The following is a 72,089-nucleotide window of genomic DNA, read 5'->3' on the forward strand; positions in this document are numbered from 1 at the left end:
AATAGAAAGTAGTGCTAATATCACCATTGAAACTTGATGCCATATAATTACCTGACTACCTACTTGCACTTGATTAGCACCTGCAAGTTTACAGTGCATTTTCATATAAAATACTTTATTTAAAATGACACTTAGTTTTTAATTATACAAACATTGTAGGAATATGTGGGTTTTGAGAAAATCTGAAGTATAGAATCAAATAAATTAAAAAGGAAGAGTTCCAATTGACCTGAGATAATAAAATTTCATTTCTTCAATGCCCACCCCCCCCAACACACACCATGGTGTTATGTCATGGTGTTAACACCAATTGTTGTTAGAACTGCAGAAGAGCAGCAGCCTGGGCTGGAAATAGAGAAGTTATTTTAAAGGAAGGCAGACTGGGGCGCCTGGGTGGCTCAGTCGGTTAAGCGTCCGACTTCAGCTCAGGTCATGATCTCGCGGTCCGTGAGTTCGAGCCCCGCGTCAGGCTCTGGGTTGATGGCTCAGAGCCTGGAGCCTGCTTCCGATTCTGTGTCTCCCTCTCTCTCTGGCCCTCCCCCGTTCATGCTCTGTCTCTCTCTGTCTCAAAAATAAATAAACGTTAAAAAAAAATTAAAAAAAAAAAAAAGGAAGGCAGACTGTCAACAGTTGTCACAATGAGACTTGGGAGTTTAAGCACCCCGAAAGAATAATAAATCAGTGATCAACTTTATCAATGTAACTGATTATATTGCATCACTAAGGCTAATGTACGAGAAAATTATCTTGGGGAATTAATGAGTCTGCTTTTATGGCCCCTTAAGGAAGCAATAATACTACTGTCAAAGCAACAAGAAGGCTGCCAGCTGTAGGCACTTTGATGTGAAACGTCCTTATCCGATGTCCTCCTAGAGTCCAATTCACTGCTAGTGTTCTTAGCTTGAATATGCCATGGACACTATTGGGTTTTGCCATCATATCTTAATTAGGGGAAAATGCTAAGACGTCCTTTAATGAGACATCAAAAATGAGTGTGATTGATGACATCATGAGTGACTTTTCAAAAAAATAAAAAAAAAACCTCCTTTAAATTTGGAAACAACTGGACATCTACAGAGAATTTACAGAACATTTCTGTTCTGGGTTATGTTTGGCACAGCACACAGCATCCTCCTGGGAAGTTCCAATGTGAGAGTTACTAACATTCTGACGTGAGCAAAATAGGTTTTTCTTTCAAACACCTTTCGAGCTCACCTCTTCTTTACCATCACCATCTTCATTTTGCCCAGATCTTCATCATAACTTCTATGGATTTCTTTCTCTATGCCAAGGACTGAACTCATCTCTCCATCCCCTGACTCTGTAGTTTTTTTTTCAAATCCTCAAGTGCCCCATTTATTGCAATCATTTCCTTATTGCTTCTCTCAAACCTCTCTCCTCACTGCAGACAGAACGATTAAAAAGCAAACAAATAAGCAAACATGATTCTAACCCTTTCTTATTTAAAATATTTCAATTATGTCCTCTTCATTCATCCAATAAACATTTGCTTCCTTACTAGGCTCCATGAACCCGCAAGGGAGAATCTAAACTTCTTGGCATGACATGAAAGGTGTGTCCAGCTTCTGTCTAATGCACTGAGTATCATCTTCTGCTATGCTGCTGACACTGTCCTTTCAGAAATAACACATCCCCCGTGAACAATATGCTTTATCACACTCCCGTGTCTTTTTTGCATGTAACCTGCTCATTCTGAAATGTCTTTTGTCCCTAGCTCATCTGGCAACTTCCTGCTCAGCCTTCAAAGCATGCTGTAATACTATCCTGTGAAGCCTGCCCTGCTATCTTCAAGAAGGTAAATATACTACTTCTGTATCTTAGCAATTCTTGCTTGATTGCTTATATCCCAAGTTACATATTCATTTGTCATGTATATATTTCACCTGCCAAAACATGAGACTCTCAAAGGCATGAGCTTTGTTACATTTATCTTCCTATTTCTAGAATCCAGGATAAAACCTGTGTCATAGTAAACACTCAATAAGTATTTGTAGATTGAACCAATGTACTTAAGAGAAAAAGTTAACGCAAATACAGGCCATGTTTTTATTTGATTATTGATATTTTTAACAACAGCAAAAAAAAAAAAAACTCACAAAAATATTCAACTGTGCCATAACTACAGGCTGCTATAATACCCTTTAATTATATGCTGTAGAATCTCCCAATTCACTTTTCTAAACACCTCTGAGAGCAGTATCTGCCTAATTCTGTTTATTTAAATAGCACACTTTTACTAAAAATAGTAGTTATGTAAACATTAACTAAAAAGATGACCTATTGAACAGGCACTTTGCAAATAAATTATTTTCTTCTTAATATAAAAAGTAAATCAATAGGAACTTAGCATTACAGATAGAAACGTGGACAGGTCCACATCATCATAGCCAGGACTCCAATTGGAAAACTGGCTTCAGTATATTATACAAACACTTCATAAACAACTTCTATTCTTCTAATATTAGTATCTCTTTGAACAATTTCCACAATTCTCCTCTATGCAAAACCCCCTACCACTTCCTCTCATACCACCTACTCAGGGCAGGACAGCCCTATTCCACTCTCTCTCTGTGTGCCCACCTTCTGGGCCAACTGAGTTGCTTCATGTAGAATCAAGCCCTCCAGAGATCCTAACTCCTGAGTAACCATGCTCAATCTGCTCACGATGAAGTAAGAGTTGATTTTCCTCTAACACCTTGTGCCTTGAGGATCAATTAACGAAATGAAAGATGGTTTTCCATCATCTGTACATCTCTACCCACCATCTGCTCATTCAAAAAGCATTTGAGGTGCTACTTTCAAACTACTATCCCATTATGATTTGTCAATAGGGTTGATACCGTCTTATATCAGCCTTGCTCCATTTTTTCCTGTCACTAGAAACTCCCTCAACCTTTAATGACCTTAGGATATATCACTTTTCCTTTCTTTCCCATTCTTTCTAATGGCCTTGGTTGGTTCACAGTGATGACTCATTTAACATGGAGATTCTGTGTGTCTTGACATCCTGCATTATTGCTATTCTTTAGTTACCTACCAGCCTGTACTTTAAACTTCACAGATTCTCTTTAATCACAAACTCTTAATTTCCCCGTTTCTCCTCTTTGCCTTTCACGCAATTTCTCTCTTTTTTCATGTTTATTTATTTTGAGAGAGAGAGAGAAAAGAGAGAGAGAGAGCAAGTGGGCGAGAGACACAGCAGAGAGAGAGGGAGGGAGACAGAGTCTCGAACAGGCTCCACGCTGTCAGCACAGAGACCGATGTGGGGCTCAGACTCACGAACTATGAGATCATGACCTGAGCTCAAATCAAGAGTCAGATGCTTAACTGACTGAGCTACTCAGGCGCTCCCCATGCAATTTCTCTTAATGAAACTAACTTATCTATTTAATAAATATCTACCTCAGGGCTCACAATGGGCCAGGCACCATGCTAAGTTCAAGACATACAAAGTACAATAAGATAAAAATCCTGTTCCGATGGCCATAATAAGAGCTAGAAGCTAATGAAGGAAGCAGATAAGAAAATTCACATTACATGAAGGTCAGATAAGTGCCACGAGAAGGGTATCTAGAAGGGATGATGGAATTCCAGAGCAAAGAACCATCAATTTGATATTTTGGGAAGACCCTTCAAGAACTTCCAATTCAAGAGCTTCCATGAAAGCACTCACTAAAAACTGTCTCATCTTTCTGGATGCCCCCAGTTTACAGTCTTTATTGCCTATGGGACACATGTTCTTATAGTATAGTTATTACAAGTTTATATCTATTTCTAAATATTAAATTCCTCTAGCAGGTTGATTTTAACGTTATTTGGGTCATGGACTTACACAGTTACTTGATAAATGTTTAGCCATTTTTAAGGACTTTTGCACAGGCTCCCTCACAAAAACCTTCTAAAGTTGGGAGCTTTTATAGTATTTATTATACCTATTTTATACATGAGAAAACTAAAAATTAATAGCTCTGCAATTGGTCTGTGTTTACCTAAAAGTTAGTTATTATGTGGTTGGCCCATGTTTACTAACTTGTACATAGCAGACCTAGATAAAAATTGAGGTATGAGGGAGACTGCTAGCTATTCCTGATTATGACTTTTTTTCTCTTCCTGGACATATAGCTGAGCTACATTCAATGCAGTTGGCTTAGGCCATGAAACAGTTCTAGCCAGTGCAATGTGAATGAACATGATGAGTGATGCTTCTTGGGTGCTGTAACAATTAACCATTTCTTCTCCTCTGTGCTCATTCCCTTCTCCAGATGACTGAGATGTCAGCTTCAGAACAAATTTGAAGGTCAAGGTTGAATGAACATGGCAAAGCCACACCATGAACTTGGATCCCCGGATTACCATGTGCTCAGAAGTTACTCTGCTAACTGAACACCTACTTAGATAATTAGGTGAGAGAGACATAAACCTCTTTGTGTAAAGTTACTAGCAAGGTAGGCTTAGTTTACTACTACAGATTAACCTACCTTAATGAAGGCTGGTTAGCATTTCTCAAACATTTTAGTTTCGTGAGCCCTTGACACTCTTAAAAATTACTAAGGACTCCAAAGAGTTTCTGTTTCTGTGGATTTTATCTGTCGATATGTAGCAGATTAGAATTTAAAATGAGAAAAATTTTAAAACATATTTATTAATTTCAAAATAACCATTTTTATATGCTCATTTCCAAAACAAACAAAAATTAGTGAAAAGAATGACACTGCTTTACATTTTGCAACTATCTTTAACGTCTGTCTGGTTTAATAAAAGATAACTGAATTCTCACATCTACTTCTGCATTTAATCTGTTACGATATCATACATCACGGAGTTTCTGAAACACCCTACTGTGCATTCATTAGTGAATGGAAATGAAAAGGGAAAATATCATCTTAGTGTTACTATGAAAATATATTTCATTTCTTGAACTGCCTGAAAGTGTCTAAGCCCCTAACCCTTCACTGATCATAATTTAAGACCCACTATACTAGATTTCTGAAAAAAGAGCATCTAGTTTTATTTATTAGGTAGTACTCAAAATTCTTATGAGAGCTACGAATCCTTTTCTCCAAAACTGAACACAAGAAAACATTTTATACATAATTTTAATGGCTCCATGAATCCCATGTGCTATAGACTCAATGTGTCCCCCTCAAATTTGTACGCAGAAACCTATTTCCCCCCGAAAATATCGGTGATATTTGGAGATAGGGCTTTTGCAGGGGGTAATTAGGTTATGAGAGTAAAGTTCTTATGAGTGGAATTAGTGCCCTCAGAAAAGAGAGCCCTCCAGAGGAATCCCTTACCTCTTGGCCATGTCAGGTCATAGCAAGAAGACAGTTGTCTATGAACCAGGAAGCAGACTCTCACCAGACAGAGACACTGCTGGCACTTCGATCTTGGATTACTAGCCTCCAGAACTTTGGGAAATAAATTTGTTTTTTAAAAGTCAACCAGTCTATGGTATTGTTATAGCAGCTCAGATGGACTGAGACCACAAGTGTGATTCAGTGGAAGGCAAAAACTCTTCCTAGGGAAGATGCCATGTATTGTTGACTTTCTATCTCCTATATTACTGAGAACCACACAACTTATATTTGATCTGATTTCAGTAAGTGTACACTAGAAACAAAAGACTAGAACTGGAAGGATCTTTAGAGACCATATTGTTTAAATTTCTCATTTTTACATTCAGATTGCACAAACTCGGGGAAGGTAAGGGACTTCTACAAGGCCACCATGAATGTGATAAGTAAACAATGTAGAAATGTAAATGGAGTCTGCAAAGTTATCACACATCATTCATTAATGTGACACTTAGTTTAAAACTTCAAGGGATATAAATCTATACCCTCAAGGATATAAAAAATTGATTTTTAGAAGTTTAAAATGTAAGGAGACATGAGTTCATCTACCTAATTATCTTATTCGTAGGAAAAGCTACAGGGTCTCAGAGAGATAAAATCACTTGTCTAAATTCACAAAACAGTAAAGACCTGATTTACCAATGCTGAATCAAGCGTGATTCCCACTATATCGTATTGCCTTGGAAATAACTCAAATTTTTGTAGCAAATTGATAATTCCCATTTTGAAGCAAATTAGTAAGAATAGAAACTGCTGGGTGCTATATCCAAAAATAAAGGCAAAGCTTCAGGACAGTCCATAATAATCGAAGTTACAAATCTTACTCACTTTCATTCAGCTTCTTGAAACCTACAACCTAAGAGATCTGAAGCTGGGAAAATCAGTAATCTGAAATTTCATCTTCTTTTGTCACAACAATATAACACGTATATAAAGTTATTTTAAAATAAGTTGTTCTGGCAAATTGGCTCCTTGACCCAACAAGCAGGTCATGAAACCCAGTGCCTTTCCATACTTCATAGAAACTTATTCAAATCACTGTAATAGAGTTTCTGCTCTTGGGAAATGAACACATAAATGGCAGCATCCTTTCTAATGGCAATTTTCGACATACTTATTAAAGTTCTGTGTTAAGTGCCCAGATACATTAATCAATCCATTGTTTTCCATCCACACAGACAGCCCAGAGTCCTGGAGAGGAAAGGAGGCTGCAAGGAAATCAGTCATCAGAATTTGCTTCTTTTAACACATTATGCTGTTGGTTAATTCGGTTTTAAAATAATCTGATGTAAATTTGGGTTTGAATTCAAAGTCCTTGACAGAACTCTTGCCAAGAAATGAGAAAGTAATATTTTTTTCTAAAACTATTACTTGAAAATCTTCAAAGAAATGACTTATCCATAAAGATTTAATATTTTCTTCTTATTTAAAATGCTGCAAGTACCCAGGCAGCACCAGAAAATGAAACCTTTATGTTCTACGTTGTACTTAGACACCTGATGTTGGGTCCACAATTTTTCCTGCTGAGCAGCAGACAATGAGATGTAATATTGACATTCTCTTTGAAACGCTCCAGGGTCTACTAAAGCCCTCCCTCTGTAGAGGTAGAAAGTTCACCAAAGAACCTTGAAAAGGCATATAACCTCAGTCAAGGCTTTAGATCATATTTTACTTTTTCTTCTAGCAGAAGTTGGACAGCAAAGAGAACAAAAAATTGATTTTTTCATCATGGGCGAGTAAGAATTTAATGGAAACCATTGCACATGGGTTCAAGGCAAAAGATACAAATTACTTAATACAAAGCCACAGAACCCAGAAATTTGACAAAACTGTGAATCATGCCACTGACTCGTATTATTTTACAACAAGCACAATGGTGTCTGTCTTTATATAGGATATACAGTGACTGACAACTTTCGAAGCATTTAAATAGTAGTTGTTGCTATTGTTGTTCTGTTGTTACTGTGAGAGGCAGTGAAGAGGGGTATTATAACTAGTATATACTGATCAACTACTAAATGTCAAATACTTGGAACCTTCTACCAGTTTTGATTCTCAAGGATTCTCCAGGTGGGGCATCATTATCTTCATTTTACTTTTTAAAAAAATTTTTTAATGTTCATTTATTTTTGAGAGAGCGAGAGAGACAGAGCACAAGGAAGGAAGGGACAGAAAGAGAGAGGGAGACATAGAATCCCAAGAAGGTTCCACGCTCCGAGCTGTCAGCACAGAGCCCGATGCGGGGCTCGAACTCACGAATGCAAGATCATGACCTGAGCCGAAGCTGAACGCTCAACCGACTCGGCCACCCAGACGCTCCATTATCTTCATTTTAAAGATAAGCAAACAGGTAAAAGAGTAAGTACTTTGGGGAAGGTCACCCAGCTAGTAGTTTCTGGGACTGGGGCTCCAACAGCATAATTAATTGCTCCCGTGGATTTATGACACGCCAAGGGCCGAGCCAAGCAACTTCCATGGACCGTCTCATTAAATCTGCTCCATAATGACACAAAATAGGTCCGGACATTTTACTCACTTAAAAGATGAGAAAACAAAAATTTAGATTTATTTAAAAACCTGTCATCACATAGATAATAAGGAGTTGAACAATGATTCAAACTGAGGCAGGCTGACACCAGAACTCCAAGCCTCTAAGTACCATTCCATAGTGCCCGATAATTTGAATGCCCATGCTCTTGCCTCTACATAACTCAGGGACAAAATAAAAACACTGAAATTCAAAACAACAACCACAGTAAAATACACACTTCCATTATTCCTCCTCCACTCATCCAATTCTCCAAACGGTATAATGATATAACATATCAACGCCTTGGGAGGTTCAAAAGATGCTCATAATTTAGCTGAACTAAAAGGTCCATTTCAATAGCCAAAAGAAATGCTTTCTGGAAGAATAAAAGAGCTTTCAGACAGCAGAACTGCATCCATCCTGATAGATCCTTATGTAATAAATTCCCCAGTCAGGATCATATCAAGACCAATGATAATTCATCAGCAACTCAAGACACAGTCAGTGTGGAGTCAAAGGCAATTTAAAGCAGTGCAACATGTCTTCTAGATTCGGGTCTGTTTCAGATGGCATTCAACACACAGTCCAGGTTCAAAGATTTTTTTTTTTTTTCTGACTGCACTTACTTTGTTAGGCATCCTTTGGAAATAGAAAATCGTATAACCTTAATAAAAAAGAGTGCAGTAACATCCTGCCACATCTAATGTTTCCATATTTTTATTACAGTAGTAAAAGCTCTACCCTTACAAGGCAAATTCTAATATGATTTTGGCAACCTCTCCTGCAAATACACACACAGTCCCAGAAAAGTGACATTCGGCACCAGAGATTTCAATTTCTGCACTTTGGATTTTGGAAGCTCTGTTCTAGTTTATTGTAATTGAGGCTTTGACAGCCAAACAGATCAGCTGGAAGGAATTCTTTATATTTCATTAAAAAAAACTCTCCGTCTAAACGCACATATTTTTTTTCTGTTATGGCCCAGGACGTCTGATTGTGTGAAATCACGAGACAGGCATTTTTGCCACTTTTAAAAAAATTTTTTTAACGTTTATTTATTTTTGAGAGGCAGAGAGAGACAGAGAGTGAGCAGGGGAAGGTCAGAGAAAGAGAGGGAGACACAGAATCTGAAGCAGGCTCCAGGTTCTGAGTTGTCAGCAGAGCCTGATGCAGGGTTCAAACTCACGAACTGTGAGATCACGACCTGAGCTGAAGTTGGACGTTTAACCGACTGAGCCACCCAGGCACCCCAAAAATTTCACCAGTCTTGAAAGAAGGATCCTTGAGTGAGAGACTTTTTGGCACAAGGAAAACAAGTCACTTGTGATAGCATAGCAAACCAAGCAAGAGCTTCTGGGGTATTATGCATACGTTCTCATAACATTTTTTTTCTTAAAATAACCTAAATTCACTTATACACTGGTTAAGTGAAGGATTATCTTTTTAAGAAACAAAAAAGGGAGAAAATCATTTTATGGGGTTTGTTAGGCCACTAATATAAATTATCCTGCTGATTAATTGGGTAAAAACATGATATAAATTAGGACTTGAATTTGAAGTCCTTGATAGAAATATTGCCAAGAAATGAGAACGTAAGAAAATTTAGACGCTGAGATTTTCCAGGATATGAAATGATGATTTGAATTCTTTCCTCAACTGCATTGGTTTCTATTTCTCTACATTGCCAATCAAATGAAGGCAGCAGGAAATGCAATCCATTAGACTTAATCATATTAAGTTCAAATCACATTTAACTATTCAACTGAAGAAAAATACCAGCAAAACTAATTACAGAACTGTAAAATGGCAATGATAAAATTGAAGCACAACAATAGGACAGGAAACTCCTAAGAAATTGAGAATCAACAAATATATACAATTGTCAGTGAAAAGAGGCAATCTGTGTCATTAACTAATTTGGGAAGAATTAATTACCTTTCCATCAAATACTTGTTAATTATATGTCAAAACTCTAGAGTTCTCCTTCATTAACCAGACAAAACTTTAAACGAGAAAACATCAATCTGACAAGAATATTGATAAACTGCAAATAAAATTTCTTCTTCTTTCAAAGATAATATAACCAAATTTTAGAAAATTTTGTAATGAATTCCAGAATTTAAAATACTTCAAAATATGGGGCACCTGGGTGGTTCAGTCAGTTAAGTGTCCAACTTCAGCTCAGGTCATGATCTTGCAGTTCATGGGCTCAAACCCTACATAGGGCTCTGTGCTGACAGCTCAGAGCCTGGATCCTGTTTCAGAATCTGTGTCTCCCTCTCTCTGCCCCCCATCCTGTTCTCTCTCTCTCTCTCTCTCTCTCTCTCAAAAACATTAAAAAAAAACCTTCAAAATATTATATACCCCATTGTACACAGATGAGAAAATGCTTCATTCTTAAATTCATGGGTTCTTTGAGGGTTAAGCAGAGGGTTAAATTCTTATTCAATTTGGGCACTCTGCCAGTTGCCAAGTATGCCTGTTCCAATTGTGTATTTTGGACCTAGAGGGGTTCCAGGATCCTTGTACCCACTGTGAGACAGACCCGAGTGAAAACTATATTCATCATCTGATCTTCATAAGCCCCTACTCTGGTGGACCACAGTGCCATTTTGGGCCTCCTGGAATTAGCGGCAATTCAGAGCCAGTGTCCAATAATCCCTGAAAGGCCTGAATATTTCCTTTGCTCCAATGCTCACTTACTGTGGTAAAAAGGTCAAAGGTCACTTTGGGAAAGGATGGGAAAAGATTAACAAAACAAATTTTTGCTAATATGGCAAGGTCCTTTCACAAGGGGACCACTTCACCTTCATTCAAGGGGCTCTGAGCATGAAAACCGGCTCACATCTGAGGATTGACCATGACTGTTTGTATGATTCAAGTTAGACTTTGGTTCACTTGGCCTAAAAATCTTTTCTTTATACAGATCAAATAAGAATTTAGTAGGCATCCCATATTTTAATTTTTAGAAACACCATGATCAATGAGCCAATGCCAGAGGTCTCTGTGAACCAGACTACTCTGATTGCTACATGACTCTACCTATCATTATGGAAACCACACCCATCTTGCCTTGGGCCATTGAGTGCCTCCACTTTGTTCTTGCCAGCCCAGGATCCAATTACCCCCACCTTATTTTGGCTTCCTAATTCAGTAAGAGCAGTTCCCATTGTGTTTTCTGCCCTATGGAGAAAAGTGATCAGAAAGCTCTTCAAGGTTTCTGGTGTCCCCCTCACAAATTTATTTCTCAAAGTCATGGTGAAAGGTGTATCCTCTGGACTCTTGTAGGGTGGGCTAGCAGATATTAATTGACAAATCCATTACAACATGTCAAGCTTCCTAAACCTTTGAATCCCTTCTGTTGTTTACCAGAGCAGCTCTATCTAGCATTTTAAGTTAATTTACTATGGGCCACCTTTTGGTCCATGTTCAACAAACCAACCAAACTATTACAGATCAAATTTCCTGAACTGTAACAAATGAGTCTATAATGTCTGCCTGGTGGACCTCTGGGTTTTGGAGGCAGCGTGTTCCTGATTTGCGGGTGTTACTCTGGCTTGTTTACTGAATGACCCAAACGCTGTAAGTTTTCAGTGGGGCCCAGAACAAAAGAAGGTTGTCCCAGGTTCAGGCTTCAGTACCAGCTGCTCTGCTACTTGTGCGATATGACCCAGCAGAGTCAATGATGTTTGAAGTATCAGCAGCAGAGAGGGATGCTGTTTGGAGTTGTTGGCAGGCCCTATACGTAAACTGTAACACAGGCCCTTGGGATTTTGGATCAAAACCCTGCTATCCTTTGCAGATAATTGCCTCTCCTTTGGATAAACAGCTTCTGCCTTGCTACTGGACCTTACTAGAGACTCAACACTTATCCATGGGCCACCAACTTACTATGAGACCTGGACTTCCTGTCATCATCTGGGTGTTATCTGGGTCAATAACACCCCCAAAAGTGAGTCACAAAGTTGGGCAGGCACAGCAGCACATGAGCAATAAAAGCAATGTATGTGCGATCGGGCTTAAGCAGGGCCTGAAGATACAAGCAAGTTATGTGAATAAGTGACCCAAATGCCCATGGTCCCCATTCCTGCTATACCACCTTGTTTCTCCCAGCCTTCACATGTAACCTTAACAAGAGTCTTGTGGCCAGTTCACAGAGAAAACTTAGGCCTGGTGTACAGGTGATTCTGCACAATATGTAGCAACCATCCAAGAGTGGATGGCTGCACAACCCTTTTGGGGGACATCCATGAATAACAGGGGTGAGGGAAGCCTTTCCAACAAGCAGAACTTGGAGCAGTGCACCTGGTTATTCATTTTGCCTGGAAGAAGCAACGGCCAGATGTGTAACTATACACTGATTCATGGCTTGTGACTAATAGTTTGGCTAGACGATCAGGGACTTAAAGGTACATGATTGGAATATTGATGACAAAGAGTCAGGGGATGAAGTATGTGGATTAGGCTTCTATGAGTGGGTAAGAAGTGTGAAAATATTTGTGTCTGATGTGAATGTTCACCAAAGGGAGAGGAAAGAAGGCAGATTTTAATCATCAAATGTATGGGATGACCCAATCTGTGGCTCCCAGTCATACTCTCCCCACTGACCCTTATCATGGCCCATAGGATTCATGAACAAAGTGGCTATGGAGACAGGGATTACGGTTTTGCAAGGGTGTAGCAACATGAGCCTCCAATCACAAGGCCTATCTTGCTATGGCCACTGCTATATGCCCAATCTGCTAGCAGTAGAGACTGTCCTGAGTCCCCAGTATGGCACCATTCCTTGAGGTGATCAATCAGCTACCTGGGGGCAGATTGATTATAATGGACCACTTCCATCATGAAAAAACAGCATTTCGTTCCTATTGGAATAGACACTCTGGCTAGGATTTGCCTCCCCTGCATAGGGTGCTTCTACCCAAACTACCATCCATGGTATTATATAATGCCTTATCCACCATCATGGTATTCCACACGGCACTATGTCTCATCACAGATCCCACTTCACAGCAAATGAAGTATGGCAGGGGTGCCATGCTTCTCCGGAGAACCCTGACTAATACATGTCTCCCAATTCTCAATGGTTTACTCATTAAGTCTTAGATGTTTTTTTCTTTTCTTCTTTTTTTTTTTTTTTTTTTCTAATTCTATACAGTTGATCCTAGAACAACATGGGTTTGAACTCTGAAGGTCTAATTACACACAGACTTTTTTTCAATAAATACACTACAGTTCTATAAATGTATCTTCTCTTCCTTATGATTTTCTTAATAACATTTTCTCTTCTCTAGTTTACTTTATTATAAGAATACAAAAGATATGTATATAATATATATACATATATATATAGATATATATATATAGATATATATATCTAATCAACTGTTTATATTATCAGTAAGCCTTCTAGTCAACAGTAGGCTATTAGTAGTTAAGGTGTTTGTTCTTTTTTTTTTTTTTCAGGTGCATAATATAGTGATTCAACAATTGTATACATTATTCAGTGCTCATCATGATAAGTATACTGTTAATCCCCTTAACCTATTTCACTCATCCCCCCTTCCACCTCCCCTGGTAACCATCCATTTATTCTCTATAGTTAAGAGTCTGTTTTTCGGTTTGTCCCTTTTTTTCTTTGTCCATTTGTTTTGTTTCTTAAATTATACCTACATGACGTACACATGGAATATTATTCAGCTATAAATATGAATGAGATTTTTTCATTTGCAATAACATGGATGGATCTAGAGGGTATAAGGCTAAGTGAAATAAGTCAGAGAAAGACAAATACCACATGATTTCACTCATGTGGAACTTAAGTAGTTAAGTTTTTGGAGACTCCAAAGCTGTATGTTGATTTTCCACTGCAAAGGAGTTTGGTGCCCCAATGCCCATATGGTTCAAAGGTCAAATGTATATCAGAAAAGAGACTTCTAAGCTGTCACCACAGGGACTCTTTCCTGGTTTTTTAATTTAATTTTATTTTTTAATCTTTTTTTTTTAAGTTTACTTATTTTGAGAGAGAGCATATGCACAGGTGGGAGGGGCAGAGTAAGAGAGAGAGAGAGAGAGAGAGAGAGAGAGAGAGAGAGAAACCCAAGCAGGCTCACTGACAGGGTGGAGCTAGATACTGGGCTCAAACTCTCAAACTTCGAGGTCACGACCTGAGCTAAAATCAAGAGCCAGATGCTCAACCACTGAGCCACCCAGCTGCCTCTTCTTTCCTGGTGTTTTAAAATCAAACCAAATCTCGCAAGAATTATTGAATGTTCCAATCTTTCCATTTCCATCATCTCCATGAACTGAATGAACATATGCAATGCAATTACTATCTACAGACGTCCAGGGTCACTTTGGATTCTAGAACAACAAATACATAACCAGGATAAACTTCCACCTGATAAATGACAAATCAAATCTAATATTACTTTCGGAGAGAAAGAATTAGGGAATTCTAACGGGACAAATTTATACAACTCTTGACCAACCCATGCTATCGAACGGCACTATGGACTAACTGCTGAAGACACTAGATGGCTGGCTGGCACGGTGTGGTCTAGTGGGCAGGGAAGCATACTGGAGGAGCAAGGCCTGGATTTAAGCCGGGCTGAATCACAGAAAGTTTTATGACCTTAAGACTTCCCGTTTCTTTTTCTTTTTAATTTTTCTAATGTTTATATTTATTTTTGAGACAGAGAGAGACAGAGCATGAGCGGGGGAGGGGCAGAGAGAGAGGGAGACACAGGATGCGAAGCAGGCTCCAGGCTCTGAGCCGTCAGCACAGAGCCCGACGTGGGGCTCGAACTCACAAACTGTGAGATCATGACCTGAGCCGAAGTCGGACACTCAATCGACTGAGCCACCCAGGCGCCCAAGACTTCCTATTTCTAAGCTCTGATTTTCTCATCTGAAAGCTGAGGGAGTTACTGTGGGTAAAATCAGGAGACACTGAAGAAGTTATACCCACATTCAAAACTCCCCTGATCCTGACACCATGTCTGCTATGTGGCTACTGAAGTAAGGCCTCAGCTTCCTGTGGGCATTTCAGTGTCCTCTGAAATCCTGGGTTGATCTTATACATTTTCTCACACTTGTGTTGGCAGGTTTAGTAATCTCTCTGGGTCTTAGGTCTTATGTTCTTAGCTTTATTTCATTCTGGTCCTTAAAATGTCATCATTACTTTGTAGAAGACTTTACTTTGATTTTTGAACTGTGATTTACAGTTCCTTAAAACATCTTAAGATTCCTGAAATAAAAATACTGTGATCAGTTGTAAATTGATCTAGATAATTAATTTTGCTAAGAATCTTAATTTGCAATCATTTACTAATAGTTTCCTGAAACTGGACTCAGAGAATATTTGAGTTAAATAATAAAATTATCCCAGAGTACCAGAGCTAGTTGTTGGGTTTTTTTTTTAATGTTTATTCATTTTTGAGAGAGAGACAAAGTGTTAGTGGGGGAGGGGCACAGAGAGAGGGAGACAAAGAATCGGAAGCAGGCTTCAGGCTCTGAGCTGTCAGCACAGAGCCCAATGTGGGGCTCAAACCTACAAACTGTGAGATCATGACCTGAGCCGAAGTCGGATGCTCAACCGACTGAGCCACCCAGGGGCCCCATACCAGAGCTAATTCTTATTGAATGTTACTATATGACAGATACTCTATTATCTTTTTTACTTTAAAGTCATAATAGTTAGTAATTATGAGATATTTTATTTTTTACAAAGTAAACACTCATATGATGTTTCCTATAAACCAGGAAGTGTTTTAAGTATATTAAAAATAATAATTCATGGGGCGCCTGGGTGGCTCAGTCAGTTAAGCGGCCGACTTCGGCTCAGGTCATGATCTCACGGTCTGTGAGTTCGAGCCCCACGTCAGGCTCTGCGCTGACAGCTCAGAGCCTGGAGCCTGTTCCAGATTCTGTGTCTCCCTCTCTCTGACCCTCCCCCGTTCATGCTCTGTCTCTCTCTGTCTGAAAAATAAATAAGCGTTTAAAAAAAATTAAAAAAATAATAATTCATTTAATCCTCAAGATAACGCCATAAGGTTGTACCATTATTGATCCTATTTTGCAGATAAGTAAGCTGAGGCAGAGAAGTTAAACAAATTGCCAAAGGTCCACCTTAATAAGCAGTAGAAGTGAAATTCAAACCAGTAACTAGTTCCTAAGTCTGTGTCCCCAACCACCGAATTAAGTAATAAAAAGTTTCTTTAATAGGTATACATAATTATTATCCTCTCTTAAGAAATGAACAATTTGACCAGCAAATCCAATGCCAACGTTGTATATATTCTAAAAAGTAGAAGCCAAATGAAAAAATACTTGATCATTTTACTCAACAAAAAGAGAATATCTAGCATCTGAGATACTTTGCTCTTGTTACAAAACCCCCGAAATGCCAATGTGGCCACAGAAAGCTAGTTAGAATCAAGACAGAGCCCAACAGTTCCCTGGCTGGGATCAGCAGACCTATTCTAGCTAGGGTTTTATTTGGGACAGCTTGTGTTCTGAGACCTCATATGTGCCTTTTACCCCGTGCTGTCCTCAGTTCATGAACAAAGCCCCACCCAGGGCCTGTTCATTAGCACTTCACTTCTGCTCAGGATGCTCTGCTCAATTGAGACCTATCAGGCCTTCTTCAAAAGCAGAGACTGCCTCCTCCTGCCATGGGTAGTAAAGGCCACAACCAGTAAGTCTTTGTACCACTGAGTACTAAAGGAAGAGCAGATGACTATGTGATTAGATGACTAACTCCAATAATCTGATCACACATTTTGCATTAAAACACTTCCGTGTCTTTGCTGTCAATGTCCATACTACCTCAGATGCACTTTCTTATTTGTCCCCATATCACCCAGTCTCCAGGAATGTGCCAAGGCTCACCCACTCCATGAAACCTTTTCTCATTCCTATAACCAAATCACCTAGTTTGCATTGTAATGAGCAATTTTCACATCACTATGTTTATCACCCTAATCTGCTTTTTGTCTTGATTTCTCCATCCAGATGATAATCTCTTACAGAGTAAAGACTACATTAGAATCCCCCACTGGGCTTTGTGCATAGTAGACTGTAAATATACCGTGGACTCTACAATGCTGTCCATACTGAATTGACTCCAATTTCAGTAAGTAGCCTAAATAGCTCCCACTGCCCACACCAGCATTTTACCCAATCCCACTACTTTCTTGCTGTCCTACTAAATGCACTTCCCTACTCCAGCTAAGCCTAATTCCTCTCTGGCCCTGTCCATCTCATTAATGACTTGAGGCTGTTGTCCTGGTTGGCACAAGTAAGGAGAAGTAAGAAGCACAAGTAAATCTGTAGGATGACTAGAGTAGAGATAGCAAATCCCTGTATTGAATAACTGTAGGAAAAATCCCCAAGCATAAATTTAGGTTGGTGATCAGATGTTCTTCTCTACACTACTTAAAAGAAATAAATAGTTCTCAGACATTGCTATACTAACATTTGCAATCCGACAGCCATTGAAGAACCCAGGTATGCAGCCCTGGGCCGGATAACAGAGTAAATACAAGAACGTGGATACAATGCATGACAATGTGACACGTGATGTGCTCTCCAGCACCCAGCCATGGTGGCCCCACTCGCTTTGTACAGTACTCCCTCTGGCACTGGATAGGACATTATGTTTTTTTTGTTTTTTTGTTTTTTTGTTTTTTTTAACGTTTATTTATTTTTGAGACAGAGAGAGACAGAGCATGAACGGGGGAGGGGCAGAGAGAGAGGGAGACATAGAATCAGAAACAGGCTCCAGGCTCCGAGCCATCAGCCCAGAGCCTGACGCGGGGCTCGAACTCACGGACCGCGAGATCGTGACCTGAGCCGAAGTCGGACGCTTAACCGACTGAGCCACCCAGGCGCCCCTGGATAGGACATTATGTAACACATGTCATGGGTTAAAATTATGATAAATCAATCGCCATTCTATTACCCACTGCATTAACCATGAACAACTTTATTCTCTCACTGAATGGCAAACTGAAGAATCATTCTTCAGAAGGCACAGTCTCACATGACAAGATAAAGGTCAGATCTGAAAATTTATTTTCTTCTGATTCCTTTCTCCCATTCCTATTTCTTTAGAATCAAAAGAGCTTAGAAGTTTTGGGGAAAAATAAACAAGACAAAACAAGCTGATTTCAAAATGAATTGCGAATTATATTCTAAAACAAAAATTAAATTTCACATCTTTTAATATACATTTAATATTAACACTTTCAATCTCATTCTCTTTAAGCCACTATTTATCTCATGTCTTAATTATTTGCAACAACATGGACAGAATTAGAAGGTATTACGCTATGTGAAATAAGTCAGAGAAAGACACGTATCATATGATTTCACTCATATGTAGAATTTGAGAAATTCAATGGATGAACACAGGGGAAAGAAAGGAAAAATAACATAAAAACAGACAGGGAGGCAATCCATAAGAGACTCCTAAATACAGAGAATAAAACTGAGGGTTGTTGGAGGGGTGGGGAGAATGGGTTAAATGGGTGATAGGCATTAAGGAAGGCACTTTTTGGGATGAGCACTGGGTGTGATATGTAAGAGATGAATCACTGGGTTCTACCCCTGAAGCCAAGACTACATTGTATGGTAACTAACTTGAATTTAAATAAAAAAAATATATATATCTTAGTTAGCCATAATGTCATATTTGTTAACCTTACTGGAAAACATAATACACACATACACATACTTTTTTTTTTCAGAATGATAATACACACAAATGTTTCCAGAATTCTCCAGGGAAATTGTTTCACTTAATTTCTTTTCTAAAAATAAGTTTATCATAAATCATATTTTTTAATCTTTTTCTCCTATTCTGATCCAAATTGAGACCAATATGATTGATTATGATGAGGGGTAAGTTTGGGCACCTTCCATGGACCTTTATTGTCTGCCTGTATTTGATCATAATCCTCATTTTATTCTATTTTTCTAGAAGATCTAGTCTTTACAGGTCACTCTTAAGAAGTGGACAGTTGGCTGAAAAATTTACCAAGAGAGGAAAAATGAGCTCACAGTGCACATCGCAGAAAAGATTTGTCAAATTCTTCTCTGAGATTTCAATTTCAGTCCTGAGTTTCCCAAATCTTCCTCCCAGGTTTTCTTCTTACCTCCCATCTTCCCCTACACAGAGTGTAGACTAAAAATCTCTTTTTCTCAACCTTTCAGCCCAAGCTCTAGGTCTGTGTATCCACTCATTAATTTCTGTACCATGTGCCATCAAATTATTGTGTAAAATGAACATTTAAGTATGCAGAGAAGTGGAAAGATCTTGCATAAATATGCTACATTTCCAAGAGCTAAGATTCTGAAATTGTGTGGGGCTCTTGAGAAACTGTGTAAGACTCAGATATCACCTCACGCCAGTCAGAGTGGCCAAAATGAACAAATCAGGAGACTATAGATGCTGGAGAGGATGTGGAGAAACAGGAACCCTTTTGCACTGTTGGTGGGAACGCAAACTGGTGCAGCCACTCTGGAAAACAGTGTGGAGGTTCCTCAAAAAATTAAAAATAGACCTACCTTATGACCCAGCAGTAGCACTGCTAGGAATTTACCCAAGGTATACAGGAGTACTGATGCATAGGGGCACTTGTGCCCCAATGTTTATAGCGGCACTCTCAACAATAGCCAAATTGTGGAAAGAGCCTAAATGTCCATCAATTGATGAATGGATAAAGAAATTGTGGTTTATATACACAATGGAATACTACGTGGCAATGAGAAAGAATGAAATATGGCCCTTTGTAGCAACGTGGATGGAACTGGAGAGTGTGATGCTAAGTGAAATAAGCCATACAGAGAAAGACAGATACCATATGTTTTCACTCTTATGTGGATCGTGAGAAACTTAACAGAAACCCATGGGGGAGGGGAAGGAAAAAAAAGAAAAGTGGTTAGAGTGGGAGAGAGCCAAAGCATAAGAGACTCTTAAAAACTGAGAACAAACTGAGGGTTGATGGGGGGGGGGGGGGGGGGGATGGAGGGGAGGGTAGTGATGGGTATTGAAGAGGGCATCTTTTGGGATGAGCACAGGTGTTATATGGAAACCAATTTGACAATAAATTTCATATATTAAAAAAAAGAAAGAAACTGTGTAAGAAAACCTCTACTGTTATAAATTACGGGAGATGAAGTTAGCAAACATGGTCATACCTTGCCACAAGTGGAAAGAACCATCAGACACACCTTCCATATTCCCAACTTCTGAAAGACACCTGTGTTCGGCCAGGAGTTCACATCAATTTTAAACATGAAAGGTAGCGATTAGAGACAAATCCAACAGACAACAGAAACTGGCTGAAAAACTGTTTGTCAACACTGTGGTTGACATATAGACCATTTCTAAAGGAAATCATGGTAATCGTGCATTGTCCTGACTGCAGTAGCAAAGTAAGGTCATCTAGAGAGGGGAATTGTCATATTTCCCACATTTATTTTCCATGTACATCGGTGAGAACAGAGCCTGAACATCACAGAAAGTCAAATATTTATTCATTTGATTCTGATGTTATTCTAAATTATCTTGTGTTTGCTCAATGACATACCCTTCCTTCCCCTGATTAAACACTTTATGGAATGTTACTTTTGTTGTAATTAATATACTCTAGCTTTTGTTCAGTATTGACTTGATAATAGCTTAACATTCTCAACCGATTTAAATGGAAGATAAAGAAGAACAGGAGATTGAAGCCTCCTTCCTGCCCCTCCTGACTTTATGTCTTAAAAGTCTGAAGCACTTTTGCTTCCAGGTGACTAGAGATACTTTAACTCACATTTATTTTTGAATGGCCTTCAGGTACACCAGAGACATAATTGTCAAGTGAACGGTCTGGAGGAAAAGCATCAGAAAAAAAAGATCATACAAAGAATATTAGCCACGTGCACAGCACTATTTTTTCACTATCTTTTTTATAGTCGTGTGAATGGTAAGTAGACAGTATCTAGAATTGTCACCATTGGAGCCAGAATTGAATAGAAATTTGCATTCAGCAAAAATATCTAGAAACATTCAGTGTATTTTACTACATACTGAGAACATGAGGAAGAGATGAAAATCAGAAAGAAATATAACTAAGTATAACAATCGCAACGTAACATATGTTCAAAGTAAGCATCTGTCTTGGGTGGTAAAAGGATCATGAAAAGAATGGAATGTCTTATAAGCTAGTTTCCCTACATTCAGGATGTTTTCAATCATATGTTATAGGACTATTTCCTCATCAGTAGTGCAAAGGGGATTCCTACGCTGTGTAGGATGTAACAAGTCCTTTCCAGGCAAAGAACTTATGATTACTGATTGCCTATTTTTGTCTTGTTCCTGTGATCCTTTCACAGGCCTTTATGGAAATGCCTATGTTTCTCCAAAGATAAGATAAAGGTAGCCCTTCTTATTTGGACCCTTGTAATGTGACATTTTTTCTCCAACTGCACTTGGTGAATTTTTTATACCACTCTGAACTAGAGAGTTAAATCAGTTGTGGGGAATGTGCTGAATGTCCATCCATAAAGGGAAACAAGATTAATGACCTCTAAATGTGAATGGGCAAGAGCAATTTACAAGAGTGAGGGAGGGTCATATTTTATCACAGGCAGGTGCCTTATTCCGACTTCACAAACAGTTACCAAAAATGCATACAACCACAGATCTTTGGCCTCACTAGCCCCATGCAGAACCACTGTGTATTCTGGACAAATGATGCCTACTATGTTTTCACCCTGAACTCAATCTTCATATGTTAATGAAAACTAAAAGGATTGCTGGAGTACTCCATGAATCAGAAACCAATAGAAAAAGTATTTTCTTTCCCAGCCCAATCCACAGGGATTCTACTTCACTCAGCAAGAAAAGGGCATCAAGTTGTGTTTCTCACTATGCAGAAAACTCTTAGTGCTTGGTCTACTAATTTTGTTTATTTTATTTTTTTTAATTTTCTTTCACCTTGGACTTTGTCCTTGTTCCACTGAACTGTGACTTCTAATCAGTGTATCCTATGGTGTTTATTTTTATCTTCGCGGTACTAACAGTAGGGGGTGTTAAGAGGTATGCACATGAGAGGACACGGGTAAAATCTTCCCAGTACACACTGTAAAGTAACAAAAGTCGGCACACTTATTCCAATGATATTGGGTCACCTATTCCTCACCATGATGGTAATGCCTCTAGTACAGTTTGAGCAAAACCCGTTCTAGTACCCACTAAATGACCTGCGTGACTTTACCTATGCACATTTGAAGTCAAGGAAGAAGTGTTAGATACTTGGAATCAATGCCAAGGTGTATTAGTCACCTATGGATGCATAATAAATTCTCTAAAATTTAGTAGCTTAAAACGCCATGGATTTATCATCTCTGTTTCCACTGGTCAGGAATACAGGGACAGAATAACTGAGTTCTCTGCTGACAGTCTCATGGGGCCAACATTACAGAGCCAACTAGGCTCTCTTCTCATCTGGAACTTAGGATCCTTATGCAACTCATTCGTTCACAGCAGAATTTAATTCCTTGAAGTCATAAGACTCAGGTCCCTATTCCTTTACTGGTTGTCAGCATGGGACCACTCTCAGCTCCTTCAAGCCATCCACAGTCATTTCCTTGTGTCCCCTCATTTATCTTCAAAGCTGCCAATAGAGACCCTCCCTTCTGTTAAATTCCTTTCTCATTTTGAACCTCTGTTGCCAGGAAGAACCTTGCCCTTTTAAGGGTTGGTCTGATTAGGTCAGGTCTACTGAGCATAATCTCCTTTCTTAAGGTTAACTGTTCCAAGTAACAAAACCTAATTATGGGAGTGATATTGTGATATGACATTATCATCACAGATCCCTCCCAGATTCAGTGGGAGGGTGTTATACAAGGATTTGGGTCTCTGGGGGTGGGGAGGGGTCATATTAGAATTCTGTCTACCATATAAGGTACTGAAGAGAACATAAAAAATCCAAAGCCTGAGCCAAGACAGGTAAGCCATTATCTCCTGGAGGGCTGTCCAGAACGAGCAGCAAGACAGCGTCTCTGGAAATACCGATGACTACAGATGAATGATGACTAAATCTTAAGTTTAGGGGTTAAAATGGGATATTTTGAAAAAGGAATGACACAGTGAAAAGTATTCTATTTCATAATATTTAGAGAAATATGAATATTTGTCACTTACCATTCCCTAACTGAAAAGATTATAGCACAGTGACTTTCTGTGCTATTGGGTGACCAAGCCAAAATCTGCCAATCCTGGATAATCCAATTTATGAAATACGATGAATGCTGAATAAGTCAAGGGTTCTATACCATTGGCAACATCCAAAGAAATTTCTGGATTAATGTTTATTATTTCTTTTTGAGAGAGAGACAGACAGAGCACGATCAGGGGAGGGGCAGAGAGAGAGGGAGATAACAGCATCCGAAGCAAGCTCTGGGCTCTGAGCTGTCAGCATAGAGCCTGACATGGCGCTCAAACCCACGAACCGTGAGATCACAACCTGAGCCAAAGTCGGACACATAACTGACTGAGCCATCCAGGCACCCCTCTGGATTATTTTTTAAAGAAGACAACAACAAAACAAAGAGCCAAATGAAGTGTTCGCAGCATCCTCGGTATTGAGTGCAAATTAAGAGGACTATGGTGGTAGAGTGACTTCCAATTCCAGTTCTTGAATTTACTTGGCTATTTGACCTTGGGAAAGTTATCCCACTTAATTTTGCCTCACATCACTTGGCTGTAAATAGGGAGACAGAAAGATCACGTTGGTGTGATTAAAAGATATGTGTTTAAAATGCCTGACATAGTTAATATGCAAGAAAAACCAGTCATTATTACTACCATTAGTGGTTCATATTCCTCTTCATACTACCCAGAACTAAAGTTTGTACATCTCGGCCTTACCACTGATATCTCAAAACTCCAATAGGTATGTCTCTATCATAGCACCTTGTAGTTATTTTCTTGCCTATCCATCTAATCTTCTGGGTGGTAAGTTTTCTTTCTTTTCTATTTTATTTTATTTTATTTTATTTTATTTTATTTTTATTTTATGTATTTATTTTGTATTTTTAAAGTAATCAATACGTCCAGTGTGGAGCTCGAACTCGCAATCCCAAGATCAAGAGTTGCATGTTCTACTGACTGAGCCAGTCAGGTGCACTAGGGCGGCAGGCTTTCATAACAAAACAGAGTCGTACTTCTCACTGATCTATAACCCTCTAGACCCATAGGGGACATTTTGGACAAATAAGTTGCTTAAATATCACATCTGCCTGAACAGTAAATCACTTCTGCGGTATGAGTTTTCAGTTATGGCAGTCACTGTCAACTGCCTAATTCACACTGATGCTTCTTACTAACAGGATATGGATTTTGTTTGGGGGTGCAGGGTGCCAGGCCCCTTGATCCACCGTCCCTTGTGGTACAATCCTGTCCAAAAGATATAGGGGGGAAATACCTGGCACTTTGCCGACTGGAATGAAGTTGTGAGTTAGGAGATGGAGCAGCTTTTCTGTGGCTTGGAGGTATACACTAGAAAAGACATAAACAAAAGATGGCCGTGTAGAAAGACGTAAGGAACCTGGGACACTGAGGACTTGAGAATCGCTGCACTAATGTTTGACAGGGTGTCCCTATACTTCCTGATGTGTGAGGAGCATAAATGCCTATTGGGTTAAGCTACAATAGTCAGATTTCTGCTAAGTGCATCCAGGCACACATTTTAACTGATACATCATTTTATTCAGCATTGAAGGCCAAAGATCACCAAAGAGCTTGCAGAAAACAGTTAATTCATATTAATGTCGTCCTTCTGCCACTCGATGATACGTAATTGGATACACAGCCACTGTACAAATAACTTGAGTGGGGAGAGAGGAAGCAAACAAGGAGAATAATGCCTAAGGATGTGCTTAAGCATAACTTCAAGCAATGTGGAACAGTCATCCATTGCTGGGCAACAGAGAGAAGTTCAGTTGAGTATCTCATTGTGCATATGATGTGCTTATTTTTATTTTTTTTTAATTAATTTATTTATTTTTATAATTTATTTTAATTTACATCCAAATTAGTTAGCATATAGTGCAACAGTGATTTCAGGACATGCTTCTAATTCAATCAGCCTGCTGTGGAAAAGGGAACCACAAACAGAAAAGTGTAAGCATGGCTACAGACCTCAGGAGAAGAATCGGGAAAGAAATATTCTACCAAGTCTTCACGCATTAGGCAACATTAGCCTGTTTATCGCTAAAATTCAGAATATCATTGATGTTGAAAACACAAAGCTGGGCAGATTGCCTGAGTTGAAATTCCGCGTCTGAAGATCAAGAGCTATGTGTGCTCATCTTGGGTCCTCAGTGTTTCATCTGCACAATGGTGATAATAGAATCGATCCACAGGATTATTATAAGGATGCTGTGAGGTACTTACTAGGGAGTCCATAGGACAGAGCTTGGCAGTCACATATGTTAGCCAATGTTCTTTTCACAATGCCACAGAAGTAAATATGCTCTCAATTGTGCACGTACAAAACAATGGCTTTAGAGACACATCTCTCTCTCTATAGGTAAATGGAAAACCAACTGTCCTGATCAATGCTAGTTTACATGTTGCAAATCCTTATGAATTTTATAAAGCACCAGCAGCATAACTACAAAAGCACCCACGTATTGAATATTTACTAAGGGCTGGGCTGTGGTTAATGCTTTCTTATATTACCCTTTTTAATCCTTACAGTGACCAAATAATGAAGTATTATTATGAGCCCTATTAAACATTAGTAACTTGCCCTTGGTAACAAAACGAGTAGGTGGAATAACTGGAATTAGATTTCAAATCCAATTCTTTCAATCTCCAGGGACTAAATGTTTCTGCTTGTTGTTATTTTTACCTTTGCGCTATTTATTAACCGAGGCGACATGTCATATCTGAAAAGATATGCCTCATTTAGAAGTCTCAAACACGTTTCTATTAATACAAGAAGATACACTTGAGCTAATTTCTACAACGCAATCTCTTATTTGCCATTAATCTCTTCTCTTTAGATCCCAGAATAGTCATGTTTGCCAAAGTCTTAGAACAAAGGATGGCTAGAGTTAAAAGGTAAAACCACAGGTATTGGCTCAAATGCTGCATAAACCATTACTTTTTGCCTATTCACATAAGAAACAGTCCATGTATAGTTTAAGGGTACAGAATAAAATTTAACAAACTTCTCTGGGATACACACACCCCTTCCAAACCCAGCCGCCCTCAGGCCATTAGAATTAGCCACCGTGCTTGTTATCTGCTGAGTATGCTCTTTACTAATTGTCCATTTAATTGCCTTAATCGTGTGCCGGGTGCAAAGGCGCTTAGTCAAAAGGGTGTGATCTGAAATCCATTTCATAGTCCACTCCCAGTGGTGGGTGTCCTGAGACACAGCCACATCATCCAGGAGAAAGGGGTGTGTTTTTTCTGATAGGCATGAAGGGGTGATTCTCCTAACAAACACCTTGCATCCACAGCTGTACCATCTGGATCACCCTCACCCCAAGTACTTGGGGAAACAGGTGGTGCCTAGCGGGTCCTAAATAAATATCTGATGACCACTGGGTGTGGTACAGAAGCCAATGTGACAATAAATTATACTAAACAAATAAAATGAAATAAAAATAAAAACAATACAAAACAATGGTCTGCAAAAAGAAGAAAGAGAAAATTACTCTTTTCCCTTCTATTCTTTCCTGCACCTTCCACAGCTCAGAGATGATGCTACTTCCTATGATGCCCTCACCAAGAATATCTATGCAATGTCATAAAATGGAAGGCCTGGGGCCTAATGTACTATTCCATTCAGAATGCACAAGTAGACGTCTGCAGCATGATAACAAGATTAGACCCCATGTGGGCTCTCTTTTGCATAATAAAATCCCACATGTTAAAATGCAGATTTATTTTAAGCCCTGGAAGTGCTGACCATATGCCTCAGTGGCTGAGGAGATGGCTACTTAATAGATAATCTGCAATGCAAGCCAAAGAACTAATCATGGCCATCTGATCATCACGCCCCATCAAAAGCCAGCAATGAGGAGCTGGGGAACGGAGCCAGAAACTGCCAACGCATCTCGCAGGCATGGAGAAAGCAGGAGCCCAAAGGAACAGGAGGGCAAAATGAACATCTCCCCACCCTAACAAAAATGATAAAATAACAACAACAGTAATGGTACAGTTCCATTACAGTGCGTTTGCGAGGAAACATGCAGTCTACTGAATATGTTACCACTATAATTTTATTTGTCCCTTCTCACTGGGGGAATTGATGAGGACAACGATGCCTCACGAGGGCAGGATATTTTCCAAAATCTACATCCTAAGTTGTGGAGTCCCTACTCTTAGTTGACAGTTGAAACCTTTGACCACCATCCTACTGAACATAGCATATCACAGACGCTAAATACTTGTTTGCTGAATAACCATATAACACAATGAAATCAATTTTTGGTCATTAAGTGAATTTAGCAAATCATGGTGCATAACTTTTAGTCCGGGTGTTTTTTTTTTTTTTTAATATGTTTATTATTGTGAATGGAATAGCTCTCAAATGTTCTGGCCGTCTCTCTGCCATCTCACTAGTTTTGAGAGGGCAGTTGGCCCTTTATTAATGACTGAGAGTTATGAGCCGATCTGTGTTCCTTGCTACTCCTTAGTCTCTGTATTGGTTTGATGGGGCTACTGGAACCAACGGAGTGGCTTACACAACAGAAATTTCTAGACTCACAGTTCTGGAGGTTAGAGGTCCAAGATCAAGACATCAGCAGGGTTGAATCCTTCTGAGGGCTGTGAGGGAGAATCTGTTCCAAGCTTCTCCTCTACCTTCTGGTGGTTTGCTGGCAATCTCTGGTGTTCCCTGGCTTATGGATGCCTCACATCACCCCTCTGTCTATATCCATCTTCACCTGTTGCTCTCTTTGTGTGTGTGTCTGTGTCTCAAGGTCCCCCCTTCCAGAAGGACACCAGTCATATTAGATTAGGGGCCCACCCTACCTTGTCTTAACTAATTACATCTGCAAAAACTTTATTTCCAAATAAGGGCACATTCTGATCTTACAACTTCAACATATAATTTGTGGGACACACGAACCCACAACAGTCTCATACCTGTGCCTTCATGCAATCTGTTCTCCACACTTAGAACACTTGCCCACCATCGTCTCCCTCTCTCCCAAGCTCTTTTCAATTGACTAATTAATCATTTGGGTCATTGTTACTATTTCTCCTCAACAAGAAGCATTCCTTGGCCCAGCTCAACAAATGTCAGCTAATATTATGAAAAATAATACAAATAGGGGCATCTGGGTGGCTCAGTTGGTTAAGCATCCAATGCTTGGCTTTAGCTCAGGTCATGATCTCACAGTTCAGGAGATGGAGCCCCACATGGGGGCTCTGTGCAGACAGCATGGAGCCTGCTTGGGATTTTCTCTCTCACTGTCCTCCTTTGCTCACTCTCTCACTCTCACCCTCTTCCTCTCTTTCTCTGGACCAAGTAGCAGTGGTAGAAAGCACTATTGAGTCTTTCCAACCCTGTTCTGCAATCACTTGCTTTTTATTTGTCTTACAACATTTTTATTTTTTTTTTTAATTAAAGAAAATTAAGGCTGTTCCTGAGCATTAGGGTGTTACCTCTGTTGGTTTATTATTTTCTGGGTGCATATTTGGTCACAACAATAGATCTATAGGTTTGATATCATCCTAATGAGTCACATTCTACATTCTACCCTTTGTGATTGATCCCAGGCAAGACAAAACATATTTAATCCTTATTTCTTCATGTCTAAAATCAGGATATGGGTGGGTTAATCAGTTAAGCATCTGACTCTTAATTTCAGCTTAGGTCATGATCCCAGATCATGGGTCAAGCCCCGCATCAGGCTCTGCACTGACAGTGTGGAGACTGCTTGGGATTCTCTTCTCTTCTCTTTTCTCTCTCTCTCTCTCTCTCTCTCTCTCTCTCCCTCTCTCTGTCCCCTGTCCCATGCACACTCCCGCTCTTGAAAATTATACAATCCTCAGGTTGTACAGTTGATGTGAGAGTTACATATACCCCTAGGATAATTCCTGATTCATGACAAGTACTCAGGAACTCATTATTTAATAATTATTTTAATTAGGATTATAATTATTGTATAAAACTAATATTATTACTGTTTCTTTTAGTCTACAATGTTTCCCCTAGTCTGCAGCACCAAAAGGAGAAAAGCATATCTTTTGGACCTATCTGTACCATGAGAATAACTGGACTCTGAATGAGGCTCTTTCTGTGAGTCAATATGCGAGCTTTTGTGCACAATCCTGTGAAATCCACCGGCATCCCTTCGAATCTCTTTTGGCTTGCCTTTGCCCATAATTTGATGTTTGAATCTGTAGCACAGTGTTGTTAATATATTATCAAATATCTTTAAACATAGTCTTACTTAAGATGCATGAGCATACAGATAAATATTGAAAACAAGGAAAATCCTATAACTATCAAATAAACTTTCCAGAAGCAAACATTGAAAGATTTTATTAAACACAGTGTCACTTTACTTCTAGGGAAGGTAAGCTGGTTGCTTATTTAACTTGAAGAACCCATCATTTTATCTTAAGTAATGTGACCTGTGCTATACTACATACAGGAAGACATAATAAAGTTCAAGTCTATAAAGAAAGTATCCACAGAATACGTATTCTTTCATACAACATACTTTGGTCTCAATGGGCAGGCTTGGGGGCAGCATAGTGTCCTGAGCACCAGATTGGGGGAAAGAGGCCTAAATTTTCTCAGTGTATTGACACATGACCTCTGTCTCCCTGGTGAAATGACAGAGTTGGTCTAAATCCTCTCTTGTGCTTTAGGGCTTTAATGATTCGATAAGTGTTCTCCAACAAGCGGTTGGTAATGCAAAAGAATTACAACAGTCAGTTTGCAAATGTATCTTACTTTCAAAACTGAACTACTGAATAGACCAAAGTCTTCCAAAATAATATGTATAATTTTCATGCAGCAGCTCACAAAGTAGTCCATTGATTATTAGATTAGCCTCACAAATATCACCTGAAAATCTATTTGAAAAAGAATTTAGCTTTAGCTGCTTTGCAATCAATTGGGTGGTTTAATATAATGAAGAGTGAGTATAAGAAATGGAATAGAGCCTATATACCAAACTCTTCATTTCAGCACAAAAAAAGGACCTAAGACATTATAGAAAATGTTTTAGATGCTGTATTTTAATATGAAAGCAAGTGAAAAAGGAAATTAATGAGCTAGACACTGTGGCCTAGATTGACATATATGGAAAATTACTTCTTAAAATAGTTTAAAAATACTGCTGACTTAATGTTAAGTCAAATTTAACATTCCTTGAAGCTTGAAGATTTCATCAGCATGGTACACACCAGAAGCTCATTATTAACATTTGTTAATAAAAATACATTCTTTTTAAACCTACCATTGGGCCTTTTATGAATCCATTTAATTGGTATTTGATAACTAAAGGCATATAAAATGGACTTATTTAAAATATAATTCAGGTGCCTAGGTGGTTCAGTTGGTTAAATATCTGACTCTTGATTTTGGCTCAGGTCGTAATCTCATGAGTCATGAATTCGAGTGGGATTCTCTCTCTCTCTCTGCCCCACCTTCAGTCACACTCTCTCTCTCTCTCTCAAAAAGTAAGTAAACTTAAAAAAAATAAAACATAATTCTCATAAACAGGGAAGATAATGACATATTTATGTTCCGAGGTGTGATGATACCTCATTTTCCTGAGTTGACAATACCACTGAGAAGAGAACATGACTATTCAGCAAAAGACAATCACCAGAACCAGGGACTGACTGAATGATTCACTGACTGATTGACTGATTCACTCACTCATTGATTTATTCAATCAACAACTTTTATTGAAAGCCTGCTATATGCCGGACATTAAAAACTATATATATGGATATTATAAGACAAACTTCTGGGAATGCTGAGATCTTACATCCTTAGGAAGCCAGGTATCTTATCACATTTTATACTCAGCAGAGACATTTACATGCCATTGACACTCAAAAAACTGGTTATGGAGAAGATAAGTAACATATATTCTTTAAAAACTGGTAATGTGTATATGATTGGCATATCAGTGCACATATTTAGCCTAATGGAGCATCTCATTACCTAATCACGTAAGAGAGAAGATAAGAATGCAAGACTAGTTTATATTTTAATTTAGACCTATTAAGTTTAAAAATAACTTTAAAATATATTTAAAACCTGAATCCTGAGGATGAAATTTGGTTCCCAACATTTTGGACCATCACTTTTTTTTTTTTTCCCATTCCCTTTTAATTAGAACTTATTTTTTTAGAGCAGCTTTAGGTTCACAACAAAATTGAGGGGAAAGTACAGAGATTTCCCACAAACACTCCTGCCTCCCCTCTCCATCCCAGCCTTTGCCATTATCAACATCCCCCCCCCCCCCCCCCCCCCCCCCCCCGCCCTTTCCCTTTTCCAACCCCCCCCCCCCCCCCGCCCACCAGAGTGGTACATACACTCACTATAACTAATGAATCTCCACTGAAGATTCATGAAATCATAATCACCCAATGCTCACAGTTTACATTACAGTTCACTCTTGTGTTGTACATTCTACGGGTTTGGATGACGTAATGAGATATATCCATCATTATAGTACCATACAGAGTATTTTTACTGCCCTAAAAATCTTCTGTGCTTTGCTGGTTCATCCCACTCCTGTCCCCCACTCCGTGCCACACCCTCCCAAATCCCTTGTAACCACTGATCTTTTTATTGTCTCCATATTTTTGCATTTTCTAAAATGTCATAGAGTTGTAATCATTCAATATCTAATGTTTTGTAAATTGGCTTCTTCCAGTTAATAATACACATTTAAGTTCCCTCCATGTCTTTTCACAAGTTTAATAGCTCATTTCTTTTTAACACTGATTAATACTCTACTGTCTGTACCATAGTCTATTTATCCTTTTACCTACCAAATGACATCTTGGTTACTTCTAAGTCTGGGCATTTATGAATAAAGCTGCTAAAAACATTAAGGTGATTTTTTTTCACAGATATAAAATTTTAACTCCTTTGGGCAAATACCAAGGAACATGATTGCTGGATCATATGGCAAATGTATGTTTACAGTTTTGTAAGAAACTGCCAAACTGTCTTCCCATCTTTTAAAATCAGGTTTTTTCTGCCCTTATTCTTGAGTTTTAAGAGCTCTCTGCCTATTCAGGATATTAATCCATTTTTAAAATCTTACTAAGGATCTCTTACCTCTTTATTTGGTCCTGATAAAACCAACAGATGAATCTTCAAGAATGACTCTGATCTTGCTTTCTTTGGACTAATACATTTAATGATCACTGTATTAGTTTTCATATGAAATAAAGACTCCTCTGCCAGTTTTCAAGCCCATCCCTTTTCTCTCCTCATTTTTCCTCCTCCCTCTTAACTTCTGTTACTTTTATACATCAAATAAACATGAGCAAGTTTCTTCATCTGGTTATTTGTATAATAATTGCTATATTTTAGGTCCTTCTGAGGATTACAGAAAACAAAAATTATGGCACACAGTAGGTACTCAATAAATCACAATTATTTATTATTGTTATTGTTGGGTCCCAATGCTAGAAAGAGTATAGTTACTATAACACAAGCAAACCCGGATTCAAATCCTAAATGTTAACTTGCCAGCTTTCTGTTTTCAGACAGGTTAATTAATCTTTTTAGGCTCTGATTTATCTGTAAAGTGTGAGCATAGATGATGGGCTGATAAAAGGATGAAATTAGATTAACTAATTGATGAGAGTAATTTAGTTAAAAGCACCAAGGAGAGTTTGTTTCCTTTCTCTTTCATCCTGTATGCACTCTATACTCTAGCTCCAAGCTAATCACCATTTGTTTACTGTATCTGTTCCTTTCCTGCCATCAAAATTCTTCTCAGACTAATCCTTCACCTAGCACTCCTGTAGTTCTATCTATGGATACTTGACCCATCATACAAGGTTCAGCTCAAATGTTTTTCTCATTGCAAGTCCTAGGATTTTCCTAAGAAATATCTTTGTTGTCTCTCTGTCTCCCAGTATCATACCAAATATAACATTTGCATATATTCTCCATATTTATATATACCTCTTCCCTTATCTACACTGAAAACTGTAAGAGGCAGGGATATGTTATTCCCCTTCATGTCTCTTAAATTAACTATCCCAGTGCCTTGCACAGAAGAACCGTTCAATAAACTTCAGTTAGCTGTATTATGATTTTTCTATACATTCTAGACTCTATTATATAAGCCCTTTCTTCCCATCTAAAGTAATTTCTGCTTTTAGGACCATCTCACAGCAGGTGGAATATATAACATATTTAACTTTCTGCTATTGATCAACCCACACATCTTTTTAAATTTTCTCTGAAGATGTGGGAACATGGGTGGCACAGAATACAGTGGGAGATCAGAGTAAGTGTAGCTGAGGGAATTTTAAGAGCAGACTGATATACTCCACTTCTGTCACTAAACAAACAAACAAACAAACAAAAATCACAGAAGTAAAAAGACAGCACTGTCAACTTGGACATGGAGGTCAGAGTTGACTCATAGGGTATGGGTTTCATCATCCATCACTTTCAACTTGATAATCCTGTCCCTAACCAGAAGTTCAAAGGTCTATTCTTGAAACCTAGTTCCATTTCCCAGTATTGCCTGCAGTGATGAAACATAACGATACTTATCATTCCCATTGGTGTACCATTTTCACTTTCCCATTTGCATTGCAATTCCATTCTGTGTGGTAGTGGTCAATAAATCTGTCTTGCCTATAAAGACCCTGCGACTAACCAAATTAAAAGTTACTAATACAGCCACAGGATAAAAGATTCCAGACAAAAACTCTTTTCCTGACTCCCAATTCCCACCTTCCTTCTGCTATACCACACGCAAAAGATTCTTCATATCGTCAATATTACAATGGGCATACCTGAATTATTGAGAGGTGACAAAATTAAAAACGTTAAATAGCAGATCTGTAATAATCTTAGACCACTGCACAAAAACAAAAGGAAAAAAAAATACCAACCAATTTTTGTGTGATAAATTACTAAAAGCCTTTATTTCCCAAGGGACAAAGAACATCTTAGGTCTAAACTGAGCAAGGACAGTTGTCCAGCTGTGAAGGAGAATTCTCAGCTCCTGGTGAGGGGTGATACAATGCAATCCAAGTAGTTTGCAGGCACTTCAAAAGAAGGGTTGAGTCCAAAGCACCTCTTCGGAAGTCTCTTAGGGCTTCCTCTCCCCGCTTGGACCAATGGCTATTAGCTGGAGTGCAACTCTTTCTGGTATTTGAAACATACTGTCACCTTCATCCTGAAGTTTAAAGAACGGAAACCAGAGTCGGGAATGCCTTGAGGGATTTCTGACTTACAGGCCTCTTAAGCTTGTAGAGATATTGACATTTGTTGTTTTTTTGTTAAAAACCTTTTCCAGTAATGGAAAATATGGCCTCTCTTTATTTCTACATAGTCATTTTTCATTTTGCCCACAAAAAAATTTCCAGAGTTACATGGTTTACTATCTGAATACACATTTCTCTTCCCACAGTCCACAAAGAGATATTCTTCCCTACCCACCAACACCACAGAATAAAATAAAAGTTGCCCACTGCCCTGAAAGATGGGATGTCATCACATCTGCCTACAAATTGATTTGCTAAACAGCGTTAGGAACTTGTCTCCTGTTATAAATGTAACATTATGTAATCCACCCAGAATAATGATAACAGCACAAAGGCAGCATTAATTAGGACCCTATTTCTTTCTCCTTAGGCCTCCTACGTAACATTTCATGTAATTTTGGTCTGTGGTCTAAAATAATTGTTTCTATATAAAAATGATTGTAACAGCTTTGCAATTACATATGTTCACTCTAAAAACCCACAGATCCTATACAAAGAACTAACAGAAGGACTAAAATGTTAACCAAGGAAAACACTCAGGCTGGTATTGCACAGATAAATGTTTATTACATCTGAAAAGAGCCAGGAGGAATAGGAGAAAGGTTATACCAACATCCTCTGTACTTTCTCTTTTCTAATAGGAAGCTTAAACAGTAACTTTAATAATTTGTTCCGAGGGCTCAAAAAAGAAAATCAAACATAAAGTCAATACATTCTGCATTGGTAATTTAAGCCCTATGAAAGAGAAGAAATGTTGACTATATTTTAAAATGTTGTTATAATAGCTATCTAGGCAGAAAATGTTTCCAAACAGTCTTCTTTGGGGCAGACAAGTGAGAGAAGGTTAAGATGCCAGAGTGGGGGCTATTTTAGAATTATCAGGGAAAAAGAAAAAGCTATTAGTGTCAACAAGATATATAAACTAATTGAAAATCAGTTATCAAACTGTTAGCATAGCCCTTGTCAGTACTGGTTTCTAACTTACTTTCGGTCTTGATGCTTCTGAGAAAAGAAAGTACACGCAGATGACAGTAAAGTGCACACCGAGCTGACTGCCACCTTCTTTTTTAAAAAACCCTTTTTTGCAAAGTGTACAGATGGAGTTTTGATAATAGTCTCCTGACTATGAAAAGCTGACCCTGGCACACAACGGGGATGTGAGGGAAAGGGAGGTACAAGAGTTGGGGAGCACTGTGATGGTGAATGCCTCTGTCTGTTCAGAGGCCAGCGAGATTAAATAAAGGCTATTTTACCTGTGTTCTGCATGCCTTCAAAGGCAGAGGAATGGTCTTATAACTAGCTTCCGGGTGTTGCAAATTGACCCACATGGGTCTTGAACCTATGATCACGATCTTGCTTGTTCTAAGGCCTAACACCTTTGCGTTGGGTATAACATTGCGTAATTTCTAAAAGTGAAAGTTCCTTCAGAACCTACTAACCTCCCTCCAGGTACTTCTGCACATACTTTGTGATCGCCTCTAAGCAAATCTATTCTAGAAAAGCCTGACATCTAATATATTGAAGTCCCTTTGTAAGACACGCTCCGATAGCTTCTGAAATGTTGTTCCCACACCACCACTGCTTTGTAGGTAAGAAATCCGAGGCACAGGAATCAGAGCCAGGATTCAAACCCAGGTATTCCGAGTTCACATCCATTCCTAGTAGTTCTGAAGCGCACTATGATTCCGTGTGCCGGTTACATTTAAGCTCCTCTAGGAACGCTCTTCAGCAGGTATATCTGTCAATAAAAACAGAAGCACCCAAAAGAAATACTCCATAACCTAGTACCTAAACAGGGATAAAGCTGGTAGGAAACAGAGAAAGTATTTATTGTGAAAATATAGTTAGGCCAAATAAATATTTCTATTTATCTTGTTAGTCGAAAGTTGGAAATTGCTTATGGTAAGTAAAAAAATTTGGGATGCATGTCTACCTAGGGAAATAGCCTAACAGAGTCATTAAAAGCATTAAACTCTAGGGTCAGAACCCTCAGTTCATTTTTTAGCTTTGTTATTTACTAGCTGTATGGCCGCAGGCAGGTTACTTAATCCCCCTGTGTTTCAAATGCTTCCCAGAGATACACACAAGAGACTAAAAAATGACATTCATCATACAAATGTAAGTCTGGCTCCTTTATCTAACCAAGCCCTCTTTAATACACTCTGGATTAATTTTTTTAATTTATCATACATTCTGTACATTAGACTTTATTGCACTGTTCTTGTGTAAAAAGTTTTTTATTACACATATAATTTTAAAACCATCACAATAATTTTTGTGACCTTATTTGGTATTATTTGATTTTTAATATCCCAAAATCCTGAAGCTAGAGGGGGAAAAAAAAAAAAGGACTTGCCTTGGCATTCAAGGCCTTGGAAAGTCTTGACTTAAATTCACTGCTGCTTAATTTCTTGATCTATTACATGGCTGGCTATTAATGCATAACATACAGTATTTTTTGTAAAGATTAAATAAAATAGCATATATGAAGGACCGGCACAGTGCTTGACACAGAGTGGGCCCTCAATCAATTGCTGCTGTTGTCTTTTTACAGAAAGTAAATTTCGTTTCGTTTTGTTCTTGTCTGTTTGTTTGTTTTTTTAAGATTTACTACTGGTTCTCCTATTAGCCAGCATACTGCCAAAGATCAGGAAAGGGATAGTAAGTGAAAATTGTATAAACTTCTGTAGACCTATCCCATGCCTACAACCTCTCTGGACATGATGGAGGAAGATTTATTCTTGTTAACTCTTCTTTCTCTTTAATACTTGGGGATAGTGGGCAGAGAAGCCACAAAAGACAGAAATGGACATTTAAAGATACAATGTGTGGGACTGAAAATATCATAGTAAGTGGTACATAGTTATAAACCTAACTCCAAAATACAACTGCAAACTTGGAAAGAAGCCAGGAAAAGCTACCCTTTTCATCAAAGAACCCTCAACACCATATTTTAAGTAAACGTACCCAGGTTCTTTATAGAGGCTAATCGACACGAATGCCAAAAATGTAAGTCATGGTTCCAAGAAAATTGCACAGGAAAAGTTATGATGGAGTATCCACATGATAAGTAGGCACATAGCCTGATGGCCCGGCGCACGATGGAATTTCTTTTACAAGCGTTGCGCAGTGCTACTTGCAATAGAGAGGAAGGTAAATCATAAAGGCAGATCAGCCATTGTGCAGAAGTTGTGTGGTTACTCCAAACTATGCTGGAAGCAGAAGACCCTCCTTATCCAAGTCTGCATTTTCCATGTGCACACTCAGCTGCAGCCAAGTGCATATAACCCTGAAGTTGTCATTCTGCCCCTGACAGTACCCGGAGCCCCTTTGGGTCTTTTGTCATTTTGAATTATTATGGATGGAGGAAGGTAAAAACTAATTTTAATATAGTAAAACATGGTAAAAGATACACATATTAAAAATTTACATTGTAGGGGTTCCTGGGTGGCTCAATCGGTTCAGCGTTGGACTCCTGATTTTAGCTCTGGTCATGATGATCTCATGGTTCATGAGTTCAAGCCCCACATCAGGCTCCTCACTGACAGCAGTGAGCCTGCTTGGAATTCTTTCTCCCTTTGTCTCTGCCCTTCCCCTGCTTATGAGCATATGTGCTCTTTTCTCTCCCTCTCTCAAAATAAACTTTAAAAAAAAAAATTATGTAATAAAAGATAGATTTAAGGGCACCTGGGTGGCTCGGTTGGTTAAGTGGCTGACTTCAGCTCAGGTCGTGATCTTACGGGCTCAAGCCCCATGTTGGGCTCTGTGCTGACAGCTCACAGCCTGGAGCCTGCTTCAGATTCTCTCTGTCTCTCTCTACCCCTTCCCTGGTTGTACTGTGTCTCTGTCTCTCAAATATAAACGAACATTAAAAAAATGTAAATAATATATTTTTTAAAAGATGGATTTAGTAATATCAAAAACATCACTGACTAAATCCTCTGTTTTTCTTTGGCCGCCATGTTGCTGCAAGCATTTCTCTGGCTGTACAGATACAGCTGTTGTCCCTGCTTATAGAAGAATATTACATTCCTTTCAAACATTCTCTCAAAATAAAAGATAACCTCTGAAAGGGAATACATAAAAATAAAATTGGGATGTCTCAGCTTTGTTACTTTTTTAAGATGAGAGCATAATGCACTTACTGAGGTAACATTCTCTGATTTAGAGGAACAGCTTGATGATAAAATATACAGTACTTTGTCCATAATAACTTGTTTTTTGGCTTTTTTTTTTTTTTTTTAGTAATCAATTGAGCTTGATCTTTACCTCATTAGAGGCTTTCCAAGTACATCATTGCAACAGATCATCTCTCCACATTACTGTATCCATTATCTATAGAGGAAGTTCATCCAATTTCCCTAGCAGTTTATGAGAAAAAAACAAATAAAAAAGGCCTACTTCCCCATACATCAGTGTGATTTATGCCGGTGTTAAAGCCCGAGTATTTGTATTTTCTCCGGCTCTTCTATTTGCTTAACATATGAAGCAGCAAACTTAATACGCCTCGGAAAAACTCTGCTCTGGTCTCTACTGATTTGAACATAAAGTTCAAAAGGAGATTGTATCTTATAAAGACTCGAAGCTTATTGCATTAAATTAACAATACTAATCTCTGTGTTTCACATGGTACTTACTCAGAGCAGTTTTACAGACATTAAGTGAAAATGCCAAAGCTGTCTTTTAGATAAAAGGCATTAATGGAAACTCCTCTAGACATTCCTTCAGGTCTTTTTAAAGGATATACTTCAGCTAGGGGGAGTGAATAGGTTTTTCTTCTTCCTTTACTTTCTCCTCAGCTCCAGACTTTTCTAAACCCCACTGGCCAGGGAGACATAAAAAGGGAAGGGAAGAGAATGACAAGAAGAAGAAGGAAAACTGGACAACCACTCATCAATGTAAAACAACAAAATTAAACAAACAAAAAACAAACATCACCATCATGCCAAAAATTCTGGGAGGAAAACAAGACAACTACATCATTACAAAATCCAGTGATACTCCCCCTGCTGTACCCACCCCCCAAGGAAACAACTGAAGAGGAGAGAGACAAAGCCAACCCCAAACCCAACAACTGTGGGATGAATTGATGGTAGGACAAGAAAGGGGAAAGCTGCAGAAAGCTTCCATGATCCTACAGCCCTGTCTTAGTCTCTTCGGGCTGCTATAACAAAATACCACAGAGTGGGAGCCTTATAAACACAAACATTTATTCCCCCACAGTTCTGTGAAGTCCAAGGCCATGGTGCCAGCAGACTGGGTGCAGCACCTACTGAGAGGTCACTTCCTGGTGCCTCCTGAGAGAGGAGCTAGGGACCTTTCTAGGATCTCTTTTATAAAGAGCATTAATCCCGTTCCTGAGGGCTCCACCCTCATGACCTAAACACAGCCCAAAGTCCCCACCTCCTAATACCATCATACCAGGCATTAGGATTTCAACATGCATTTGGACAGGGGGTAGAAGGATGGGGCCATGGACACAAACAGCCAGACCCTAACATTTCCTGCCCATCTCATGTTAGCTTTCGAATTCTCTTTTACACACTTTACAGGATAGCATATATTCCTCTGTAGCCCCAACCACCTCTAGTCTCTATTTCATAATGTATTTAATTTTTTTTTTTTTTTTTTTTTTTTTTTTTTTTTTTAGAGAGAGAGAAAGACAGCATGAGCAGGAGAGCAGCAGAGAGGGAGACAGGGACACAGAATCCGAAGCAGGCTCCAGGCTCTGAGCTGTTAGCAGACAGCCTGGCGTGGGATTTGAACTCACAAACAGTGAGACCATGACCTGAGCTGAGGTCAGATGCTTAACCAACTGAGCCACCCAGGCGCCCCCATTTCACATATTCTTTAATCCAAAAACCTTCCATTGAAAATCTACACTATGCTCAGCTAAGATTAAAGACACAGTACATAAACAATGTAATCACTAACCTTATTGGGCTCACAGTCTTGGGGCTGGGAAGAGTGGGTTAGGACACCGGAGAAAGGGTAAGGATAGAATATCACAGTAGTACTATGATAGGAGTTTGCCCAAAATGCTCTGCAAATCTACTCAGTTAACAATGCATCCAGACATGATTTTATGGTTTCGTATTAAAATTCCAAATCCATGAAGATTGCTATGTGCAATGGCACAGATAAGCCTTTTTCCACAAAAAAGATGAGATAATTATCATTTCCTTATTCCATAAAGTGATGATCTCCACAGTGGGTATGGAATAAAATACGGGAAGAAAATATTCCAAAATATTATGAATAATGCTTTTATTTTTTAGAGAGAATTAAGTTGTACTAACTCTTAACACATTGATTGTATGTCACTAAAGCAAAAGAAGTATTCAATGGAAGGAGAGAAATTCTTAGCATGGTCCAGGCTAAACACAGTGAGACACTAACACACATTAGTTCACACCCAACATACTGCAACATCAGAACTAGTGTGCGTCTGGTTAGGTAGATTTATAGAACACACTGTTTAGGGTTATTCCATTCTGACTCACTCTCACAAAAGAGACGACAGAAACAGATGATTCATTAAAAGAAATCTTGGATTGCAAACAATGTTCACAGTGCATGCCCAGGACATGAACACGGCAGAGGGGGTGCTTCTGCTCCCTGGCAGGCCTCATCGTCAGTCAAATGGCAGGCAAAGGAAGTGACAATGTATTCAGGTCAGGTGTGAATGAGCCTCTGATAATGTGAAATTATGAAGATGCCATCAGATATCAGTTACCTTCTATACCTTAAAAATGAATTTCATCCTGTATAAATTGTGTGGACCTTTAACAACTGCTGTATCAAAGCATGGATTGGAAGGAAAATATATATTATGACTCCGTAAGCAGGAGGTACTATGTGCTTCTTCTTTGTTGATATACATGCTTATGTAATAACTTTTCCAACCATTGAAAGTAAACATTCCTTAATATGTGAACTAAGCTTGGAACTGAAGTATGAAAAAGAAGAAAAAGTAAAATTGAGATTTTCAAAAATAACTGAGAAAAGATAATGATTTTTCTCACCAAACTTATTATATACATTGTTATTATATACAAGTAGAAATAACATAATTTAATATATATCATTCTTACATTTTAATTTAAAAAGTTTGATATTTGTTAGTTAATAAAAATGTTTAAATATTTATATCTATCACACTATTTTACATTTTACTGTTTATATGTATAATTTCTATGATATTTTAGTAGAGTATGGGTATAATTTATAAATAAACACAAATTAAGGAGTATTGACATCTGTCTATATCTATTTCCTTTTTGAAATATTGATTGATTGATTGATTGATTGTGATAGAGAGAGAGTGCAAGGGAGAGAGGAAGAGCGGGGAGAGAATCCCAAGCAGGCTCTGCACTGCTAAACACAGTGTTACCTTCTATATCTTAGAGCCAGATGCGGGGCTTGATCTCACGGACCAACCGTGAGATCGTGACCTGAGCCAAAATCAAGAGTCAGACACTTAACTGACTGAGCTACCCAGGTGCATCTGTCTATATCTATATCTATATCTATATCTATATCTATATCTATATCTGTATCTGTATCTATATCTATATCTATATCTATCTAATCTATATCTAATCTATATCTATATCTATATCTATATCTATCTATATCTATCTAATCTATATCTATATCTAATCTATATCTATATTTATATCTATATCTATATCTATCTATCTAATCTATATCTAATCTATATCTATATCTATATCTATATCTATATCTATATCTATATCGAGAGAGACATGGCAGATAACCAACAGTATGATATCCATGGTCACTGATCACAGTGAACCACTTCAGGCAGATGTCAAATCTGTGTTCTACTGTTTCCATATGAGATTGAAGAAAGGGCCTGGGAAAATGCATTCATAAAGAACCTACTTGCAAGAGGTTGAGCGGTTACATAGTCATTTGTCAAAATATATCTTCAATTATTCAAAGGACAATGCAACTAAAGACGATACTACCTTTCAAAATAAGCCATGGTAGTTCTAAAATATTAAGTAGAAGCATGGTCTAAATAACAGTAACCTTTTTTGAGTAATCTGCCTCAGTCAACTAATCTCTAAGAGCTGAAGAAGAACATGTTTTTCTAATTGAGAGATCACGGAGGGAAGGCTATAAGGTCTGCTAATCTGCTTGGATTTGAGAGCTAATGTCAAGTTTGGAACAAATAAACTATTTCATACACACATGTATACATGAGATCTCTAAACAACAAGAAAGATAAGATTCCATTTATTACTTGGTAGAAAAATAATATCCTCACTTAGGATTTGCGACCTATTTGAACAAGGCACACATCTGAAATGGGATGAGAATCAACACATCAAATGTATTTCTGAATGCTCAATTGTAACATGTCATTAGATTTAGAGAATACAGTCTATCATAGGTAACTTACATTTTGTACCCCAACTCCATCTGATAAAATATGTACACAGAATCTCGTGAATGAAAAGTTTTTAAACGTTTTAGTAGCTTGTTATGTTTTCCACTGGTTTAGTCATTCTTTTTCTTTTAATAAAAATGATGTAAAAATGGCTTACTCAGTGTCATTTTGTTTTTACTCTGTTTCTTACAGGTCATATTCAGAACTGACTGAGCACCATAAGTGTTCAACAGACTTTGATTTTATTTTTATCACATGCCTCATAAAACTGATTTAGAAACCTAAAAATGTGTCACTAAAATATTGAATTATGAACAGTCAGGGCTTATTGAATTCCAAAAATCTAACAAGCATGGTTAGCTATGAAGGCAAACAAATATTTTTCAAATGTAGCCAGCCACAGTTAAGGAATTCGTACAGGGATCTAGAAGATTCTGAATTGCCATGATAGAGACCACACCAATATTTCAGAAGCCAGTAGCCTGTTTTTGGAAGACTCTTCCTTCTGCATGCTGTCTGATATAATTCCCATCACAAAGCAATTTGAATCTACTTTAGAATTGTAATGGAGGCCAAATAAATGTGGAGAAAATCCCCACCACTGGCACATGTAGAATGGTTTTCTACATAGACATCCTTCCTACGTTATCTCTGCTTCACAGAATCTTCATCACATTTCAAGTGTCAGCAGAATCCAGTTCTTCTCTTGGCTATCCCTCACCATTTTATCTAACTATTAATGGATCTATATGATTTATGGGTCCCCTTCTGCTACCATTACTCAGAAGCTCGGGTGTTATGATGTTTTGAGCTCCACACCAGAGGATCAGCCTGAAATCTATGCTGCAGTGCACAGAACCCGATTGGCTTGCAAGAATAAATATTCATTGTAAAGGTCTAATGGCTCCCAAGAAGAAAATTAGATACCTTCACAATTGAATTATACCCCAACAATGCCCCTTTGACTCAAGTATCTTACTTCAAGAAAATACATCCCTCTGGAGCCTAGTCCTGAAGCCTCAAGTAAAGGAAACAAATTCTCCTAAATATAAAGCTTTGTGCAGTAAAACTGTGTGCTTCACAGACATTCTCTTAGAGGTTGATTGATGCTTACTTAATACACAAAGCGGGATACGACTGATCTCATTTAAGATACTGGCTCTGTAACACATCTGCCCTGTGATCATTCCTTAACCTCTGTCAATTTTGGTTTCTTCTCTTGAGAAGGGGGAAAGAAACACCCATTCCCAGAGCTGCTGGGAACTTTAACTGAGGTAATAATCTTCTGATCAAAATTTACTTATCACTTGGGGGGAAAAAGGGTCAGTGTATATTTAATACATGTTTTGTTTTTATCAGTCTAGCATATATTTATGAGTAGTTTTGTTTTTTTTGTTTTTTGTTTTTTAATCTGTTCTGTCTAGCTCGGGTACCATGAATGGACCATAGGCTCTTTATAAGGGATAGTGGGAGGGGAAGGTGACTTTTGGGATAACAACAACACTGTCCTAGTTATCTGTTGCTGTATAACAAGTTATCCTCAAATTTAATGGATTAAAACAGTAACCATTTGGTGCTCTTAGTGCCTCAGTCAGTTAAGCGTCCAGCTTTTTTGACTTTAGCTCAGGTCATGATCCCCGAGTCTTGGGATCTCTATCTCTAAAAAACACCAAGAAAAACAAAACGAAACAAAACAAAACAAAAAAGTGGTAACCACTTATCTCACAGTGTCTGGTGGGTCATAACTTTGGAAGTGGTTTAGCAGGGTGGTTTGGGGGCAGGGTCTTTCAGGAGAGAGCAGTCAAGAGGCCAGGGCTTCAGGCATCAGAAGGTCCGACTGGGCTGGAGGATCTGCTTCCAAGAAGGTGCATTTACATGGCCATTGACAGGGGCCTTGCTTCCTCACCACTGGCTTCCCCAAAGTGATCAACGGACACTGAGAGCGATTACAATGAAAACCACAGTACCTTTCACAACTTCATTTTGGAAGTGACACGTCATCATGTCTGCTACATTCGAATAGTCACACAGATCAACCCTGGTACAACATGGGCAGTGATGCCAAATGTGTGTGAGTCCAGGAGGTGGGAATCACTGGAGGCCAGAGCATTTATCTAGCATCTCTCAGGTTATAAAGCACTTTTCACAAATAAACAATTCTATGAAGAAATCAGAGAGTTTAAATTACTTGCCCATGGCTGCAATTACAAGAGTGTGTCCTCAAAACGATTCAGAAGTGCATGTTAACTTCACATTATTTTCTTTACATCCTCTTCCTTCTCTTAGTTGATCAAAATATACCATCTTCTATCCTGACACTACCTAGCTTAATTTTGACCGAATTCCAATAGTCACAGGATTGACTTTTAATAACAAAAATATAAACAAAATGTAATGCTTAATTAAGAAGGCAGAAAATCAATTCAAACTATCAGAATAAGAAGAAAACTTTTATTAAAAATGGAAGATCCAAAAAAAGAGAAATTTTAGTTGATAATATATTATTGTATCTTATTCCAAATCTCAGGTTCTAAAAATTTAAGTTTTGCCTCTGGCAAAATTTTTAAAAAATAAACTGAAAACAAGTGGGACTGTAGTGTCATTGAATTTACTATCTGTAAAACTATCATTCTAATCTTGAGCCAGCTATTCTAATGTACTGTACCTACTTAATGAGCTGCTGATAAATGAATAATGAACTCTTCTCCTATGCTCTTCCAAGTAAACAGCCAATTTTAAAGAGCTTTTCTTTTCTACCTAAACATCTGATTTCAGCAGAAGTTTTAAACATTATGAAATCATTACTTGGCCTATCATATCTACCTGAGTTGTAGTCAATGTTACTCAAGAATTAAAGTTTACATGAAGTTGATTGGCAAGTTATTGTACACATGCTTTTTTATATTTGGTTTTAAACATCCCAACTCATTTTTTTTTTTAGACTAAAAGACACCAGAACCTATTCTTATGCCTCGTAGGGAGTATTTAAAAACAGAAAGGAAAGTATTTAAATACTTAAGCATTAGAAATTCTAACAAATTGGATTTAGAATGGAGAATATTAATGACTTATCAGCCGAGTTAAAGTAATAGAGCTTTTTTGCTGCATTTATTGTGTTCGATCCTTAGCTATATCTCTTTTTTTTTTTTAATTTTTTTTAACGTTTATTTATTTTTTTTTTCTTAATGTTTTTTATTTATTTTTGAGACAGAGAGAGACAGAGCATGAGCGGGGAAGGGACAGAGAGAGAGGGAGACACAGAATCCGAAACAGGCTCCAGGCTCCGAGCCGTCAGCACAGAGCCCGATGCGGGGCTCGAACCCACAGAGTGAGAGATCATGACCTGAGCCGAAGTCGGACGCTCAACTGACTGAGCCACCCAGGCGCCCCTACGTTTATTTATTTTTGAGACACAGAGAGACAGAACATGAGCAGGGGAGGGTCAGAGAGAGAGGGAGACACAGAATAGCTATATCTCTTCTTAGGGTAATAACCAGAAACTTGGCTCTGACAGACGTGGAAGTTCACATAACAAGCAGGAGTTAACAGGTGCACGCATGTATCTATGGATACACAAGCATGTACCTTTCTACCTCTTCTATAGGATAATGGGTGTGGGCTTTCTCTACAAGTAATTCAAATAAGCTTTCTGCTGGGTGAAATTGATTTGTATGCTTCCGGGTAAAAGTAACTTTGAAGAGGTAATAGCCTATGGTGATTACTGGGGCAATTTAGCCCCTAATGGTTATGATGAGTGGGTAATGTTCCTTAATTGTTTAGAATATTACATCTTGGAGACTACAGTGTTCTCACTTTTGTAAAGTTACCTCACAATGCCGAGCTGCAGTACATCAACTGTTTCCAACTGTAATCTTTCTCATTGTACTTTTGACACATGAAGCTTGGATGGAGTATCCTCACCCAACAAATCAAAAACCAGAATTTGTGGGGCGCCTGGGTGGCTCAGTCGGTTAAGCGTCTGACTTCGGCTCAGGTCACGATCTCATGGTCCGTGAGTTCGAGTCCCATGTCGGGCTCTGTGCTGACAGCTCAGAGCCTGGAGCCTGCTTTGGATTCTGTGTCTCCCTCTCTCTCTCTGCTCCTCCCCCATCCATGCTCTGTCTCAAAAATAAATAAACATTTAAAAAAAAAAAAAAAAGAATTTGTCCTCTTGCTTTTATTCCATGGGTTTTCACCATATGCTGCTCATATCCCCAGATATGGCAGCCGTGGTCGTGCCTGGGTAAATGTCTTCAAAGCTCAGTCATCTGTGGACCCTGTTCATGGTTGCGCAGTATCTGTGTTACACCCAGTACTTATTTAACCAGTTGTACTATACCCATGTAACCTCTGGATCTATGTTTTTAAAATGAATCAGTTTTAGTTAAATAAAGGTATTATAAAATAAAAAATGTGCATTCTCTCATGAAAAGAAAATTACTTAGCCATAAATGGAATAAATCCATAGAAAATACCTTCTAAACCAAACGTGGGTATGTTCTCAAAGTTTAGGTTACTCCTCTTGCCCTCCTGAAGACTGAACCTCAGATCTGCTCTGCTGTTAAAAACAGAGTCACAAGTTTTTGAGTGGTGATAAAGATATATTTGCAGGAGCTCAAGGTGTCCACTGATTCTATCAAAAGAATGGAAGAAATTATGAAAGGGCTACTTTCTTATTATATGACCCAACTGCTGTTTAATGCCAAGTCTAAGTGCCATGGAAAATTAGCTTACTTATACCAATGTCGGCATCAGACACCAGGAAGAATTATAATCTGGACTCTAGCAGAAAGAGAAAGGGGTTCTTAGCTAGAGAAAAGGGTTCTTGGCCAAACATGGCCACTGAATTTTTAGGTAAATCCAGCCCAACCACAAATATATACTGAGACAACAATGCCTAGCTAAAGGGCAGTCAATGAACTTGGCTTTCTGGGGTTTTGGGTTCCTCTGAAAAATGACAGGAATGGATTCAAGAGTCACTGCCACCCATTACTACACTTTGGAGTTCATTGTCTTCAGCTCTATTTGTGAAACTTGGGTCTTTTACTTCTCAGAGTCTGAAAGACTCCCCTTTTAAGAAAAATAAATAATAAGAACTCCCCTTTTAAGAAAAATAAACCAGAAGATAGCAAATGAATTTTACCATCTTCCCAACTCAATTACCTGCATATATACTTGAGTGACATTTCTGAAGTTAAATCATAATCTGGGTAAGTCACCCTCAAATCTTGTCCACAAATGATTTCTTCCTTGGAAATTCTAGTGAGGATACTCAATCACCTCTCCATTCTTGGTAAAGAATGATTATTTTTAGATGGACAGGAGATCCTACTTTCCTCTCCTCATTGCAGCAGAGATATTCCACGCTTCTTTTAACTAGTCCAAATTCAGAATATAGCTATGTCTGAAAGATCCTGTCAACAGAAATATATTCATTCAAGGAATGCTGTACTCCTTCATATATGAATAAATCAATTCTGGGTTTGAAGTCTATTTTATGCTATATAACTCTTTCTTTCGTAAAGATTTATAAGATTTTAGCCCACTCTGTTCTTCCTATATCTCGACTGCTTTGTGTTTCAGCCTTACTCATCATCACCTGAATTGGAAAGATGGACAAAATCAAGATTGGAAAATATATGTCACAAAGTAAACTTGGATACCGTTGGACATAATATATGAAACGCTGAGCATTGCTTTAACTATATCAGTTAAGATTATAGAATTAATATTATAACCACCTTTTATCATGATAAAGAGTTATTTTAAGGAAGAGGCAAATCTCTATGTGAAAAATATAATTGAGATTATTTAAGGAACACATAAACTTGAATTAAGTGTCTTTTCACCCATCAATCTTCCAAGTATATATTGGAAAGAACATGACTCAGGTATCTTAGCAAAGATAACGGACATCTAGAGAAGTACTTTAAAACTAAGGCTGAAGACCTAAATTATAAAAGTAGCTCATACAACAAAATAGAAATGCAAAGTTCAAGAATTTTACTTTTGACCAAAAAATGCTAATTAATCAGGTGGAAATCCAGATTGAGAGTTCCTCTGACCACTTATGGATTACTGATGGTTCCTTTTTTTTTCTTTTTTTTTTTCTTTTTTATTTTTTCCTGATGCTCTTCTTTTGAGTTCATATTTTCAATATTACACATCCAAAGCCCTAAATTGTAAAAGGCATCCGGCCTGATTCACTTGAAGAACTCTATTTTAACTCAAAGGGTATATAATTAGAATACTAGTATTCTAGCACTTCAAGATATTTTTAGAGTTGTTGCAAAACTGCTATATTATCACAGAAGGTTCCTTACTGGCACAGAAAATGGAAAAGCTGCTTGATGTGTTCAGGGGACTCTTGAATCTACCTTTTGCTCATCCTCATCTTTCCATTTCCAGGCCACAGACATACCTATTGACTTGACCTTTGCTGTCAGCCCCTCATGGACTTCAGCTGCCAATCAGTCTTCTTAAAGCAAAGCTGGAGTAATGGCGGCACATCTGTGTTCAAAGGCCTGCAGGATAGCTGCTTAACTGCAGTGCATTCAAGTCCACAACCTCTCCCCAATCCACATTCCCCATCATTTCGCCCAAACACACTGCCTCAGTAGCAATACTGTCCAACCCCCGCTAAGGCCTCCACTGCTACAGTCCTGATCAGAGCCACCAGTCTCCCCACTGTTCGATCCTCGACCCTCTGCATTGGGGTCAGAGAACTTACCCTGAAAGACTCAGATGGAAAATACTGTAGGCTTTGCAGGCCAAGCAGGTGGCCTTATAACTACTCAACTCTGCCACTGTAACACAAAAGCAGCCATAGGTAACATGTCACTAAATGAGTAGAGTCCAGCTAAAACTTCATTTCTGGGTGCTAAATTTGAATTTCATACAATTATCCTGTGTCATGAAATCTTCTTCTTTTGAGGTTTTATCAATCACTTATCAATGTAGAAATAATTCTTAGCTAATGGACCATACAAAACCCAGCAATGGGCTGGATTTGGCCCATGGGCTGTAGTCAGGTGACTCCTACTCTATTGTGCATCTCAAAAGAGCAGCCAGAGATTAGCATGATTGAATTTGACTCCTGCTCAGAGTCCTGCAGTGGCTGTCAGTGTCACTCAGAGCAAATGCCCAGGTTCTCACCATGTCCTGTAAAGCCTTGTATATTCTGGTCTCCTTTGTTTGTCTGCCTTTATCTCCAATTACCCTCGTTGGTTTTTCTCTGCCCCAGCTAACTGACCTCCTTTCTGTTCTTTAAACACACTGAACGCAAGCCTGTCTTAGGGCCCTTGCACTGGAAGTTTCTCTGCCTGGAATCTGTTTCTCCATACATCTCTATGGCTCTCTTGCTTGCTTCAGGATTTTGACCTAACCACTTTATCCTGACCACTCTATTTAAACTGTCATCATTCTGTTATGAGCTGATTGTGTTCCCCTAAATTTCATATATTGAAGCCCTAACCCCCTAACCTCACAATGTAACTGAACTTGCAGATCAGGTCTTTAAAGAGGTGATTCCATCAAATAAGGCCATTAGAGTGGGCCCTCATCCAATCTGACTGGTATCCTTATAAGAAAAGGAAATCTGGATACACAGGAAGATGTCAGAGCCATGTCGTCACAGAGGAACTGCCGTGTGAGGACACACTGAGAACAAGACCATGTGCAAGCCAAAGAGAAAGGCCTCCGAAGAAACCAAACCTGCCAACACCTTGATCTTGGACTTTGGGACAATAAATTGTTATTGTTTAAGCCACCAAATCTGCAGTATTTTGTTATAGCAGCTGAAGCAAACTAATACCTGCCCCAACTTCCACATTCCTCCCAAACCCATTTACCCTGTTCTGCTGTTCTGCAGAGTAACTACCACCCACTGACATGCTGTTTAATCAACTCAGTATGATTATTATCTATTTCCCTGCTCCATGACAGCAATAAATCATCATTTACTGATGTATGTTTTCTAAGTTCCTAGAATAGTGCCTAGAAGAGAGTAGGCACATAACAATTATCTGCTGGATGAATGAAACCTAGCAATATATTTCTGTCTATATCTCCCCTTCTTCTGTTTCTCTGCTTTTCCTGGGAAGTCTAATGACTAGCTCAGCGTCTCCAAACCCATAGCTCCTAAAACCTATCTCACATGTTATTACCCCTAAAACGACTCTCTTGCCAAAAAATGAAGGAAATCCTTTCTTTGGATTCTAGTAACACACTGTCTGAACCTCTCTCCTGGCACTTCACTTATTAAAGTCTGTATTCACATTTTTTTATGTATTTTCTAATTCCTCTAGTAAATGTTAAGCTTCTTTATGGTAGGGCTGGTGTCTCATGAATGTTCATATGCCTCACCATGCCCGCTAGTGTATCACACACGCTAGAAGCCAATAAACATCTGATGAACTTATACACATTATTATTATAAAATCATGTCACTGAACAATTACCTTGTGTCAGACTCTATCTTAAGTCTGCATATTATCTGCATGTTTGGCAAAATCTTTTTGAAGGTGGCCCTGTCATTATCCCCTTTTACAGATGAGGTCATTGAGTCTGAGTGAGGTAAAGAAAATTGCCAAGATCATACTGCTAATGACTGGTGAAGACAGATTTCAAGCACAAGACTGTCCTTATGTAGAGGTCAGTATCCGGAGTAAGTAAAAAAGAAAAAAAAAGTGCTTACTTCGAAATAAAAATTTTAGTATGTTAAATGCAACAAAAACAAAGGAAGAAGTATCATTTACCTAAATTTCTAGAGGCTTGAATGGGCTGACTTCACATTTCTAATGACTGCTTTTCTTGTTCTGAACCCTAAGAGTATAGCCCTTGTGTATCCTTTAAATTTATATACAGACTCTGAGATTTTAAATTTCATTATTTCATAATAAAATACTTTCCAAGATTAATATTATTTTATCATTCATAATTGAAGTCTTAAAACATAAATGAATTGTATTAAATAAATTTGGTTTTTCCTAAATATAGGATTTTAGTATCAATGTACACCTCCTATCCCCTTATAATATTTCATAAGGAATTTAAGAAATCATCAGGTTCATAATACTGACTTCTGAAAGAGATAATTTCTACTTCCCATTATTTTTTAATTCTATTACATTTTGTATCCCAGGAAATAGGCAGGATAGGTATAGTTACTAATTTTATCCATTGATGAAGAAAAAAGCTTTATTAACTAACTTAAAAAAATTAAGTACTTCATACTCACGAATTTTTAGCAAAAACATATATGTTGCACATATTGTAGCCATATACAAGTTGCCTGCAATTTTTATTTTAGGCCGGAGAGGATTTTTGGTGAGAGTATTAAAGCATCACTGAGTGTAACCCTTTAAGTATACAGATTTTACACTGTATCATTTTTGAAGGAGATCTTTAAGTTAGGTATTCTATTTACTTCTTGAAATTTTTAAATCGATATAAACCAAACACACTTTGGCCAAAACAACTGAACGACTTAGCTGCTAAGTTTCACGAGGTTTATCAGTATCCAAAACAGGGCTTCAGACTGTTTGAATGAATACTGATCCCCAACTATTGGCCTTAAAAATGCTGACTTCAAAAAGTCCCTGGTGGAAGCCTGAAGTGGGATCACTTAATTTTTCTGATGAGGAAACAGACATCACGGGATATCTGAATGTAAACTTGCCTGAGGTCTCCTACTAACACCGACGGTGCTAAGACTTCAGTTCAGGACTTCTTGGCCACCAAGACCAGGCATTTCTCTCAGACCAAGCCACTACCACAGGCTCTTATCACCATGTAAAGCTGACAGAACAATGTGCTTCTGGAATGATGGTATAATGGACTGACTAGTATTAAGACTAACTGGTTTCATGACCTTGGAAAAATCACTCCAGTAACTCGGCCGCCAATATTCTCTTCTGAAAAGAAGTTAGACCAATGGAGAGTTTATGGCCCATTGAGAGTTCACATACCTGTGAGCCAATAACATATTCCACACAACTATTTCTACAAGTAGTATGACATACATAACAATATCTTTATTAATGCCATTGTGCTGTGCACTTTCACTGATTGAGCTCCAACAAATCTCTTAACCTTCAGAGATCATAGACTATGCTTCTGCTTGGAGACACGCTAGGAAGGCCTGACTGGAAGGCACAATTGCATGTATTTGGGTAAATGCCCAGCAGTTGGCTGTATAGTTTCCCTTGGGGGACTTTAGTAGACACAGCATAAAACTGATCTTTAAAAGTTCTAAAAGCTTTTTATAGAACTGGCTTCATAGCCCTTTGACGCCTTTTGACTTGTTTGGCTCAGGGAATTATAAGATGGTAGGAAACTCTTCTATGTATACCCCATAATAAAACAGGCTCTATGTATCCTAACAATGTATTACAGAAGAGGAACTTGACTGATTTGGCAGGCTTTAAGCCTCTTGTCCTAACCTGGTGACCTTGCACAACAGAAATCCTCCCATTGTAGAGGTGATAATACTGAGCTAGGGGAACTTACAATTTTCTCAAAGTAATAAGGCAGCTGAAGAGAAAACTGTAGATAAAAAAACAGAAAGTTGATAATATATATTTTTCTAATACTCTTAAATTTATAGTGTATCCAAGGTGGCATATTTTTATCTCTAGCAGGTTTACTGTAGCTGAAGACCGGAAGAACTTATAAATTTCTACTTTATTACCTGACAAATATTCAAATGCAATCATTATACGTATAATATGTTCACTGTAGAAAAATGAGAAGATACATAGACATGTATACATAAATCACTCGTAGGATACGTGACTTATGAAGCAAATAGACAAGTAAACAGTACCTACCCCTATTTTTAAATGGGTAGTTATACCTCTCTTCTGTGTACAGTTAGAGAGAATTCAGACTTACAGGGCTCTGGATTACCTGTAACAGTTTCTATAATGGGAAGAAGAACTGGGCAGAGATAAGAAAAAGCGGAACAACAGCAGAGATTAGAACGGGGAGCTGACACGACCCAGATCACAAGAAGTGACAGAGGCAAACAATAACAATCCTGTCAAACTGGGAGAAAACATGCAGTAACACAGAAGCAGAAGATGTAGCCTTGGTCCTGAGGAAGCACTGGTGTGCAATGCAGTCATGTATCTGGTGACTACTTACTGAGCATTTATTATGTGCTGGGCACGGTCTAGGCACTGGATTACAAGAGTGAACAAAACAAACACGGTCCTAAAAAGGAATTCACATTCCAGCTTTGCAGACACTTGTAAATAATCACAATTATTTTAGATGGTGGACATTTCCCCAGGGAAGGTGACCAAATATCCCAGTTTGTCTGGGACAGGCTTGCATTTGTGCTGTGTTTAGGAATGCCTCTTTTTTACTCTGAAAAGTGCCTCAGTTTTGGTCACCCTATCTACCTAATAAATTTCAAAAAGATGATGTACAAGAAAGTCATTAGAGGTGACGAGGGGAGGGCTCTTTTGGGCTGGAAATGGCTCACTAAGGTGGTATCTGACCTGAGAATTAAAATCATCATAGAGCATTTCAGAGTGAGTTTGAGTTTGAGTAAGGAGAACGGTGTGTTGAAACAAAGGTAGAGTTTGGATTCTAAAAAATCTAGTTTTATACCTTAGCCCCACCACTTCTTGGATGTGGCACCTTGGGATAAGTTCTCTGTGGGAAAGGAACATGTTAAATTATATGAGGAAACATATTTATTTATGATTCCCTCCCTTAAAACTACATTTTTAAGCAGATACCATCAAGTGGACAGTGTTAGGGGAGAGCTGGAGAATTAATTTTTTAAATGTCTTTTAGAAGATTCAGATCTACTTGAGCTGTGACTCTAACACCTGAATCTGTTAAATAATACAGGGTTGATGAGAGTTCAAAAAGTACAGAAGTCAGTGAACATCAGTGAAGACAGATCCCAGGGGAAGGTCAGAAATGCAAGATTCACTATTGCTCAATAAGCCACAGAAGTATTTATCTGGAAAAGGAATAGAACCTTCTAGTGGTCTTTGCTGGTTTCTGCAGCAATCTGGTCGTTTCTGCAGCGATCCCGACACCTTTTAGCAAAACTTCCTCCTTCTACAAATAACCCCACTGATCCTCTCCCTCCCCGCTGCTTCCTCACCTTTCTTGCTTGGCTCCTCCCTTACCAGCCTCTCCTAATTCCTTCAGAAGAACGTATCTTAAAGACTTATCCTCTCCCTTAGGTTGCCCACTGTGCTTGCCTCTTCTTGGCTAAAACCACATAGGACAGCTCCCCTCTGTTTCTGGAAATATTAGTACACGTTGGTTTCTTGAGTTAATTGCCCTGCATTTATTGGTTCTACTGGCAGGGTAACATAGGGAAGGAAGGAATTGTGAAGAAATAGTTTATAAAACCACAAGGCTCAGTCCTTAACAAGCACTTAATAAATGTTAGTTGAATGAATAAGAGGCAATTATAGTTACTAAAAACTAATAAAAGCAAAAGCAAAAGAGTTTAAAAATTGCAGTAATTTATACAGGTTGCTTCCTCTTTATTTCTAATTACCAGGCAGCACAAGGATGACTAGGTATCCAATTACCTTTGGAGAAAATTTAATTTGAAACGAACAACAACAAAAAAATTGAAAACAAAAACAGAACATCCTACAGATACCAGATCAGTAATAATGACACAAGTTACCATTTGCTAAATGCCTCACAATAACAGAAATATAAGTAGGGATATTTCCATTTGACAGATGAATTGACCCAACTCAGAGCAGCTGGGTGACTTAACTGTAGGATGAGGGATGGGGCTGAAATTCCAACTTGAGGTTCCCATCTCCTCCTCTGTGCGTGCCACTGCCTTCCAGAAGCACAGCCAGGCGCTGGGCAGGGAGAACAGCTCTCCTGGAATGCATTCTCAGAAGTCTTTTTTTTTCATTTTTAATGTAATATATTTATGTTACGGTCATGAAGACCGTTGATGAAAAGACATTAGGGGAAGCTCAACAGAGCCAGACAGTGAGCCCGACACGAGACACATAAAGGAGGCTGTCAAATGATGGAATGCTTTTTACAGAGTTTATTCCTCCAACCAAACTTGGTATAGTTCTTCCACCCTGACTACCCACTCAGTTCTCTCTGATTATTATCATGATTACTGCCCCTCCTCAGCCATTTCGAGATGTTATCCTGCTGCACGGTCCTAAGCAACCACCTTTAAAAACTTAAAGTAAACATAGGCCTCAAATAGAAAACATTTTGAGACATTCTGGTGTTACTGTGGTATCTCAATCAGACAGAAGAAATGGACAATGTTAGGCATGGGGCCACTCATTGCAGAGGCTTGATAAAAACTAGTTGGTTTATCAAATTGCTTGGCGGATACTGTCAAAACTATATCGGTGCTGATGTCTATCACGGCCAGCTGGAATTTGCCTTCTTCCACAAGGTAGGGCAGGCAGTTCCTGAGATCTTTGCCTCTCCCCACCTACCAACCCACAATTATATCTCAAAGCTGGAAAACGGAGCTTGGAGAGGAAATATACTTTACCTCATAAAATCCACCATCATACCTAGCATACACAATCCATAGCCACATTGTACTGGTTACAATACTGTCTTCTCATGTAACAAAGATTTCATTGTTTTCTCGTGCCATTTAATTTGACTGAGGACAGTGGCGTCTCCTCAGAAAACAATTGGTTTGAAGGTATAAGTTTATTTTACTTATAAAGCTTAAGAAACACACAGAGAAATTTTGGACAGAAGCTGTGGGGTCAAAATGAAAGATAAACAAGGATGGTGAAAGATGTGATAGAATGACAGAAACCTTAGGAGTCATCCAGGGAGAGGACTAGCTTGCTCAAGCCACTTTCAGTATCTTCTGAGGGGAAGCGACACAACCAATTTAGTAATTGTAAACAAAGGAAGTCTTGCCAGTGGTAATACCTGTGGTGAGTTAAAATAAACTAATAAATACAGCCATGAGCATATTTCCCCTACTTGGAGTGGTTTTCTCACTAGCTTCTAGAATGAAGCCAGTGGGTGTAGTATCAATAAATCTGAAGGTAGGAAGAAAGAGAAGCAACATACATTATTTATTTATTTATTTGTTTGTTTGTTTGTTTATTTATTTATTTATTTTGCCCTTGGAACTCCCTTCCTCTCAGGTCTCCAGGAGTTGGCAGTGTCCCTGGACTAAAGGCCACGTCTCCTATCAAGCAGCCCCCGGAAAACAGTTTCCCTCTCCAGGCTTCAGAGAGGGCTCCCCTCCCTTGGCCCTTCAGCGGTCTGCTGTTGCTCGCTTCAGAGCACACATTACCCCTGTTGATTCCCTTATACCCTACCCACATACACAGTCCCTTTATCAAATCCTTTTCTTGAGTATGATATCTCTTTTCTGCCAGGAAACATAACTCTTAACATATCACAATCAACATATCATATCCTCAACAGTCTTGGTCCTATGATGTAAAGCTTCAATATTTCTTCCAGAACTTCAACGAAGTGTTGATGTCTAATTGCTGAAGTTTCTGGTAAGAAAGCTCTGATTACCCTAGCCAAGAGTGGCAAAAACAGCTGCTTCTATGAATATTAGCTCTTCCTTTTAGACTGCATGTTACATATTGATTCATTTTGCCCATCAGTCAACAAATGAGTTTGAAGAGTTTAGCATATCTAAGACTGAGATGGGATCACGGACTAGTTTGGAGTTCTCACAATGATTAAACAGTCTTCTTTTATAGAGTCTTCAAGCCCTACAAGTTTACCTCATAGACTAACTATATGGTAAGGAACATAAAATACAAGGCTATTAAACATTAGCATGCAGGTTTTCTTCTGAAATGAAAAGGGTAGTCAGTATATGTCTTCATATATAGGTGTTTTTTTTTTTTTTCCCACTGAGTTCAGGGATCCTATAACTAGATTTGGCTGTGATGGCAGAATTTGAGGATCCTGAATGAAAGTCCAACTCGTTAATAGAGGCCAAAATCATTCTTCTGATAGAGTTTCAAATATATACTCTGTCGGGAAAAGCAACACAATGACATTTTTTTCCTTGGAAGTCAACTGTAAACAACATCCTCCTTCTCTGCTCTCTTCTCACCTGAGGGGAGGTTTCAATAGAAGCAGCACAAGAAAGCGAAGTAGATCATGGCGGCACTTGATGTGCATTTCAGTAACGCAAGTGTTACATAGTCTATAAGGAGTGCAATCTCACTTTGTAGCAAAATTTGAATGAATTAAAAAATAAAAATTTAATCGTGAACAGCATAATTTCAGAGTCGGCAGACCAAGCAAATAGAAACTGCTTGTTCCATCATCACATGTCAGAGCCATGTGAACTGGGAAACAGAAACACCTGTCACCTTTTGCCAGAATTAAACTTGCGTTTTGTGGATTTTTATATACATGAGGTCTTCAGGAACATATCCTTTGCAAGAGATGTGTCTGCCCGTGTTCAAACGTGGCAGTGATGAGGACAGAAAAGAGGGTCAGAGGTGACTGAAGACTCGATCCTGTAACTTGTAACCATGAGGAAGAAAGAGAGGAAAGCAAAAGAAAGTAGATATAGCTAGAAACAGGCACTCTTAATTCTCCAATTTTTCTACAGCTCACCCTTTATTTTCACTTCACACTTGCAAAATGTAACATAAAAATATCTCAATCTTTATATCACTAGCCCTGTGGATGGCTTGATTCACAGTAACTTCAACAGTGAATGTAAGGCTGGAAACCACGCAAACTTGGGAAATAAATGTGCTTGCTTGCACACCCTCTCTCTCTCAATCTGAAATTTTCTACTTGATGAAATGATGAATGTTTACTTCATGTTTTTAATAATACAACTTCATTAAATTTGAAATACTTTAACCCACAAGTTAAATAGTAATTCAATGCTTAATAGGATATTTTGGTTTAAATTGTTTTTGGTTCCCTTGGGTGGAGAGTCAAATTTGGCCACACCTGTAACTTGCTGTCTTGAAGCCTGAAAAAGAGCGCTAGGCAATATCCACCTAAGATATATGTTTGGGGTATACTTGCTAATAAGAAAGTGACTACAGATCTTGACTTTTCAAGAAAACTATGTATAGAGAATTGATAAATGTCCAAACAACCCCCAAATAAGTTCCATAAAACATTCCAATAGTAAATTTCACACATCAAGAAGAAACAGTTCAAAATCTGGTGCTTGTGATATCATTCTCCCTTTCTTAATAGGTCAGCATTTATGTGAGAGGGTGTTTTAGATGTTCCTATGGTACACAAATTGCCTATCGAAGCGCCCATTCAAATTACCAGTGTCATATTACAATTGTCATATTACAATCCTCATAAATCACCTTGATTTATTTAGATGTGTGAGAATATATTGGTTATTATGAGCATGTCTAGAATTGGGTATAGAATGGTACATGAAGATGCAGGTCTCAAATCAAAAAGGAATTAGGACAGTTAATCCTGTATTTCACTACACTACACTGACATGCCATTAACAGGTAGTATTTGCTTATGGATCTCTGACAAGTATTATACATAACAAAGGATCCTTAAAACGCTTCTATTTTCATAAATAAAGCCAATTTTTGTGTCTGTAAAATCTATTCTTTGAAAAATGATTTGCCATGATAAAAATATGTAAAATGTTTCTGGTAAAATAAAATAATATTACCTGGACAAATCTTTACCATTTTATATTCTCTTTTGCAAAGATTATTTTATATGAATTACTAATTATTTATTTATAAGCAATCCTAGGCATTGCCAAAACTTACATGAAAAGCTCTCAGAAAAAAAAAATAGCTGCTTTCCTCTAACTTGTTATAACACCAATAAAACACATCAAAGCGGAGTTTGTATCCATGAAAATTTCTTTTTACTTCAAATTTTCTGTGTTTGTATAAAGGCATGTGTATTCTGGATATCAATGAAAGGCAACTCCCAACAATACAGGTTATGTATTTCAGAATTAACCTGTTTTCAAATGTAAAACAGAATCACTATTTCCTCAGATCACATCTTTAATGGAAAAAGCGAGAATAAAGACCTTGTTGGTAAAATGAAGAAAAAAAAAATCATCCGAGACATATTGGTATTGTTTTAAAATTTTGATAACTACAAAGGCATATGCTGATTGTTCAGGATACAATTAACAAATGCTTGCATATCCAACCTTAAAGCAAAATTTTTAAACTAATTCAACTCTGCTTCCTACTTCTTCATTAATTACAAGCCAAGGGACTTGAAAGTGTTCTAATGAATTTTACATTAGATTCTGCAATATGAACAGTGTATATTATCACAGCATCTAGTAAATGCATAAATTGGCTTTTCCAAGTTGCATTTTGAGCAGTTGTAAAGATTCTGGCTAGATTTTACAGTGTTTAGTATTAGAGCCTGAGCTGAAAAGATTTTTACAAGAAAGAAGTTGCTATAATCACATTTCTGAGGTCATAAATCTATCTTACTACTGTATAATGATCTGTCCTGTTTCTCAAAGTTCTTTTTTTTTTTTTTTTCTGTTGTGGCTCAGAAAGGAGTCCCACCTATACTGATTTCTAAATATGCATTAAATAAGTCTGGAAAAATTGTTGCTATACCAGCTTCCCATAAATTTCATATCATAAATTACCATCCAGTCATTGGATAACCACTGTAATTTAGATTCAATATTTATGGTTTACGACTTCGCAACCACTTACCATCCTCATAAAATCCTTTGAAAATGAAAGTTTAAGGAAACTATACATGGACCGAGCAAAAAGGCAGAGCAATCCACCTAAATCCAGTAAGAAACAGGTAAAACCTTAAAATTGCTTTATCAAAGAGGAAAATACAGACTTCCATGGAAACCTCTTAGAAAGCTTTCTTTTATAAAATATTTCTCTAATTTCAGAGCAAGATAAAAGACCACATATTGAGCACTGTCCAATGAGACACAATATCACAAATGGCACACCATCCTGAACGGAAAGCTTAAAGCAAATATATTAATATCATCGATCAAGTGAAGTCATATTGATGGGACTATGTATTGGTAACAGAAATATAAAAACTGGGTGGAAAATACAACAGAACTCAAAGTTAACAAAAGTCAGGTACAGACTGTCAGTGATCACTCTTCAAAGCATGAGAAGTCACCACGATCGGCACTGCTTGAAGATTAGCAGCTGATAACAATTCTATTGATGTTTATTAATACTTGATTCTCCAAGAAATGGATTGATTTTCACAGCTATTCTCTCAAAAGTGTTCTTCCTTATCGGATTATTGACAGAATCATATATGTAATTCTGTTGTTAACACTAAAGAGTTTATTTCCTAGAGCAAATGTTGCTCAAATTCATCCCTCAACCTCTGCATCATAATGTATAGGTTTACTTGCTAGCCCTTCTTTCTAGTTATTTAAAGAAAACAAATTTAAGTTGAAAAAATAAAGCTACCAATACTTCTTCACAGGCAGAATCAAACTATAGTATGCTACTGAGCCAGCTTCGCCTCTCAGAAGTTTGATGGCCCATTAAAAATATCTATTGTCACAGTGGACGTAGTTTGGGTCCCACCTGTCAGTATCTTAATAACGGCATTGCCTAGGAACCTCATGGGTAGGAAAACTGCTGGTTTAGGCTCACAGTTTTGGAACATCTTAAAAATATTTTCTTGCTATCAACACTTAGATTTAAATAGAGTTTCTATTTCAATAGTGCAAATTTTTGACTATCGAAATAACTGCAATGAAACAAATATCAAAGCTCTCATGGACATTTTACTCTTTAGCTGTTTTCACATTTTGCTCACATTTTGCAAGCAACTGAGAAATCCAAAAGGAATGGCCTTAACTCTTTCACTGCCTAGTTCAGGTATCAAATCCTAGAAATAATCTATGGCTTATAATGATCAAAGAGTTCTAGAGAATTTCTAAACACATGCAAGAAGAAAACAGATAAGTGGTTTTCCACCAAACCGCAGCAAGCAGGAGAGAGGGAGAAACCCCTCACGCAAGCATGCATTAAAAAAAAATCTACTCTGCAGACACTGCTTCCTCAGATTGAGGCACATTTAACAGCAACACTGCCAAAAAGGCATAAAAGATACATCCATAGCATCCAGTTCTACCCCAAAATTAGAGCTGCACTGCACACATTTTTAGAAACGTGAGTCTCAGCAAACACTCACAATTGTATTTTATTGACAACATTAAAAATAAACACAACACAGAAATAGTGAGCCTTTCCTAGTCCGTTTCAACTTCATTACCATACTCTATCAGCCTCTATTATTAAAAAAAAAAGTCATTACCTGTATGAAGAGAACCTGTTAATAGTCTTAGAAGGTACTGGGCAAATTTCAGTATTTCACGTTTACACCGTTTTCTACAGCCACTCATCTTAAGCAACAAGGTATTCCTCTGATGAGAGCCAGAAGTCTTTGCCAATAAAAAAAAAAAAAAAAAAAAAAAAAAAAAGACAGTCTCTGAGGGGAAACTTCTGTCTCAGTTTATGTCACAGGCTGCCTTACAACTCCTGTGGAATTAGCTGTTAGTGCCTGAATCAGAAATTCCTTTAAAAAGCTAGAGCAGCCGGATACGGATAGAACAGTAACAGGGTGGTGAAAAGGGGCTGCTTCCCAGTATGGTCACCAAGTTCTTCTGTGGCAACAGATAGGCTGCTGGCTCCCACTTGTAGTACCCCACTGTGGCTCAGCTCAGCATCCCCTCTCCAGGAGCAGTTGCAACCTCACAGACCATTCACGGGGAGGCGGGGACTGTGATGCCAGCTCATCAATGAATCAGCATGTAAGCAGGTGAGGGGACAGATGACAGGTCACTGGGGCTGAAACCCTTCGGGTACCAATAAAAAAAATTCTTTTAAAAAGTCTGTTAATGCAATCAAGCCTGCTGGGGGAGAATCTCGGTGTCTAAAGCTGTACAAAATGACTCCCCCCTCCCACCCGCCAAAAAAAAAGGAAGCAGAAAAGCATGCTGTTCAAGGTCAGACAACAGACAATTCCCTGATACAGTGTTAATCAGATTCAGAAAGCCTAAACAGCAAAAAGGTACATTTGAGGAGCTGACCCTGATTCTAAACAAACGAAGTTAAACATTTACCACCAAATGGAGGCAAGGCTGTTTTGTCACAGATAAATATATTCCACTTCATGGGCAAAGAGGTGGAAGAGAAGCTGTTACCTAAATTTGGTTGTGTTTTTGGCACCGTCCAGGCTCAAGTATTTGGAAATTAAAAAATTAAATAAATAAAATAAAAAAATCCGTCTCTTTCAAAACACAGCAGTCTGGAAACCAGAACTCTTAAGCCCCTGTACTTTGCCTCTAGGCAACAGAGCTCCCAAACTAATTTACTGCATTATCCTAACAGAAAGAACAGACTAGACTCAGTTTCTCCATATTTCTAAGAGGCCAAAATGCCACTTGCTAGCTCTCTACCAACTGACTTATTTTGAATAGTGAGAACAAGTGTGAGAGTTCGCAATTTTCACAAAGTACTTTTCTATTAAAGACAGTCGTAGAGGTAGGCAGTTGCTATGAAAGCCAGAAAACTACATGCCTGCCTTCTTAGAAGGTGCTGTTGTTGTTTTTTATTCTTGAGTGCTTTGGGTGGTTTCTAGGATGTGTCTACACTCTAATTTGTATTCCCAGGGTGCATATTTGTTTCTGCTAATTTTGTATAAGTATTATCTCCATGAGATTTAGTATACACAGAATGCACATCCCTCATATTTAAATACCTAGATAACAGGGCACCTGGGTGGCTCGGTCAGTTAAGCATCCGACTGCAGCTCAGGTCATGATCTCCAGATCTGTGAGTATGAGCCCCGCATCGGGCTCTGTGCTGACAGCTCAGAGCCTGGAGCCTGCTTCAGATTCTGTGTCTCCCTCTCTTTCTGCCCCTCTCTCACTCATGTACTGTCTGTCTGTCTGTCTCTCTCTCTCTCTCTTTCTCTCTCTCTCAGAAATAAACATTAAAAAAATTTTTTTAAATACCTAGATAAGACTTTCTTTTCTCCTTGTCAGTTGTAACAATCCTAGTTGGAACTAATATTTCCCAACAATATGATGCATGAAATGATGTTCTTTTACAGTAAGCAAAGAAGCACTCCAAGAATCATAAACAGATTTAGGGGTAACACACTCTTTCTAGAACTCTCCCACATGCCCAGAAACAGTGGTATAATCATCTGAATGGGATAATGAAACGTGCTTTCCAGGAATTTTCAGAACTTCAGTTCAAAGTGTCTGAGATAGAAACAATTTCATACACAAAGTTTAGCAACATACGTTTTGAAGTTCTTGCTCACATATATCTGCCATGAGTAATGGCATCAAGTTTGAAACAGGCAGAAGAAATATACTATTATAGTTCCATAGTTCATTATTCTAAAGCCTCATTCTCTTATCTATAAAATGTGGATCTGGGTATTCTGTTCATTTCTTAAAGAGTAAAACAAGATATGGTAGAGATGACATTAAATACAACACTTTCATTCGTTTATGTAGAAATTATGTACTGAGCACTTGTTACATTCCATACATGATTCTAGTGCTGGAGATACAACAGTAAGGGAGAAAGACAAAACACTGGCATTGGAACCACATATGGAACATAACAAGCGCTCAGTATGTAATTTCTACATAAATTACATGGTATTCATGGAGCTTACACCTCAGTACAGAAAACAAATTAGCAAAAACTAAAGAAAATATCACATGTGGATAAGTGCTATGGAGACTATGAAACCAGGTTGGTAGAATAGAAAGTGAGTAGTCAGGGAAGACATCTCTAGGAAAAGACAACTAAGCTGAGATATAAAATTATTATAAGGAGCTAATGGTCAGCCATGAAATGTTTAAGACAAAACACATGTCAAATGGTGTGAAAAGTTTATACAAATACTCCAAGCTGAGTAAGAGTTCTGCATCCTAAAGGAACAGAAAGAAGGGTATGGCCGCTGAAGCATACTGAGCCAGAAGAGACTTACAGGAGATGATTTCATGGAGACACATGGGACTTCTAGCCAGAGTCTACGTGCAGGGCCATACAGCCCAGGGTAAGGAGTTTGGATCTAGTCTGTATGTGCTGGAAAGTCATTCCTGGGAATAGGGAAATTATAGACCCATCTGCTATCTAAAGGATGAATTGGAGGGCAGTAAGAGTGGAAGAAGAGACACCTATGAGGACCATCATGATGGTGGCATGGCCTGGAGTGGAAATGAGAGAAAATTCCAAGAAATCTAAAACAACAACAACAACAACAACAACAACAACAGCGACAGCAAAACTAGAATCAGTTAGTTCAACAAGGCCACAGGATACTAGCTGAACACTGAATTGTACTACCGAGAAATCAATTGTATTAGAAATAAACGTACAGATGCTGAAATTTAAAATACAATCACTTACAACTGCTCCAAAAAATGAAAATTTAGGTGTAAATCTAACAAAACATGAGTAAAACTTGTGTCCTGAAAATTATAAAAACTGATGAAAGAAATAAAAGAATATTTAAATAAATGGAGAGACACAGCATGTTCACGTACTGGGAGACTCAACATAGTAAAGATGTCAATTCTCTGATATACAGGCTTAACATAATGTCAAAAATTCCAATCTCAAAATTGCATTAAGTTTTTTTAAATATAGACAAGATTATTTTAAATATATACTGGAAAGTACAAAGGAGCCAGAATAGCTAAAACGATTTTGAAAAGAAGAGTAAGTCTCGAAATCATTCTACCTGATTTTAAGAGGTAGATAGCTACAGTAATGAAGACTGTGCTAATCGTAGACAGATGGACACACAGTTCAGTGGAACAGAACACAAAGTCTAGAAACAGATCCATACAATATGCACAACTGATTTTTGACAAAAATGCCAAGAGCAAGTCAATGAAGGGAAAATCTCTTCAACAAGTGGAACCAGAAGAAATTAAACATCTATAGGCAAAAGCTGAACTTTGACCAATACATCATACGTTATACAAATATTACCTCACAATGAACTATAGACTTAAATGTAAAACTATAAGGAAAACATAGCAGAAAAATCTTCAAATGTAAAACTATAAGGAAAAATTAGGAGAAAAATCTTCAAGATCTTGGGCTAGGCAAAGATTTCTAAGACATCCCACAAAAAACATTACTTATAAAGAAGAAAATGATGAATTGAATGTCATCAAGTTTAAAAACTCACCCATAAAAGACCCTGTTCAGATAATGAAAAGACAAGCTATGGAGTAGGTGGAAATATTTGTGAGCCACATATCTGACAAAGGACTAACATCTAGAATATAGAAAGAGCTTTCAAAACTCGACAGTACAAGGCACACAATGCAACCAGAACGTGAACAAAAGATAAGCAGAGACATTTCACTGAAAAAAAGATACACGGATGGTCCCTCGATTACAATTCTTTGAGTTTACAATGGTGCAAAGGTGATATGCATTCAGCAAAAACTGTACTTCAGATTTTGACTTTGATCCCTTTCCAGGCTAGTGACACACAGTACAATACTCTCTTGTGATACTGGGCAGCCATAGCTGCCAGTCAGCCATGCCGTCACTGTAGTAAGTAACCAATATGGTTTCAACCATCCCACACCCACACGAGCATTTGGTTTTCCAGGTTCAAGACAGTATCCAATAAATTACATGACATATTCAACACTTTATTTTTAAAAAATTGTTATTGTTTTATTTATTTTTGAGAGACAGAGAGACAGAGTGTGAGTGGGGGAAAGGCAGAGAGAGAGAGGCAGACAGAATCTGAAGCAGGCTCCAGCTCTGAGCTGTCAGCACAAAGCCTGATGCGGGGCTCGAACTCACAGACCGCGAGATCACGACCTAAGCTGAAGTGGGACGCTTAACCAACCGAGTCACCCAGGAGACCCTCAACATTTTATTTTAAGACAGTCTTTAAGTTAGATGATTTTATAACTGTAGGCTAATACAAGGGTTCTGAGCAAGTTTAAGGTAGACTAGGCTAAGCTATCATGTTCAGTAGGTTAGGTGTATTAACTGCATTTTTGACTTAACCATATTTTCAACCTATGATGGAACACAGCCCATCATAAGTTGAAGAAGATCCATACAGAGGTCAAATAAGCATACACAAAGATTTTCAATCTCATTAGTCATTACTGACATGCAAAATAAAACTACAATGACGGATCACTGCACATCTACCATAATGAGTAAAATGAAAAAAGAAAATAGCGATAAGACCAAAGGCTGGCAAAGATGCAGAGAAACTGGGACTTTCAGACATCGCTTGTGCAAATGAAAAATGGTACAGCCACTCCGAAGAACAGTCTGATAGTTCTTTAAAATTCTAAAAATACATCAACCATATAACCCAGCAATTGCACTCCTGAGCATTTATCCCAGGGAAGTGAAAATCTATATTCAGACAAGAACTTTGACATAAATTCTTACAGAATTCTTGTTTTTAATACCCCAAACTGGAAACAACCTAGATGTCCTTCAAGAGGGGAATGGTGCTACAAACTATGAGGCTACCATACTACGGAATACTACCCAGCAGTACGATGAACTATTGATATACACAACTTGGATGAACTCAAGGGAATTATGTTTAGTGGAAAAAGCCTACCTCAAAAGGTTACACACTGCATGATTCCATTTATGTAACATCCTTGAAATGACAAAACTATAAAAATAGAAGCCAGATTGGTGTATGCCAAAGATTAAGAAAATGGTAAGGGACACAGGGAAGGGGATATAGCTATAAAAGTGCAACACGAGGAAACTTGTTCTGACTGCTATCAATGTCAGTATCCTGGCTGTGATATTCTACTATGGTTTTGCAAGATATTACCACTGGGACAAACTGGATACTTTATCATGGGATCTCTGCATAATTTCTTACAATTGCACGTCAATCTACAATTATCTCAAAAGTTTACTCAAAATGTAAGTAAATATTTAAACATACCTTTCTAGTACCTAGTGTGCATTACTGTTTTAGGTTCTGGAATATACACAAATAAACCAAACAGACAAAACCAGTGATTTACAGAACTGACATAATAGGGAGAAAGAGTAAAATACAGCAAGAATGGAATATGCTGAAAGAGGGAGGGGACAGCAGTGGAGGTAAATTGGGGTGATCCGGAAACTCTTTGCTGAGCTGTCATTTAAGCAAAAATTTGAAGGAGATGCAGGCATGAGCCATGTAGATACCTACAGTACATGTATGCATGGGAATCTTCTCTGGATATGTATCCTTCTGTAGCTTCCGGACATTCCACCAATAACCTGCCATTCGTTCTGTTGAGGAACTTTCTTGAAATCAGCCCTTTGTAAAGGCTCAATTTTGCTTAGTTTTTTAGTTTTATTTGATTATATGTTTGTGTGTGTATTATATATATTATATATATGTATATATATATAATATATATAATATATATATATATAATTTTTGGTTGTGTTTTTAGAGACAGAGCACACACAAATGGAGGAGAAAAGCATAAGGACAGAGAGACAGAGTCTTAAGCAGGCTGCATACCCAGTGTGGAGCCCTACGTGGGGCTACATGGGATCATGACCTGAGCCAAAATCAAGAATCAGACCCTCAACTGACTGAGCCACCCAGGGGCTCCAGGCTCAATTTTGATGCAGAAGCCCAGAGCACCAGTCTAGTCAATCTTTTCTCTAGGGAAAGCAATCACAATGGCAGATTTTGTTGGGGAACCCACTGCCTATATCTATTTATTACTGGGAGGTGTGTAGGAGAAACATTGTTGTTTAATGCTATCCTTAGGAGAACACAGTACAAAATTAAGACAATAAATACAAAAATGCTACAGAGTATTTGAAAATAAAAAGAAAAATGTTCTTAATTATCAGCTAATTTGACTAATATAACCATTACCTCCAACAATATCAGTAGTCAAAGTGGCATGTTCAAAAATAACAGGTGTCCTGAATGTTTCAGAAATGCTTGTGCAAAGCCATGGTCACTCACGGAGAAATGTGAGTGAACTTCACAACAGCTCACAAAGCCCAAAGGTTTTACAGATGAGCAAATCACTTAGCACCTTTACCCCACATGGTATAGAGGCTGCTAATATTTCCTGGGGTCAAGTTACTGCCACATTTAATTTAAAGACAAATTGGCATGCAATGTGGTACAAACCAAAGCTCCTGAGAGGGAGGATTCCTCAAGCAACCACTACAACCACTAGTCTTGGTAAGTTACAGAGGAAAACAAACACAGGCTCATTTCGAGATGTATTTCTCATTGCATTCTGGATGAAAAAAAAATTTTTTTTTTGATCAGATCTTTTTGAGAAGTCCAAGCCCAAGAAAAGCAATTCTTAAATACACTTGGGTCACCTTTTGCTCCTTAGAATGGAAGAATAAACATGACTGATTGATTAAGGGAAGTGGGTTGGCTTTCCTTCAAGAAAGAGAGTACCCAGTGATTGCAGAGAAGACTTGCCACCACGGAGTTCTCCCCCCGCAAGTCTGCTCCTCCCAATGCATTTTGGTGTATTCTGTGTGTCTCAGTGGGAACAGACACTGTTATGCTTTTCAAATTGTCACAAGTTGCAAAATCAAACATGTGCAGCTTAAAAATAGCTCACCATGGGGCTGCAGAGAGAAGCGGAGCAGAGCCTCCCGGCAAAGTCACAGGTTTTGAAAGTGGGTCTTGATAAAATTTCAGACTAGCTAGTGTCCATTAGAGAGGAATGTCCCAATGCCAGGTCCATTATTATTCCAGAAACATCACCATTCACCTACTTCAATAAATAAGGAGCATGCCAACATACTCTTCTGCAGCAAGTCTGGAAACAGCTTTGTGAACACAAAGCAAGTCAAAATTGAACTTACTGGCATGAGAAGTCCCTCTCTCATGTGCCTAGGTCTAAACCAACCAAAAACCATCTAATTACTATTCTAGATTAATACCTAGATAATGCAAGTTTTCAGGTATTCTACCCTAATTTAATGGTCTCATACAATGAGACCAAAACTATTAATACAAAAATTATGTATACTTAATACAGGCAAATATTTACATGCAAATAGGTCCATGAATACAAATTACAAGAGTCTTTTAAAAAGTGGGAAGCTGAAGAAGTGAAATTTTTTTCCAGAAGATGATATTCTCGCTCTTTTGTTTTTAAGAGGGAGAATTTTTTCTTCATGAGTGTTCAGAGAGAAGTAAAAAATGTTTGTGTCATAAGCGTATATTTTAGGGAAACAATCCATTGGAAATATGTACTAGCTGGAACTGAGGGCTCCTTCAGTGGGGTTCCACCCACCTGGAGCCCTGTGTGAAAGCCTTATTGTTATTGTTATGGGATCTGGGAACAGATGCGTTTCACTGATGAAAAGACTCCAGAGTCAGAATAAGATGAATGCATACTACTTAAAAGAAAATAAAAGTATATTGGAGAGTCCCGGCGAGTAGAGATATGGCTGAGATCATGGGCATGGAAATGTGCTCTGTGTCAGCATGCACATTTGAAGGACGGTAGAAGAGGGCCATCAGGAGGAAAGGTGCCATGTTCCCAGGCACAGATTTATGCCCAGATTATAAAAAAAAGGAATTGCCGGGTCCCGAGGCCCATTCTTCCACGAAATTAGGTTGAAAACTGTGTCCTGAAAGAATTTATATTAGCTTATTTTCTTTATGATTTATTATTAGTTTTTGCCACATTCTGATGAGGCATATATAGTAAGGAACTGGCATTCTAATTTACACTGGAATTAAATATCAAGTTATTTACTCAGACTCATTTTGCTCAGCTATGAAAGAGCCTTGTAATCTCCCTCCTAAAAAAAAAAAAAATGTGGTTATTGGGAGTATTAAAACAATATCCTATAATTATATAGTAATTTTAAAGTTTTCACATTTTTTTTTCTTTATTGAGATCTCTAGAACTTATCCACATCAATATTAACCACACTCCTACCTGGTTTTCCTCAAAGTATGGTTTGGGGCCTATTTGCATCAGATCCACCCAGGTTACCTGTTTAAAATCCAGATTTTGTGGCCCCCACCTTCAATCTGCAAACATAGAATCCTTGAGCATGGGGCAAGGAATCTTAGAAAGTTAGTATTTCCTGGGTTCTCAAAAACAAAGAATTTTGATCATCTAAGCAACCTAAGTCAACTACCTTCTTGGAATGCAAAGTCAAAGAAGAAGTAAATTGAAATTTAAAGATGATAAAATTACCGATCAATAAAAGTTCTGATAATCTATCAGAGAGCTCAGCCCAAAGCCACCCGAAGTCGCTGTGAGGTTGGGATGTGGTCTTGGTAATGCATATTTCAAAAGGAAGCACAAGTGTCAAGGAAGCTGCATTTTCAATTCTATCAAAGGCAATCAATAGGCAGGTTCAAAACAATCAGATTGCTCATTTGGCTTCAGCAAAAGCCATCAACCATAAGCAGTCCTGTGGTGTCTGTCTGAATCTAATGGACGCACGTAGGCTTGGTGACACAGCCTTTTTCTACCATTTTACCAGAATGGCCCATGTATTTAAAAACAGGCCACATACATGATTCAAACCGTATGTTACTTCTCTTCCCTCCTCTATTACACTTTTTGGAAGACTAGCCTTTCTTTCTTCTTCAATTATCATGCTATACCTACACAATTTGGTTAATATAATTATGAGTGAGGTGAACTCCAGCCAGTGTGGTAAGTTTGTTTTTATTTGTTTTGTTTTATTAGGCACAGGGACTTTCTGCCTCATTCTCTTGTGAGTTGAGATGTCAGAAAAAGACAATTTGGAGTCTGGGGTAACTAAATGAAGGGCGGTATAGAATTGTTAAAAAATTGAAAGAAGCAATAAATATGTTGGCTTTCCCCTAACTCCTACCTAATGCAAATGAATGATGTGTTGATTTAGGGAATTTTTACTGGGTTTCTCTCATTTACCAGGCTGATGTCAAGAATCAAGTTTCAGATGATGTTAAGGTATATACTGGACATTCTAAAATTCTGATCTAGCATTCAGAACAAAGGTCAAGGTTGGAGGCCACATTTAGAAGCCACCCATGTAGAAGTGACAGTTAAAACTGAATATAGATGGAATGAACCCCTGACAGAGACAGAGGTGACCTACAAGGCTCATGTCACACAGTCTCAGTTATAAATGGCTTTGCCCTACTTTTCATTCAAGACTGAACTGCCTTATACTGCTTATCACAAAACAGGTAATTTTTTTAAAAGATGCAAATTCTGAAAAATCAGAGAAGAGCTTAAAATCAAAAACAAAAACAAAAATA

Source organism: Panthera uncia, chromosome B1 (genome assembly GCF_023721935.1).
Source record: "Panthera uncia isolate 11264 chromosome B1, Puncia_PCG_1.0, whole genome shotgun sequence".
Lineage (NCBI taxonomy): Eukaryota > Metazoa > Chordata > Mammalia > Carnivora > Felidae > Panthera > Panthera uncia.